The sequence below is a fragment of the Bidens hawaiensis genome, unplaced genomic scaffold, assembly GCF_021521415.1.
Source record: "Bidens hawaiensis isolate Kalapana, Puna unplaced genomic scaffold, B.hawaiensis_p1.1 tig00023609_1, whole genome shotgun sequence".
Classification (NCBI taxonomy): Eukaryota; Viridiplantae; Streptophyta; class Magnoliopsida; order Asterales; family Asteraceae; genus Bidens; species Bidens hawaiensis.
Genome location: NW_027493697.1, coordinates 118,835 through 190,923, shown reverse-complemented (window position 1 = coordinate 190,923; position 72,089 = coordinate 118,835). Strand labels below are relative to the sequence as shown.

General features: G+C 36.5%; 4 protein-coding genes and 2 pseudogenes across 5 annotated transcripts; 2 read left to right on the top strand and 4 right to left on the bottom strand.

Moving 5' to 3' along the window:
* Positions 1-14,869: 14,869 nt before the first annotated feature.
* On the top strand, positions 14,870-16,493 carry LOC143567694 (NAC domain-containing protein 7-like). The gene is made up of 3 exons (XM_077054052.1): positions 14,870-15,029; positions 15,143-15,421; positions 15,654-16,493. Exons 1-3 carry the CDS (start codon positions 14,870-14,872, stop codon positions 16,241-16,243), a joined length of 1,029 nt encoding a protein of 342 aa, XP_076910167.1. The 3' UTR covers positions 16,244-16,493.
* Positions 16,494-21,176: 4,683 nt separating this feature from the next.
* Positions 21,177-26,761, bottom strand: LOC143567699 (monocopper oxidase-like protein SKS1). Its single transcript, XM_077054054.1, has 9 exons — positions 26,615-26,761; positions 25,648-25,757; positions 25,269-25,539; positions 24,604-24,739; positions 23,370-23,736; positions 22,758-23,126; positions 22,171-22,249; positions 21,504-21,706; positions 21,177-21,391 (listed from the first exon to the last, which is right to left on the bottom strand). Exons 1-9 carry the CDS (start codon positions 26,759-26,761, stop codon positions 21,286-21,288), a joined length of 1,788 nt encoding a protein of 595 aa, XP_076910169.1. The 3' UTR covers positions 21,177-21,285.
* A 2,966-nt stretch (positions 26,762-29,727) lies between these two features.
* Positions 29,728-33,983, bottom strand: LOC143567698 (beta-fructofuranosidase, soluble isoenzyme I-like; annotated as a pseudogene). The gene is made up of 6 exons (XR_013141456.1): positions 33,863-33,983; positions 33,231-33,239; positions 30,839-31,694; positions 30,522-30,683; positions 30,189-30,424; positions 29,728-30,095 (listed from the first exon to the last, which is right to left on the bottom strand). The product of XR_013141456.1 is annotated as a beta-fructofuranosidase, soluble isoenzyme I-like (transcript).
* Positions 33,984-37,575: 3,592 nt separating this feature from the next.
* LOC143567705 (trehalose-phosphate phosphatase A-like) lies at positions 37,576-39,285 on the bottom strand (annotated as a pseudogene).
* A 2,251-nt stretch (positions 39,286-41,536) lies between these two features.
* Positions 41,537-43,532, bottom strand: LOC143567704 (trehalose-phosphate phosphatase A-like). The gene is made up of 11 exons (XM_077054059.1): positions 43,233-43,532; positions 43,002-43,142; positions 42,861-42,932; positions 42,621-42,719; positions 42,486-42,542; positions 42,301-42,402; positions 42,135-42,212; positions 41,997-42,066; positions 41,838-41,908; positions 41,648-41,744; positions 41,537-41,571 (listed from the first exon to the last, which is right to left on the bottom strand). The coding sequence occupies exons 1-11, from the start codon at positions 43,494-43,496 to the stop codon at positions 41,537-41,539; spliced, it is 1,086 nt and encodes a 361-aa protein (XP_076910174.1). The 5' UTR covers positions 43,497-43,532.
* Positions 43,533-68,890: 25,358 nt separating this feature from the next.
* On the top strand, positions 68,891-71,960 carry LOC143567693 (uncharacterized). The gene is made up of 3 exons (XM_077054050.1): positions 68,891-69,565; positions 71,191-71,472; positions 71,549-71,960. The coding sequence occupies exons 1-3, from the start codon at positions 68,891-68,893 to the stop codon at positions 71,759-71,761; spliced, it is 1,170 nt and encodes a 389-aa protein (XP_076910165.1). The 3' UTR covers positions 71,762-71,960.
* Positions 71,961-72,089: the final 129 nt, after the last annotated feature.

The following is a 72,089-nucleotide window of genomic DNA, read 5'->3' as shown; positions in this document are numbered from 1 at the left end:
AATGTATTTGAGTCTAAAACTATTTTTTAATACTTTTGGATGATAAAGTAATATCTACTATATAAATAATTATCAACTCTGTATAAAAAAACATCTTACAATTACATAGTTGTGTAATATTTACCCAATGTTTTTAGACACGGTCAGGACGGCGATCCGGTTATCTTACCGGGTCAATGGTCGGACCGACCCGGGAGGGCGGACTGGTCTTTGACCGGGATGGCGTCATAATTAATATTAATATATACATATATGGTTTAAAAAAACGCTGTGAGGCGGCCTCTCGGTACGAGGCGGTTGCAAAGCGAATTTAAGGCGGCGCCTCAGGGTTTAGAAATAAACGTACGCCTCTTCATGGCCGAGGCGGAAAAAAACGTCCGAGGCGGAAAAAAAATGGCTGAGGCGTTAAAGAGGCGGGAAACCCTAACTTTTTTATGTGTTTTAATGTTTTAGACTTTTGGTGTCAGTTTAAAGCTTATGTCTTTTATTATGGTTTAGACTTTGTGTGTTTTTCATGACTAGTGAATCTGATGATGAAATTATTTTGGAAAGTTCTTTGTTTGATGTTAAGTATTTTTTTTAATAAGATATATAATATTTATATCCATTTTTAAAATCCGTCTCGAGCTTACGCCTTGTGTTGCCTGCTGTGGGAAAACGCCTCGAGGCGCGATTCCGTACTTTTAAACCTTGTATATATATGGGTAAGGTTAAAATAAAAACCCACTTGAGTTATGAAAACTCTAGAAACCCATTCTAAACCATATGTTTTTAATTAAATTTTAAATCTTGTGGTCCACAATTAAAGTGAATAAAAAATGTAAATATAAATATAATTTTTTCTCTCTTCTGAAAATATATATAAAAATTAGTAAAAAAATGTTAAAAAATAGCAAAACATTTTTTTTAGTTTTCGATATTTTGTATTAAATGTTACAACATATATTGCGTGTGTAACAAAAAAAAACGATGTTACATAGGGTTTTCACGGATTTTCACAACTTAAGTGAGTTTTCATTATATACTTCCCAATATATATATATATATATATATGTGTGTTGTGTAAAAAATAATAAGTTAGCAGCCATTAGGCCCACTACATGTATAGAGCTTGTTTCAGACTTTCAATATATAGGATTAATATTCAGCATAGGAAACATAATTAAGGCTTGGTTGGTTGGTTATTGGTGTTTGTGTTAAACCATCATCTCGGAAATTGGCCTGGGTTCGATTCCCTTAGTGCAATTATGTTTTTGATTTAATATAAACAAGGTTTTACAGGTTGAACCGGCGGTTCACCGGTTCCGGTCGGACCGCAAACCCGGCCGGGTTATTAGAAAACTGATATATGATGCGACCCGGACCGGAATATATACCGGTTCCCGGTCGGACCGATCGAACCGGCCGGTCCGGTTCGGGTTTCAAAACATTGTATTTACCTGATTACCTTAAATTAAAAAAATATGCATAGTTTGTTAGACGAGAGAATAGGCTAGGGTTTGTAACTTATTAAATAAGAAATGTCAAACTACTAGCTGGGCTTAGAGGCGGTCTACTAGCTGGCCTGCACCCATCTTCTCAGCGCCGGCCATTGGCAAGGGCGGGTGGTCGACGGACCTAGGCCCGACTTTCCGGTAGGCCCGAAAATTTAAAAAAAAACTATATTATATATATATATATGTATATATTAAAAAAAATGTTTTTCTTCTTTCTTTTAGCTGCTGTTCGGTTTAATATTAGGCCCAATAACCTAGTTACACTTTCCTAGTTTCCTGCCCAAAATATGTTTCAGGCCCATAGCCCATTATGTTGATCAGATTAGGAATTAGGAGGAGACCAGGAGGCGAAGATGACGTTCACATACAAACCCTTAAACCACAGTCCACAACCACCGCCGTGAACCCGTTACCGTCGTCGTCCAGTCCGTCCACGGTCCACTCCGGCCCGCCACAACGCCGCTACGTCTTGTTGATTTGTTGTTAAGTTATTTATATGCTAGTTGCTAAATTAGTAAATGGTTTCAGTAAGCTGTAAGCAGAAGGGTTGGTTACTTGGTTTGTTGAATAAGACTAAGAATTACACATTTAACTAATTTAACTAATATATATATATGTATATTTTTCAGAAAAAATGCCTCCTAAATACAAGTACCTATCGGGTAGTCAAAAATTATCAAGACTTGATCGAGAGTTTTGCTTAAAAAAATGCTAAGAGAGCATCCCGTTTCGTTTAGGCATGTAGTTTAGATTATTTTTGCTACAATATTTATGTTTTGTGTATTGAAATTACAATTATCATCGTATGATTTACTTTTATATTAGTTATCGAATTTTAAATTTTACTTAAGTCTTTAGGCCCGAATTTATATTCGCCTTCGGCCCAAATTTTTTTAGCCAATTTGGGAGCCGGGCCTGCGTCTTCTCTTTTTTATATCAACTAAAACCGTAACCAAACAAGGTAGACGGAACCCAACAACATCCATAAACATGATAATGGATAACTATTATTTTCCGAGGGAGTAGTAAAGCCATGTAGATGTGTCATTTAATTATGGAAATTATACAAACAGGACGTAGCAATAATGAATAACTTAAATTTAACTGTTAACCCAAAAAAATTAACTTAGTTTTTATTACTAAACGTACATAAGATAATCATATATTGATAAATCAAAAGATGAATTAACATAAGTATAATTATTAAAGCAAAACAAATCAATGCAAGCATTTCTAATGATCAACTGATTGTTTAATATATATAGTTTGACTTTTAAATAACAATAATAATGACTCAAAACCAGATTATATTCAAATAGAAAATACCCCTAAAATAACAGGTTTAGAATGGTCCGAAAGGTCAAGTTGTGGGTCCAACAAATACTCAAAATGTGGCAAATCTTATTGGTTGAGTTACGATTCAGCGACCCACCAGACGGCCACCTTAATCATATGAGGTTACGGGCCCACCTTTGTGATAGAAAAACATATGTTTTCCAAAGATAATTAGTTACATATTTTTCTGAAAACAAGATATCAACTAATTAGTGTTCGGGCCTAAAAATACTATATATCGGTAGTGTCATAACACATACTTAACGTCAGTGACGGGTGGTCTGTATTGCGGATTTGTGTTGGAGATGTTAATCTGTGTTGTTGGTCGTCTGGTTGTAGCAATTCCAATATAAATTCGATTGTCTGAAAGTTAAGAAATGTGACAACTCAAGCATTAGATTATTTTATTTAGCAGAGGTCAGATGGTCTGTTTGTTTACTGCTTAATATGCTTCATTTCACGTTAAAGTGTAACCGTGTAAGTTTCATGTATACCTTAGTTTAAATAGATTAATGTTGTAAAAGTTTCCACTTATTCACCAATTTTGAAAATCTTTAATCAAGTAACTAATCTTTTGCGAATTCGATATCTAAACATACACGTTGAGTTATGCGCAATCAAAATTGTAAAATCTACCTATATAATAAAAAAATGGATTTTTAAAAACTTTCCTTTTTTTATAGTTAACAAGATGCCTCCAAAATGCCACATGTCAATTTATATTATTTTTTAATTAATTTAAATTCAAAATTCAATGTTATATCAAAAAAATCACGTCTGTCGCCTTTCAAATTCAGGATCGAGATTTCATCTTCATTATTCCAGAGCTTCTAACCCTAGCAATCAACTAAACAAGTAAATATCAAACCTTTGTAATTTGATTCACATCTTCAATCATCTCACCTAAACATATTCAATCTTATTTCCAGCTTCAATCTGTTTCAATCAATTCACTTTCACATCACGGGTTAAATCAGGTTCAATCGATCAATCTTTGTAATTCTATTAACATGTTCAAACGATCAATTACAATTACATGTCTTCGATTAATATCTGGAATTGGTTTTTCTTGATATTTTTGGTTCTGCTGTCAGCAAGACGCAAATCCATCGTTTGGGTTCTGTTATCTCCTTTACTCGCTGCTATCAATCTAACCCTAAAATCTGTCTAGCAACAGTGTATGATTTCTGTCCAATCTGACCTTATATTGCATAATTATGTGGTTATTTTGTTTCTATAGTGTTTTATGCGTATTATGCTAAGGTTTCTTTTACATTGCTTGATTTGCAGGTTGTGATAATGTAGAGTCAGCTGTTGTGATTAAGAGGAAATCATACCTCCTGTCAAACTCATCATTGTTCATCATCCAATCTTCGAGGTATGTAATTGATCATTTCAATAAATCTTTGCTTAAATACGAACAATGAAAGTGGCGGTGGTTCGGAATGAAGGTTTTTCAAACACACACAGCAATAACTAAACAATCTCTAAATCTTTTGTTTTTATATTTTTGTATTTTAGTATCCGCTTTTGAAAAAGGTTTGGAAACTAAATAATCTCAAAATCTTTTCTTTAAAACAATCTAGATGATTTAATTTTCAATCAATCAATCAATCAATCATACCCAGTAAAATCCCACCGACAGCAGAGCTATAGGTAGGGTCTGGGGAGGGTGGGATGTAGGCACACCGTACCTCTATCCAAAGGAATAAAGAGGTGGCTTCCAGAGAGACCCTCGGCTCTAAGAACATGTGTATGAAGCAAAAAAAGGAAATCAAAGTTTAACAGTTATATAAAAAACTACTACTAATTATAATAATATTAATAAAAAGGTCACAGTTTAACCGCAATATAAAAGCTAATAATAATAATAATAAAGTATGTAAGGGAAATACCATTATGGTATGTGACCTAAATAAGTTAAGTCTAAGCCCTAAGGTATTCAATTCTCTCTAAAAATCCTTAACTTTAATTCTACTTCTCCACGAATTCCTATCCTCAACCATGTCCTCAGAGAGGTTTAGGTCTATCAAATCATGCCTAATCCTCTCATCCCAAGTCAATTTCGGTCGTCCTCTACCCCTCCTCCCCTCTATAGTAATGTTTTCTACGGATCTAACAGGATTCGTCGTCTGTCTTCCCTTTACATGTCCAAACCATCTCAATCTCCACTCTCTTATCTTGTCTGCTATGTTCGCCACCCCTAATCTCTCGCGAAGCACAACATTTCTTATTCTGTCTAGCCTTGTGTGCCCACACATCCAACGTAGCATTCTCATTTCTGCTACCTCCATCTTCCGCACTTGTGCCTTCTTGATGGCCCAACAATCTGTTCCATATAGCATTGCAGGTCTAACTGCCACCCTATAGAATTTTCCCTTCAGATTAGTCGGGAAACTCTTGTCGCATAATATATTCAACCTTATGGGAATTATCAAACTCAATTTAAAATTTGTAGTTTATATAGCAGTCATCACAACATATATAATCATTAATCAAAACCATATAATTAAGTAAAATTTGCTTCTTGAACATTTGTTCTGTTAACTGTTTATTCATATATTCAAAACCAAAATTTAATGGATGCATTTCTTTAAAAACTGTTAATATGTAGGACTAGAATGCTTTGTATGATAATCCAAAATCTATTCTCTACCCAACTGCATTTTTTGATATGCCAGCATGAGTTACTACTTGATAAATAGAGATTTGGTGCATGTATAATCATCATATTGCATAAATATAAGGTTTAAATACATTTATAAATACGTCTTATAATCTGATATGACAATCCCTTTTTTGAAACAGTGAATGAGAACCAATTGGGAGATCGAAGGGGAAGTTGAATCAACCTCCATTCCAGGTAAAACTCGCCAACAAACATTATTTATATTTTTTTTTTATTTTCATGTAGTCTATTTTTAATCCTTTTAGAACTAATAAAAATTGCTTTTTATTGGTTAGGATTTTGATTATGTTTTAATATTCACAAATTCAAATGAATTTTAAATTTTTAGTTGCTATCACTACGTAGGAAAGGGGATCTGTGTTCTACGTCGGAATCCTCAAAGATGTGGATGTCAACATCATTGTTGCCATTAATAGTTATTAACCAAAGAAATGCAACCATGGAAAAGGGTAAGATAGTAACCAGACAACATGAGTTTGAATTCAAAGTTTTCCAAAAAAATTCCACCATGGCAACTTTATTGCTCTAACAAAAGCTTAATCAAAATTTTGGGGAGGTTAATGCCAAGTTTATGCGTTAGAAAGATTTTTGAAAAACAAACTTATCATGATTTATATGGATATGTTGAAAGAAAAAGAAAATTGGTTAAATATGACAATTATATTAATTCTGATTTGTGGGAGAAATTTGAACTTTTTCAAAAGCTTCATAAAGTTGTTTGACTTTAAGGGTAGCTTGGTCATATTATAAATGTTAAAAGAAATAGATAATTTGGTTAACTTCGGCATCTTGGTTAAAGTTGACTTCTACCAGGTCAAAACTACTATCCGGTATGATTAGGATAGTCAACAAAGGGTAACTTCGCCAACATAAGATTCCTATATTTGAAAACTTTTTTTTTAATTATTATTTTATAGTCATAATGTATATTTTCTGATTCTAAGTCTTTCATTGGAGTTGGTTAAATACTTAACATGCTTGGTTTGTATTGCTGGAAAACTTATAGTAATACTGTGCTGTTGATATCTGGATTCTGGGATACAAGTTGGTTAAAACTTACTAGATCATAAAAAGTTTGGCCCGTTTGTCAAAGAAATGAAAGATGGAACAGACTGATTAGCGCTCACAATGATTGTCAGTTCAAAAAGATGGTAACTATAAATTTCAAGGAAATATCCTATTGAAACCTGCATGTTTTTTTTTGTATATGTTGGTATTGAATTTGAAACGTACAGTTACTTTGAATATTAAGTTGGTATTTTGGTTTGTAAGGTCATAAAACGTATGTCATCAGGTTAGGTTCTTGGAACAAATTGTTTAGATTTCATTTTGTTGATAGTAGATGGGTTAAAAAACTTTATTTGGGGAATTGCCCCAATAAAGTACTTTTAAACCTCTTTTGGATGCAATTGTTTTCTAAATTTATAAAATTTTTACGGTGACTTTGTTTTCCTTTACCCAACTAGATCAATCTCTTGCAATATAAAATATCATTAGTGACAAAATTTGATGATGAATTTGTTACTGTTGTGCAAACACGCCTTCTGAAAAACTAGCATTATGCAAAGTGGGCTGTACCACATCCGGTTTTTAATACATTAAAATAAAAATCACTGAATCAAATCACCTTTAAAACTCAATAATTATTTATGTTCTATGATCCATCTTATAATCTATATTATAAAATTTCAATAATTAATTATGTTCTATGATCCATCTTATAATTTATATTATAAATTTTGTAAATTGAAATGTGTGTTTATGCTTTTAACCAGCCCGTGCATTACACAAGTTCTAACCTAGTATATTTATATAGCTATGTGTGTATAATGAACATTATATTGGCATTCAACTTTTTTTTCTTTCAATCTATATTATTAAAGGTATGTCAATTTTATTTTCAAACGCATATATACATATTAGTTTACTTTTATTGTAATTTTATCCTCATAGGTATATTTTATAAAATCACTAAATTACTATAAAACTCAAAATTATATCGTAGAAAAGGAGAAATAAATAAATAACAAGCAAGTTTTGCATTCATGATTTGATCGGCCATTTTATAAAACGTAAAAAGTGTAGAATTAACTAATTATTTTTTGTCGTTTTGGTAAATTTAAAAAGTGTAGTGAAACATAAAAGCTAAAGAGATTTGATCTTGTCTCGTGTTCTATAGTTAGCAGTCTCTTTACAGAAATGCATATAACAAGAAATGTCAAAGACTTTTGGGGACATGCAAGTTTCAAATTTGTAACATTTATTCTGAAACAGACTAATTTACACCTTTTGGACATGCAAGTTTCAAACATTTGCTAAATTTGCATCGAAATTTGCGATGACATTCAATTAATTTATGAGGTTCCCAAAAGAGATTTGGAATTCCGTTTCAAAACGTACACATTCTTGCTAAAAAAAGCGGTTGCAAGAATTTTTGTCGGAAAATCCGTCAAAAGAAAGTTCAATTGCAAATAGAGGTGCATAAACCGGTTTAAAACTCAAAACCGGTTTGGGTTGGTTCAGTTTGATCAACGAAAGTCAAAATCGGTTTAAGATAGGTTTCGGTTCGGGTTGAAACCGGTTGTTGGATATCAGGCCAAGATAGAAACAAGAAAAGAAACAAAGTTTTGTTGTATGATCTATGTGAGAAAGAAAGAAGTAAACTAAATATGTTGAAGTGGAAGAGAAAGACTCTAAACTCAATACTTTTATTGATAAATCCAAGGCTATTTATAACATTTACAAAAGACACGTGAAAAGTAACAACCAAAGAAAAAGACTCAACTCTCCTAAGGAACCGGTACAACTACTGACCCATTCTTCTAACGTTACACATCTACAAACGTTTACATCCTTGAAATCCGGTCAACTAGAATACCAATTCTAACTAGCTAATAAACAATAAAACATAATATTAAATAAATGCATAGTCTTCAAGATCCTTCCATGCAAACTCAACCAGAACCCCTTGAAGCTTTTGCTTATTCCATGCACACTAAATAAAGACTTATGAACAAAACCAATTAATCCCAACACCGGTTTCTTGACCATGTTACAATTGGTTCGGTTAGGGTTTTGATCGGTTTCGGTTCGGTTTTTGCCGGTTCGGTTTGGTTAACCGGTGTGAAACCGGTTTTGGGGGAGAAAATTACAAACCGGTTTCTACATAATCAGTTTCAAGCCGGTTCGGTTTTGGTTCGATTTTTGGTCGGTTTGGTTAACCGGTTTATTTACCCACCTTTAATTGCAAATTCCACCGCAAACATTTCCAATTGCAATACAAAGATCTTTTCTATTGATAATATCCTGTGCAATTTGAATTTTGTCATAACTAAATTTCTAACAAACGGATTAGTGGCCAAGTTATTTGGGAATCCAAACTTCAGTTGCAAATTAATAACCATTTGTATAGGTTAGGCTGTCATAAATAGTCGTTTATGTAGTAGCGTTACCAACTTACCATTTTGATAGTTGCAAGCTTTGTCATGGAGTAGTAGCACCTTTTAAAGAACTACTTTTTATTCCTTTTTATAAAATTCTAATTGAGTTGACATTATGCTATCCTAGGCACGTATCACGATAGTCCCTTGTACCATCACTAAGCACGAGAAAACATCACTAAGCACGAGAAAACGTCTGTTGAGAATCAACACGCCTTCATTCTTTTTGCTTTCGATACATTTGGATCTCTTGCCCCTGATGCGGCTATATTTATGAAAAGAGTTCAATGGGTCGTGCACAGTAACTCAACGACTTCGAAGAACGATAACTTTGTTTTCAGTAGGATCGGTTTTGTCATTCAAAAGGTGGCGGCGACGCAGCTTGTGTAACTAGATCCTTTTATTACAATATAATTAAATGAAAAAAAAACTAAGTTTTAAAAAAATAAAAAACAAAAAATTATTGATTATAAATCCTCACGCAACACATTAAGTATGTATTTTATAATTTTTATGATCTAGAGTTAACATAGGTTACTTAATACACAAAAATTAATATTGATAGTAACATTTATAACAAGTATAATTACATCAAGAATTAAAAACATAAATTTAATAAAAAGAAAATATGCATTAATTTAGAAATTCATGTTGTTTTAAATTTTTACACAGTATTTGTGTCATGATATACTTACTGTCTCAATGGTGTCTCGTTGGATCAACATTTAGATGAATCATCGTATAAATGTACTTATAATGTATGCTCTTCCTAAAATATATTAGATGGTATAATGTTTTAAGAAAAATAAATAAAAGAAAAATGAAATTGACACAGAGACAATTTATGCTTTTATATATGTTGCCACCAATGACTTTTAAGAGGCGATCCCCATCCAATCCAAACAACAAATTCTATTTCTAAACAAATAAAAAAAATAACAAAAATCAATTTAAAAGGTATTATTTGCAATAAAGACAATTATAACGACCACCTTATCCTTTTATATAAAATAAAAGGTTCCACTAAAGCTGATTGCTTTGAACTTAGAATTACACACACATATTGAAGGGTTAAATGAAACATACAAGGCCGTGGGTTATATCTAGCATTCATAGCGTTAAAACTGATTCAGGTTTCGAATTTCTTAGGTCGGGTTCTTTGGGTTTCAAAGTTTTTAATTTATACTCAAAACTCAATCCATATCTCTCATGGTTTTTCGGGTTGAGGTTATTTGGGTTCAAGATTTTTCGTGTTGGGTTAATCGGGTTTTAGGTATCTAAGAAAACAAAAGGAAAATAAAAAAAAAGTAAAGAAAAACTATAATGCGAAAACTAAAGCAAAATTTTCTTACTCGTTACGTAAATAACCAAATAATAAATAAATTTAAATTCGTAAACCTACATATTCTTCTATTACGTTGTTATTAACCATAAATAGAAAAGATATATAAACAATAAACAGTTGAACAACCATAATAGGTGGATTAAAAACAAGTGGAATGTTTAGAGTGTTCCATATACAACGTACATACATAATAATAATATTACGTTTTTAAACAAATAGTTTATTTAGTTTTTTCGGGTTAACCATAAACCTAGAAAAAAGACCTAAGAACCAACCCAAATTACTTCGGTTCGGGTTCGGATTGGCCTTTTCTCGGGTTCGGGTTTTTCGGGCCGAGTTAGTTTGGGTTCGGATTCGGGTTCGTGTTTTCTTGGGTTAAGTTTCGGGTAAAAGTGACAGCCATAAACACAATAATTTAAGAATTGTTTTTAAATTAAGAGGCATTTACATATTTCCCCTTCCTAAACTTTGAAATTACATATTTCCCCAAACAATGCTTAGACTATAAGGTGTAGATGCCTCTCTACTTCCCACTTTACAGTGTCACGTTAACGACACATCACACCCCACTCCACTTCACTCTCTTTTACAATACTAAGAAAATAGTCACAAATTTACCACTTTCATTCTTTTTCAAATAAAATAATAATTTTATACATTTAAAATATTAAAAAAAAACGTAACGTAATATTGCATATAAAATATTAAATAAAAAACATAATCTTTAATAACATTAAAAATATATATTAAAAATATTATAATAAATTTAAAATATTAAATAAAAAAACATTATATAAATTAAAAAACATAATACTAAAAACATAAACATATATTAATATTAATATATACCATTAAACATATTAACATCCCACAAAAGTCGAAAACCCACCCACGTCTTCTTCTTCGCCCAACTCACCCACCACCCCTATCAGGTCTTCAGCACCGGTCCTCCACCACCACACCATAGCCTCATAAATATTGAAAAAATGGTATATTGTTTTGAAAATTGTTGAAGTGGAGCGGGGTTTTAAGCGGTGAATTTTCCACAGAGATCTTGCCGCTGGGTGACCCCGACATCGCCGGGGCGGTGATTGCCACCGGCACCGCCTGCCAAGTCATCAATTCAGCGGTAATCCGGCATCCACACTCATCATCCTTAAAAAGCATTGTATATTTTGCATTAAAAACTTGTATTTTAGGAAAATATGTAATTTTAAAGGTAAGGAAGGGAAAATATGTAAAAATCTATAAAATTAAACTGAGAGGGTAAAGTGAGGTTAAACCATTTCTTTTAGATAAGATAGAATAAAGATGGGGTAAAGTGGATAATGTGACGCTTACGTGAAGTTAAATCATTTCGTTTAGATTCCACACAAACATTTTTTAGAAAAACAAAAAACACCTTAATATCATTGTCTTTAGCCAAGAGTGTTTGCCATTAATTTCAGAAAATATTCTTTTAACCTACAATTCTAATACAAATAATTATATTATTAAACATTCGAAAACCCCGTTAACATTTATCAAGGCCTGGCAAAAGCTTTTTGTCTCCCCAAACGTAATACTCATAGACTAGACAAAGTTGTTTAGGATAACATTGTTCAATTTTCCAACGCCTTTATAGAAATGGTACTTTTATATTTCTAAAAAAGTGATGTGTAAACATGATCTTTTAGAAAGCTTTCACTTCAAGCTTTAAATCTTTCTTCACTATATTCAAATATACCCATAGCTTTTATAGTTTTTTTAAATAAAAAATATCTTATAAATAATATAAGTATTTAAATTAACAGGACAAGCAGGCTTTTGACACACCAAAAAATCTTTACATGTTTATTCGATCCCGCTTGATAGTAAAAAGAAAAATATATATACAAAGTGTGATCATGACGACTTGTTGGTGTATTTGAAAAAAAAGAACAACGGTCACATTCTCTAGGGATACATATACGACCTACAGGATCGTACAAGTCTATGTCCTGGATCAATTTGTGTAATATTTCGTTTAGTTAGGTGTGTTTGCTTTCTTTAGGCCTTAAGTGTCTTATTATAAGTTGTGTTGTGCTTTAAGAAAGTCGTCATTTGAAAAAAATTGTTTACCCAAAATACATTTTAACTAGACAACTAGCTAGTTAATTGCACAAATTATTTTGCATATGATGATTTTGTCTGTCTCTCTCTCACTTTTAGTTAAACTATGTAGCATATATATAAGATGCTAATTAATTAATTAAAAAAGAAAGGACTACAATATTAATAATGATAGAAATAAAAATGAGTATTTTAAGACTGATGGCCGCACGGGGTCGAGAATGAGTGTGGGGGCATGATTACCGTCGGTGGTGGAGACGAGGCTTATATGTGACGACCACTAGAATGCGGTCCGTTTAATCATATTCCATACAAACTTTTCTGGTAAAATAATAATCGTCATATTTGCTATTTTTATTCTATCAGCATGTTTCTTTTATTCATATGCAATAACTAATTAATAACTTAATGTAAATAGTTGAACAACATAAAACATGTCTTGCAATCACTAAATTAACATATCTTATGGTAAGTGATATTTAAACAATAAATATTATTTATTTTAATAATATATATATAAAACAACTAATTATTTAATGCATTTTACTATTTAACTTTAAGTAGCTAATATTAATTATTTCTAAAAAAAAGTAGTTATCATCCGAAATGATGATCCAAACACACGTTAAAACCGCTTACTAAACTAAAAATATATTTCTTTAAAACAACCCTCTTTTTTTAAAATTTCTATTGAAATGTTCAGCATAATCACCATTTCTTTTAATACCAGTCATGTCACGTAGGCTTGGACGGTGTATTGTGGTAGTGGTGTCTAGATGGCCACCCTGATCTCACAATCACGTTGCGTAACAAATGCTCATATCTTTATAAATAAACAACTTTTAAATTGTTTGAAACAACGTTCGGCTAAATTATTCAAAAGGAATTAATGTTAAAATTGTGCTTCGTTGAATGCTTCATACAGAGCGTTTGATGAAAAGAATAGGTTTGGTGCATAATTTGATACTTTAGTGGGAAGAGTATATGCATACATGCACGGTGTCATACTAACCGCATACCACTGCTAAATCATATGGGTCATTATAAGGGGCTATACGATTCGTTTGAGTGATATAGGACTCGTATGTGTAATATATATTGGCTAATCATTTTTCATACGAAACAAATTAATCTTTATATGAATCATGTGAGTTGGTATTTCACATGACCCATGCGATATCCTAGACTGAGATATAGATATGAGAGTGCACACATTAACAAAGACCATACGACTCATATGACCATTTTTCACAATCTATATGACCTAGCTATTCTATACGACCTAGCTATATGAGGATTTGGCTAGCATATCTATTGTAGCACAATCTATACGACCTAGATATAGAAGAGTGCACACATTAACAAATACCATGCGACTCATATGACCCTTTTTCACAATCAACGTGTTTTTATAATGTTATAAATTACACTCACATGCTTTATTTTTTATATTATTTGTTTATCAGCTTAATTATATATTGTATATATATGATATTTTTTGAAAGGTATTGTATATATTATGTAAGTTCAAGTTAATAAAACTCTAAAACTGAAACCTAAAAATAGAAATGAGACAAGACTAGAGTCTCGATCAGTTGCTGGTGATCAGTTGGTGACAATGCAGATAATTAGGGCAAATAAATCTTTGCCACCAATTCATCCGGCCCCACTTCTGACAGTGAAAGACAAAGATAGCCTAAAACAGACATCTCTACACTTTACTTACCCATATGTCATCATCTCTCATCATTAACTAGGCTTTCTTAATGTTTTTTTTTTCTCTCTATGCATACATCCTTTATATCTCATTTCATCTTCAATCTTCTCTTATTATATAAACCCTATTACTTCAGTCTTTGAACCAATTTTGGAAAACAAGAATAGGTACAAATCCCAAGGATAAATATATCAACCTTTGTTTGAAACCCTAGTTTCTTTTCATTAGTATTTGAGTTATCATATGTTTGGAGGAGCTAAAGCTAAAGCATCCGGAATTCAATCCTGTTTGTAAGCACTTTCTAGCTAGTTCTTGAAACTTTAAGAAGCATATGATCATATTTCAGGAAGGGTGATTTGTTTTATCAAGTGATACATGCTGTTAAGTGATTGTCTATTTATGCATTTTTTTTTTCTAATAAGTTCTTGATCATTTTCATCATCATGAAGCTCTAGGTTTTTTTTAATTAACTTTTGTTTATAGCCTTTTTGGTTGTGATGAACAATTTTCTCTATATATGTAGGATGAAAAGAGGTTATTGATTGAATTTTAACCAATATATGTCTATTGAGAAAGGATACTATCATTATATGTTTCCTTTTATTAAAATGGTAAATTGAAACTGCAAGGCATGATCAATAGATGAACAAATTTTAATATTTTAGTTTGATTATATGTTTGTGTGTTAGTTGTGAAAGTTATAAACTGATCAAGATCATGACAAATATTTACTTGAAGGTACAAATTCAACACCGAATGAATACGTTTTCACAAGTTCCTCCTGGCTTTCGGTTCCATCCCACTGATGAAGAACTTGTGGACTACTACCTTAGGAAAAAGATTAACTTGAGCGCAATTGAATTAGATGTCATCCGAGATGTAGATCTTTACAAAATTGAGCCATGGGATCTTCAAGGTATATTAATATTAGCAACTCCATAAACTTTTGTTGATCACCCTTAATACATATGTGAAGTAATGTGTGTATTTCAGGATGCCATCTCTCTACTAACATGTGAACTTAAATAGAACTATGCAGGCTAGGCACCGAAGAGCAAAACGATTGGTATTTCTTTAGTCATAAAGATAAGAAGTACCCAACTGGTTCTCGCACAAATAGAGCTACGGTAGCAGGATTTTGGAAGGCAACCGGAAGGGATAAAGCTATTTACTCTAAGAATGACTTGGTTGGCATGAGAAAGACATTGGTCTTTTATAAAGGTCGCGCGCCTAATGGTTTAAAATCGGATTGGATCATGCATGAATATCGCCTTGAAACGGATGAAAATGCAACCACAACACAGGCAAGTTATAGATAAACTATAATGAATCAAAGATTTCAGATAATTACTTTCTTTTTTTGGGATTCTAAGTTAATCAAAATCATTTAGTTGTTAAAATTAAGTTAACCTCTTAGTCAAAGCTCTAGGGGTTATATATAGTTAGCAAAACCCTTATTAATTTATGGAAAAAAATATCAAGAATTTCAGGTTAACTAATTAGTCCCTTAACACAAAATTTTCTGTTCAAAAACAGGAAGAAGGGTGGGTGGTGTGTAGGGTGTTCAAGAAAAGACTACCAATAATGAGGAGAGCAAGTGAGCATGAACCAATGTGGTATGATGATCAAAGAGCCTCATTCATGCCCGAAATCGACTCTCCAACGCAAAACAACATTCGATCGAACTTAGGTAACAATGCTTATAACCAATACCCTTATGGTTCTTGCAAGAAAGAACTAGATTATCTACAAGATTACCAGATTACCCAAGGTGGTCATTGCCACAAACTCCCTCTTTTAGAGGGTCCAAAACTCCATTCAACTTGCAATTCTTCCATGCCCATTTACGGTATCGACATAAACGAAGGAAGCAGCAGTTCACATCCTTCCTTGCTCACACAACACCATAACAACAACATCCAACAACATCAAGGCCAAAACTTTAACGATCAACCGACAGATTGGCGCGTTCTTGATAACTATGTTGCATCACAATTACTTAACCAAGGTGATGTTTCAATTAAGGAAAATCATGATCAATCTTACCCAAATGCACAAGAACAAATGGATGCTGTACCCGAAGATGCATCGAATTCCATCTACGGTGACCAGATAGATCTATGGAAATGAAGGGAAATTATAATCAAATTAATCTTGCATTATTGAAATTATTAACTCTTATTATTTCTTGTACATAATAAGGACCTAAAGTGTTACATGTTCCTTATTAAATCGTTTAATTACCTATAGTTTTACATAGAGTATTAAAAAATATAAACCCTTATTAGCACTCTATATCAGTTAATTTGTTTGATGGGTATGTACTATTGTACCTAAAACCATCAAATATATGGTATGGGGGTGCTGCTGTATTTTATGATTACTTGGGATCAAAGCATTGTCTGTTATGTGTGGGATTCATTATGACGCCTACAATCTGCAGCTGCATGCGTTGTTATTTCACTAAACTGTTGTTTATTTGATAAAAGAACTTTTAATTTTGTTAAAAGTTAATGTTTAAGGTCATGTTTGTATTTTTACCACCCATCATTATATTATTTCAATCTCTAATGAGAATCAATATAAATGCAACTTTATTAATGAATATGTACACAATTATTTTAACTCTTTGATATAGAAAAGTTTTTAGTTAATCAACTAATTAACACAGGCGCATAGGGCTGTAAACGAACCGAACGAACACAAACATGCCTTGTTCGATCATGTTCATTTGTTAAAAAAATAAGTGTTCATGAACGGTTCACGAACACTACCGAATGGGATTTTATGTTCGTGTTCGTTCATTAAGGAAATTAATATGTTCACGAACGGTTCACGAACACAAATAAAATCTGTAGAGCCTAGAGATTGAGACCGATGTATTCATCAATATGAATATTAATGAAAGCCTGTAAACGAATCGAATGAATACGAACAAGGGCATGTTCCTGTTCGTTCATTTAACTTTAAAAGAACACGGACACGTAATCGAACAAATATTTATGTTCATGTTCGTTTATTTAAAAATGGACATTTGTGTTCGTTTGTTTAAAATCTAAACGAACATAACTGAATAAAGATAAACGAACATAAATGAACATATATGAACAAACGTACATCCTTGAGTGCCCTTGGATCGACGTGGAAGAGAGATAAGTGAGGAGAGAGAGAGAGAGAGAGAGAGGGTGAAACCTGTCTCCACACGGGGCATTAAGTGGATTGTGTGAGAGCTAGGGAGAGAGAGGGGATTGTATTTTCGTATTTTCAATATGTGTTTTTTGAATCGTGCATTATATCACGATCATATTAAAGTATTTTAAGTGTATTAAATATGTAATTGGATAAGACAAGAAGTTTTGAAACGAGAATGTATTTCGTGTGGAAAACGAAGTTTTGATTTGTGTTTCAAATAGACTAGAGATCTCCTTGTTATGAGTACGGAACCATCATAACGACTAGGTTGAAAAGTTAGAAGTATTCGTGAAATAGTACGATAGTTGACGGTGTTGTAATTAACTTCTGCAGTTATCAGTTGAATCAGGGATAAATTTAAATTCATTAGAAAGTTACTACTACTCTCGGTTAGTAATGTTGATCTTAATTACTACCACGTATAGTTACTGCTAAACTATGTTAATTACGGTTTCTTAAGCACTAACTTATTATTGACAATCAGTTTACCATTAATCAGTAGTGACTTACTACTAATGCTACTTGCCATTGCTATATTAATTCGTCACTCATTGGATCCATCTGGGCGCCATTGTCCAAGACCTTGTTAGGGTGTTGTATTGATTGAACCCCACCGAGACATGGTGTCCCTTGGCAAGGGTGAAATTTAGTGTATGGTTGGGGTGGGGGTGGGGGGGGGGGGTCCTGCATGGACTCCAGCGTTTTTGCTTAGTAGTGTAAGTTACTCATTTCCGTCAAAAATTTTATATACGTGGTGTAAATTTACATGCCTTCGTCCGAAAATTTGAGCTCCCTAGTTGTTTATGAAAACTTTTATACGTATTGAGTCTGACGCTGGCCCCTCCGCGTTTCAGTCCAAGCTTCGCACTATCCCTTGGAGCCCTCATCGTTAGGCGCTTCACCCCTTGAACCTTGGAGATTTACTAAAATCACCAATCGCGTCGCGTAAATTAAGATCCTAATGCATGGAAGTTTCACATATTGTAATTGTAGTGTAATCTGAATCTTTTGAAATACTTTACAAATCATATATTTGGAGCAGTTAAATAATATTCCATTTGCGTTTTGGGTCATGATGTATGTATAAAAAAGAAATACAGTATGCTTGGAGATGAAGTTTACCCAAACATACGGAGAGAGAGATCTAGATGGTTACATATATACAATATATTATATATCAACTTTCCTTTAAAGGCAATTTAAAAAAAAGTTCACTAACAAAATTGTTTACAACTTAACTTAATGTGTTCTTCAATTAATGCATACATGATTATCTAATTAAATTACTAGGGATAACAAATTTGTTTCACCAGCGTTAGCGATCGAGGTTGTAAAGCTAGAAAAAATGTACTTAGCAGGCTCAGAATAAATGTGGCCAATATATAAGGGCATCCGTAGCAGAAGGGCTAAAAGCGTCCTTTGTCATGTCACATTAACGTCACGTTGACACAGAGGCTTATCTCGTTTATTTGTAGTGGTTGAAACCCCTTTTTATGATTTAATATTATTTAAATTAGTTAAACAAGAAAAACTAAATAAAATAGAGGTATATTGGTTTTTATTAATACCAATTATTCTCTTTTGGTTACTGTCAGTCCCAACTAATGAATTGACTACCGATGGTCCCAACTTTTAACGTATTTGTTCCTAATGGTCCGCGACTAACAGAATCCTAATGCCGTTAGTTTTAGGTAGTCGGAAAAACGTTTTAAGCCGGAAAAGTCAAATTTGTTGCCGGAAAACACCATCTGAACACCGCAACCACCACCAATTGACTCACCGCCAGCCAACTACCACCACTTGAGCACCATCAACCGATTCCGACGATGGTTCTAGGTTTCCGACGACCTTAATAATTGGGGCTTTACTGGAAAACGGTTCCTAAATGTCCGATATATACAAAGTTACCAAGATGTTTGGGACGAAAACGTTGAGTTTTCGAAGAAAAAATTGAGTTTTACGGCCAAAAACGTTTTTCGGCGACCGGAAACTAAACGACGTTAGAATTCTGTTAGTCGAGGACTGTTAGGAACAAATACGTTAAAAGTTGGGACAATCAGTAGCCAATTCATTAGTTTGGACCGGTAATGACCAAAAGACGATAGTTGAGATTAATAAAAACCAATATACCTAAAATAAATAAATAAATAGTAAGAGCTATGATCTATTGGTCCTTTGACCAACACATTTCCCCAAACGCCGTCATGGCAAAAAGGCGCAGGCCGAAAACTCCTCGAAAATGCCCCTTGGGCGTTTCGAGCAAAAAAAAAAGAGTCGGGACAACGCCCACTGCGCTAAGTACGAATTGCTAACTGAATAAAAGACAAATAAAACTGAAGATCTCCAAAAAGACGAGAAAAAAATAAACAGAAAGGTAACACGAAATGCTACAAAAATAAGTACATGGAATGATCATTTGTTGCTAGCTTATTGATAAAGTTGGAGAGCAAGAAATTTAGCATGCATGCATGCTTGCAGATATATCTGGCTTGTTTTTTTATGTTACCAGAACAAAAGTGGTCCAAAACATAGAGACAAATATATCTTTGAAAAGAACGTTTGGAAATTAAGATCTTGAAGAAATCTTGTTAAAGGAATCAAGTTTCCACACTCCCAACATCTATCATTCACCTTGTCTTTTGTCACTTATAACAACAAAGGTTGACTTCAAGAGAAGAAAGTGTTAATTCGGTTTATACCGAAAACAAACGTACACGAAAAGAAAAAGGTTTCAATTTATAGGTACCAAATTAAATCTTCAGATGCCGCTATGTTTGTAGCTACGGTTTTCACTAGAAGACGCTTGTGCACATAGCCATAGACTACACTACGTTCGATCGGAATACCTCACAAAACTTGTACATTTTAAAGGCCAAGTTATTAGGTAAAATGTGTCGCTTGTGGAAAAAGTTTTCCCATACAAAAGTTAATTTTATAAACAGAACATTGAACAGAAATCAGTTTTATAAAAACAACCAAGTTATTGCTACTAAATCCTGTGTGAATACGGGGCTAATTGTCGTACTTGGAAACATAAACCGAGGGGCATTTTAGTAGGTTTTTTAGTTGTTTGTGCCTAATATGGATTTTTATAGGGAAAATGACCAAAATGGCTCATTTGACCAATCACATTCCTTAGATAGCCTTTAATTCTACAAATACCCAAAATAATCATTCCAAGAATGCTCAAACCGACCGTTTAAAATCTGTCATCTGACGGTTTATGAAACCAACAAGATCTTGGCGTGTGTCCTCAAAACAACAAAATCTGCCACCCTATTGATCTATTATGTAGGCTGACTGATCTATTCCGTCAGCTGACTGATCATTTTCTGAAATACTCGACCGAATAGATCGATCAGTCAGCCAACGGAATAGATCAGTTGGCCAACAGAATAGATCAGTAAAATGGCAGATTTTGTTATTTTGAGTACACTCGTCAAGATCTTGTTGGTTCCATAAACCGATGGCAGATTTAAACGGTCGGTCCGACCGTTTTTGGAATGGCAATTTTGGATATTTGTAGAATTCGGGAGCTAGTTAAAGAATGTAGTTTGTCAAATAGACCATTTTGGTTATTTTCCTATTTATATAGGTTAAGGATTAGAAGGTTATGAATGCAATGTTATTTATAATCAAGTTAATTCCAGTTAATTCCTTTAGTTTTCTTAGTTTCTCCAACTATCACATAAAACTTGTACTTTTATTTGTTTTGAATTATGCTTTTAGTGACCTTTTTTAAGAACTTTTGGTTTAATTTTTTGTTAGTAGTTTTTCAGTTCTATCTGAATGAATAAGATTTGATTAAATGGATTCACATATAATATGAACATTAAAAATGTGTTTCTCTTGGCTAAAACACCCAAAAAAAAAAAAAAGACCCTACAATTTCTTCAAATAGCAAACTTCACTCACTTTCTAATAAAGTGATCTAAACCAAGAAATAGCCTTTTTGAACATTAAATTTGAGCTATATTTTCTTAAATAATCATATACACAACAGCTGCAAATGCCATCAGCATCAAATAAGTTGCCTTTGACAGTTCTTGAATGGTTGATCCTGCTGAAGACACTGTTCTTTGAGGCCTGCAAATGCATAAGATTAATCACACTCATTAATATTTAATATATGATCTTAACAATAAGTTGTGAAAAAAACATACACACAAACAAATAAGCTGCAATTTATGTATTATACCTCTGCAAGTGTCCAAGATCACCACAGAACAAAACATTATCAGGCACGGGCAATTCGGTTTTCTGTTCATGATCATCAGGATTGATGATTCTCATATATGTCTCTTGGCCAAGATACCATCTATCAAGATTCACTGTCCTAAGATTCCAAGCTCCAACATTATCAAGATAAACTAGAATTGCGGTCCATCCTCCCGGGAAAACCTGTTACATAAATCACCAATTTTTCATTACAAATAACAGTCCCAACTTCACTCTTGGCTAGTGGCAGGCCCAACTAAAGGTGTATTTTTACCAACTGTTCGCGACTAGCGGATTTAACCATCCGTTAGTCTATGCTTACGTGGCACGCCTAGTTGTCAATAAACATCTATGTGGCAGCCTTACGTGGCAATCATCATCTGTTTCTTTTTAAGAAAACTGATTTTAAATAATCCTAACTATGCGCTATTGGCAAATAACAGTCCCAACTAAAGGTTTATTTTTCCCGCTAGGCGTGGCATGTAAGCAACAGACTAACGGAATTAATCATCCGCTAGTCGCGGATCATTGTAAAATATCACACAATTGTGAAGTAGGGACTGTTATTTGCCAATAGCGCATAGTTGGGAATATTTAAAACCAATTTTCCTAAAGTAAAAGCATACCTATACAATGAACAAACTAACCTGTGCAGTAGAGCGTGCAATCGCATCCCATCGGTTATATGATCCACGACTGTTTTCTGTCCAATTTCCATAGGCCATCCTAAATATTATGTATAATTCCATCAGCATTTGATGTCTTCAAAAAACAAGATACAGATACAGTAGGATGTGTGTGTGTAATGGAGGGTTCATGACAAAACCAAAAGTTATGAGAAAACCGAGAAAACTACTACCAACCGATCAATATTTTATTTTATTTTATTTTTTCATTTCTTTTAATTATAAGGTTAGAAGTGTAAAAACGTTTTAAAAAACTTATGTAGCTTACGAAGTTACATACATATGTAACTCATGAAGTCACATATGCGTATCTCATACGAGGTACATATGTAGCGTACAAGTTACATATATGTAACTTCGTGAGTTACATTTTTTTAATCCTTTTACATTCGTGTCCTTATAATAAAAAGAAATTTAAAAAATTGATTAGTTAATAGTAGTTTTCTCAGCTTCTCGATCTTTTTAGTTTTCTCATGATACCACCTCCACATATGTATGTGTATGAAGGCATGTATTTAAATTTATGTATATATGAATGAAAAAAATACCCGACAACGAAAAATGAATAACCATCCATATGAAAGCTCTGAACTACTCTATCATTGTTTTGCAGTATGATTTCCACAAATGCTTTATAAGTTGCATTAATAATGGATCTATCTACTCGTGGCGGTTCGCTTAGTGGCGTTTTCGGGAAGTTTGTTTTATAAGCACCTTTCACATTATGATCATCAGCAAGCCTCACTGGTGTAATCCTAGGATTAGTAAACGAAATCCCGTTAAAAGAAGCACGACGCCTTCCATTAATCATTAATGGCGGAATGCTTCTTAACACATATGTATCGGTCACGTTAATCGAGCCGTAGTGAAACGAGCCCTGAGGGTTCGGGCGGGCCCCACTAGCAGTGTTGTTCATCCTGATATGTAGACATAAACATTAGTCATATAGCTGATTCTATATTTCTAAAACTAGTATACATGATATTCATTAAATTTCAAAGTTTTAGAAAAATAAGGGTAAAAAGGTCATTTATTAAAAAAAGCTTAAATAATTTTAACTTCTTTGTAACATATATATGATATTTTTAGTTTTGCATTGATATATGATATTTTCAAGTTTGTAGCGGTATATATGAAATTGTCTCTTTTATAAAATATACCTGATGGACATGGCCTGATTCAAAGCAAATGAAGGGTCATATATGTCATTTAACGAGTCGGGTAGAGGGCCCGAGGCGTGTCCTTTGGAATTTGAATAGTGCAAAACTGCAACGCCTGTGACTCGTTGCCAAGTTGATTGATTTACGAATCTTGGGCTTGCAACGATGTAATAATCGGTACTTGCATTTTGATCCATAGTAACTAGAAAAGAGTAAGACTGTCCCACGTGGATATCGAAACTGCTATAATTTTGCTGAGACGTGTAATGTCCCTCGGTTTCGGCTAGAAGCAAATTATGGTTTTGAATTCTGAAATTTAAACAAGTTGAGACTCCGATATTGATCACGCGAATTCGGTATGTTTTGCCTGTAGTAAATTGCAGTATGTGTTACAACTACAAAAGACTTATGTATAAGAAAATTAAAAAAGAAAAAAACAAATTATTAAACAATATGATTCAATTTTTAGATTAAAGCTGAATTTTGAGGTCAAACAATGCTAGAGCTAGGCAAGTAAACTGTTTGACGAGGAGTTTGTTTATTTAATAAACCAATAAGCATCAACAAGTTTTGTGTTCATTTAGAGCATGATCACTAGTCTCATTCGTTCATTTATATTCGGGAGCGTCCGTTTACGTTCGTTCATTTAATTCGTTTACATTAACTTGTGTTCGTTAGTTTAAGTTTGTTTAAGTCCGTTTGTTTACATTGTTTAATATATTCATTCAGATGTTATGGGCCAATTTCAATTACTCTAATTTTAATAACTTTTTAGGCCCATCACATTGTTTTTCATGTTTACTTTTTAATTGGTTTTAGCTCAGTTATGTTTGTTCGTTTACGTTCATGAAACATTCGTTCATATTGTTAATGACGAAAAATAACGAACACAAACACGAACACATTTATTTTCTTAACGTATGAACACAAACATGAAACTCCCATTCGTTTAACTATTCATGTACGATCGTTGTTCAGTTAAAGTTAAACAAACGAACACGAGGCCTAATTAGAGAAACAGTATTAATTTTAGTCATACTTTATGAATTCATTATGTATAAAGAACGAACGTACACCAACCTTAACCGGCCCGGTCCATGTGATTTGTACTTAAAGGTGGCATCTTTAGCCCAAAATCTTTTTGACCCACTACCCAAGCTGTCAGAGCCCAACCCACCCATCTTGCCACCTCTATGGAACGTTTCATATTATAAACAGAAACTAAAGACATTACCTGGATCAACATTAAGTGTAGTATGGTTAATACCATCTGGGACAACGGAGCTATATTTATACGGTCCTTTGCCATTAATCAGAACGCCATCGGGCATACCGAGCTCCTTTCCAGCATCAAGTGAAGCTCTAAGTGCCTTGTCACACATAACAAATAAAACCATACATTACATTTCCACTTTCCTACTAATATAATCATAACTAAGTTAAAAACTTGTTTATTACACAAATTAAATAAACGTTTTTTATATTTATTTTAAATAACATATCCTATATTTCTCAAGAACGTTTTATAAAAAATTTAAGATTAGGTCTTATGGTGTAATCATATCATTTTTTTTTTTTTTTGAATTTTTTTAGGGGTTTCTATTAAGATCAAAAGCCCCTACAAAAAATTAAAAAAAAAATCAAAACTCAAAATATAAATAAAAACAAAAAAAGTAAAAAAAAAAAAAACTAAAATGTTTCCTCCGTTGTCTTCATTCAAGAAAAAAGGACCCGAAACCCGTTTGACCCATTCCGACCCAGACGTATTGACCCTGACCCGAACCAAAACAACCTTTCCCGTTCCTACCCATGACCCATTTATTTAAAATTATTTTACCATATTAAAGAAAATCATTACTAATTAATAAGAGGGAAAGGCGGGAGATTTCAAATACTAACAGAGTGATTTTGCTTATACCAATCACCAATAGTAATCACCATATCTCCATCCGGAGTATCAAATGGCAACTGTATAACCTTCCGGTTTGTGATAACAAATCCGCCAAATCCACCCGCTGCTCTTTGAAAATTAGTACTTGGAACATAATAATAACTGCCAATCTGATCCTTAACTTGGAACCGGTATGTCCAGTTCCAGTTCGAAGGTATCGGGCAGTTTGTTCCAAGCACGCCATCTTGCCACGAAGAGCGGCGCATCTCTATTCCAGGCCTATTGGACAATGGGCATAAGTTCACAAGTTCACATGTGAAACACATAATATTTGCATATTCAATGTAAAGTGTAAAGTATATATATTAAGTATATAAGTATATATACCATGTAACAAGGAGGCTTTCATCAAGCTTATTCTTGACATTGACAACAACATTGTAATTAGTGGTCACATTGATTATTGGACCTGGAAATTTTCCATTCACTGCTATGACCTGTTATTAAAGTTCACAAAAATTAGGGGTATCCATTAGTAAATGAGCCAAGCCACTCGTAAGCTAGTTGAGATCAGATGGTCAAAAGCTCGAATCAAGCTAATAAGCATAAATGAGCTCGAGCCTAAATACAAGCTTGTTTAATAAACAAGCCGAGCCCGAGCTTGATAAACTACCTGTCAAATCTGCCTGGGAGACGAAAGGAAGTTGATTATGGAACGTCTAAAGTGACGAGCCGAGCTCAAGCTCTAGAAATTAGGCTTGAAACGAGCCAATGTCGAGCTTTAAAACTGTGCACGAGTTGAGCTCGAGCTTTAGAAATCAGGCTCAAAATGAGCGGAGCTTGAGCTTGAAAAACTACTCATGAGCCGAGCTGGAGCCTAGACAAGTTGGGGCTCAAGTCGGCTCGTTTACACCCCTATGAATCGGTCGGTTCACTTAGTTTTGGGCTAAAACCGAACCAATGACCGAAATGTCGGTTTTTGTGCTTCTGAAAACCATTTGGTTTCGGTGTTTTAAGGTGCTCGGTTCGGTTTGGTTTGTACTTAGTTTTTTCAGTTTCGGTTTTTTCTGTTTCACTATATGACAAATGCAAATTTTGTGTCGGAAAACAAAAGGTTGGAATTTAGGCCTAAATATTTTTCTTATTTAAAAGCTCATTAATTATTATACATGTGGCCTAAAATATTTTAGTTAAATAATATATCAAACTATCATAAATTATTTCAAAATTCAAAAATAAAATCTATAAGTTCGGTTCCGCTCTTTAAGTTTTAGTTACAAGAAAACCCAAAACGAACCAAAACTTTGGTTTTTACAAAAACATAAAAGCAAACCGTCGGTTTTCAGAAACCAACCTGTTGGGGAACACCAAGTGGAGAAGCAGTGATGTAAGAGAACTCGAGTTCGTAACTCACAACTGGATCAGCGCCATAACATAAGCCAGCAAGTAATATTAGACCAATGTGGAACCACAACAACAACGTAGGATAAGATAACCTCATGTTGTTCCAGTTGTGTTAGTGTTGTGGACTTGTGGTTGAATTACAAAGGGTGTGTTTTTAGAGTGCAAAAAGAAACACCTTTTCCCCAAAACTCCGGGCGTGTTTTGCGGTGACCAGGTGGGCCCACTACTAAAAGGGATGATTCTAGCATTCACCGGCGTGATGCATGGGAGGTTGTAACTGAAATGGAGCTAAAGTCGTTATGGGAATAATTTATCCAAAAGCATATTTTATGCAATCATTTTTAAGTAAACTGCGGTTTTTGTCTATGCGTTTTGTTCGAATCTATAGTTTAGTCCAACAGTTTTAAATCTACAATTTTCGTCCATTTGGTTTCAGTTCACTTGCAATTAAACCCGATCTCACTAATCCTGTTAAGTATGGTCGTTAAACCTATCAACATGCCCCTCACGTAGGGGTCAGCTTTGTCCTTTTTCTCCCCAAATTAACCCCAACCCTAATTCACAGGCCCCATCGCGTGAGGGGCTGAGGTGTATTTGGGGGAAAAATGACAAAATTGCCCCTTACGTGGGGCACGCTTATAGGTTTAACGACCAGAACTTAATGAGGTTAGTGGGGTCAGGTTTCATTGCAAGTGAAATGAAATGAAACCACATGGACGAACCGAAGTTTACTCTTATTATTTTTTTATCAAAAGTTGTATTGAATTTTTAAAGTTCTTTCCCAATAAGCTAGTGGTAGAGTTGTAAGGAGAGACTTGGTGTTTCATTTGATTCATGTTCGATCAACGACACTATGGCGATGACGGGAGACTATGTGAGTATATGGCGGTTACCAGTTGGATTTTTAAACTAAATGAGTTTTATCTCACCGCACTATCGTTCACAAGCGTTGACTTATAAGTATTATGTATTCCATTTAAAGAATTCGTTGATTGTTACAAAAAATATATGCTCTTGATATTACTAATGCTTATAAGTATTATGTATTTTAATTGAATTCTTAATTATTAATTTTTGTTTTTAGTTTTCTATAATTTGATTTGATTAAAGATGGCAAGATTAATAGTATATATTTCTTTCTGTTAAAAAAAACATTAGTACATTTTTCTTAACAATTATGTTAATGTTCTTATATACACAACATATATATAAGAGTTATAAAAGCTCCATGATCTGGCTTGTCACAACGTAGTTTGTTTGATCCCTAACACCAACTAATATTAAATGATTAACATTATTTACTTGTTAAGACAACTGTATAATAGAAATAATACTATCAAATAAAAAAGCCTTGTGTTACATTTTTACAGTAAAATATATTTATTTATTTATTTGAACGGCGACTTTCAATAAAGTCTGGCTAATAAGTTCGTTTTTACAGTTAAATAAATAACTTTTTTTTAAATTTAATAAGTAAAACGGGTAACATTTAAAAGTCTTGCTAAAACATGTTAAGTATCTCAACGGGTCAAATAGAAAATTATCCAAAGTATTTTGACTATTTTCCAATGTTTATAAGATCCTTTTATTAAAAAAGTTCATTATGATTTATGAGACTAAACTGTTGATTTGATATTTGTAATAATTATGAGCATATTTAACAAAATAGTTATCTATAAAATTACAAAATAAAAGATAGAATTTGTATCGGGTCAATGCAACCCAAACATTTCTTTTTATATATAAGTATTAAAACATCAGCCGGTGACTTGCTGCCTAATTTGCCTGAAAAGAGCCAAAAGAGTAGGAACATCATAAAGACTTTACTTTAGTGGATGAACATTGAACATTAATTTAAAGACGTGAATAAACAATTGACACAAAAATTAAATGCAACCTTTAATAAAATATATTCAGTAATTCAACTATAAAAAGTTATAGTCATTTATGTGTTATGAATATTACAACTTAATTTCAATAAATTTAAATGTTTTCTAATGAGACGTATTTTTATCATTAGATTTTTAATTTGATTGTGAGGATGCAATTTATGCAATGGTGCATTAAGAAGTTGATGGGCCATTAGCGAATAGCAATACCCCCTCATATTTGGGCTATGTATTGGGCCTGCATTTGGGCTGATAATGAAGAACTGCCGATTGAGCTAAAATGCTAAACGTTCTTGATAGAGGAGTAAAAAAACCGTTTGGGACCGGTCTTATGCAAATCAAACCGAACCGGTTTGGCAATAAACCGGTTTCACTTAATTCGCCAGTTCCAGAACCGGTTCCCCTTAAGATCTACCAAACCGGTTTGAGAAAAATCGGTTTTAAAACTAGTTAAACCGGTTCTAAACCGGACCGAACCGAACTGGACCAGGCCGGCCTATCTTACTTCGAAACTAGTTTATAAACCGAACCGGTTTGAGTCAAACCGGTTTTGACCAGCCGTTGGCCAACCGGTTCGGTTTATAAACCAAGTCGGTTGGGTTTAAAACCGGTTTTGTACACCTCCACTAATTACTACTATGTGGCTATATGTAGCTAAAGGGACAAAGGGTGGTTGTTTATTTTGCCTACTAAAGATTAATATTCTTTGATGGGCTTTGGGGGATTCAATATGTAATGTCTAAAATCTGTAGCGCTATGGTGTAGTTCTAGAAGTAGAGATGCGTAAATGGGGTTTTGAGCCGGAACTGGAACCAGGTTCTCTTAGGAACCGGGTAGGAACTAGACCTGGGTTTCTAGGGTATGGATGGATACATGTAATAACCTGTGTTGGATACGGTTCCTACCCGAAGCCCGGCTCCAACCGTTTTTTTTAATGTAGTAGTGACAACAGATGGATGTGGGTGGTGTCAAATGGTGATTGATGGTGGTAGCGGCGGCAGTGAAGGTGATAGTGGTGCCAATGATGATGGTATTGGTGTCAATAATGACAAGTTAGTGGGGACATCGTACGTTAACAAGTTTCATAATAGTAACTCTTTTTGGCATGTTGTATAAATTTAAGTACATCCTAATCAACCTTTTTAAAGTGTTGATGGTGATTGTTAAGTATACACAAAATATATTCCAATGAAACAAAAAAAAAAACATTATGTAATACAACATGGTGACTATCTGTTTTCATATTTTCAACTATCGGCATCGAGGAAGGGAAAATAATCGATATGTGCAGAATCCATGTTCCAAGCATTTACATTTGCGATTACGGTTACTCCTGTTGCATTGTTAAATAGAAACACTTTTGCTGCGGAGTAAATTGCTTTTGTGGGATACACCCTTGATGTTATAACCGTCCTTCCACCTTGCGCAAAGCTTTCCACGATTGAATGATCAACCAATAATCGCATGCTAAGGTTTTCTTCGTTTAACACGTGAACACTGCTTCCATATATTAACTTAGTGACATCTGAAGCTGTTGATGATCTGCATACATATACACATTATTACATTAATATTCAATATTAACATGTTAGTTAGTTGCATATATGGTATTCGAAACGACAAGGTCAAACTTACTTGGATTGATCCGCACAGAAATGAGTGTAAGCGACCCCGTCTATACCTTTGGAAATATAGAAATATATAGGAGTTTGTTCGGTAAGTGATTCGTCCGCAAGAACCACTAATCCAAACGGTCCAAAAGCGCCTCTTGAGGAGGCACCACCACTTGTGGTGCAATTGTAACCCACATCTGCTTCTACTGATGTCTTTACTACTTCTTTATCGATTTCAAATGTCGCTAATATATCTAGCTGTGCACATCAAATCATTTTTAAGGATAGCATTAATAAATAATAATCTACTCGCGTGCAAATAATATATACTTTACTATTTTAAAGCGGGCATCACCTGCGTAGCTAAGCCTACGTCGAGTGGCACAAGAGATCCCGGTTCAAGAACCACTTTCTTGAATACGGTACTTTTGGACCTTAACTTCTCTACCTCTTTAATCGGTCATTGAAGAACATTCGTCCCCGTCTTTTTGTCAAACACTACTTCTCTCGGTATGGTCTGCGTAACATAAATTACACAAGTATAATACTATACACTATACGTGCTACGATTTCCCAAATTGAATAAAGAGAGTATCTTTATTTTTTTTTTTAATTTAATTTTGTTTAATAAAATCATGACTCACGTCCTACAAATACATTATTTGATTTTACCTGAACCGAGGCCCATCCCTTCAAGATGTCAGTAGCTTCACTATCCGTTTCTCCAATCCAACCCCAAAGAAGTCGTCTTTGCGTACTTTGGTCATAAAATGTTTTAGATGCATAATACTTTCCATAATCAACTCATAACCCGACACCCACATCTAAATCCGGATCATCGGGTGTCCATTTGTTACTAATCGAGTCAGACGTTCCTAGTGCATAATAATCATGTTTATCGTCATCCAAGCTCGATTTCAACACATGCTTAATACCAGGTCCATTAACCGATGTGTCCAACCCATTTGACTCGGTTGTTGACACTGGATAAAAGTCGACACATTCCCACATACCAGTACCCGGAACAGCATGCACCACCTCATCTAATAACTCATAGCTCGTGAAATTTGTTGTTTCGTAAACTAGTGTTATACCGGTTTTATTAACCTTTGACCCTAATGCAACACGCCATTTCCATTTGGTCCGAGCCATGCTGTCGTTGGATCCCTAAAATCCTTAGTGCCAATACCGGGTGGAGGAGTCAAAACCGGGTTATCTGGATACTTGATCCAGTCCAAAAGAAGGGGGTCAGATAAGTTGGCAGGGTACGCTAAGTTTTGGACTTGTACTTCTTCGTTAGTGTCCCCGGTGTAAAGCATAATGATCCTCCCGTCAGGGAGGATTGTAGCGGATCCTGTCCAAACGCCATTAATATCGTACCATTGATCTCGGACCATAGCAAAAGGGAGATGAAACCAGTTAATCAGGTCCTTTGAAACGGCATGTCCCCATGTGATGTTACCCCAAATAGCAGAATCAGGATTGTATTGGTAGAACAAATGGTACCAACCCATGTGATATAATGGACCTGAGTTACATTTGCTACCAATACATCAACTGTCACGATAAATAATTAAATACTATCAAAATAAAAATTTTTATTGCTATTTTGTAACAAACCTATAATTACTAGTTACTAGAATAGTTAATTGCTGTTTGTGTTACTACTTTACAAATATTATATTTAACCACGACGAATTTAAAAAAATCCTAAACGTCATAAAAGAATTATCGTACAAGGCGTTAAATGTCTGTCAAATCAACACATGAAAATTAAATTTTAGAATATTAATAAGCGTGTAAAAACATTCACAGTGAATTCTCTATCATCATCTCTCTTTATCTACGAATTTTGTTCATAATCTAGAATTTTCTGCATGTGATTTCTAATTATTATCTTTATTTATTTATTTATTTGATTTTAAATGTATTTATTAAACTCAAAACGATTACAATAAACAATGAGAATGGGTTATCGTATACGGTGGTTAACTTTTTACAAGTCGTAAACAAACAGCTCATTCACATAAACGGTAAACCCAATAATTTCGTATGACACGTGTTATAATATGTTAGGCTAGTTAATGTACAACACGTAGCCACATCATTCATGATGCTTGTACAGTTGTACACAATTTATCCACGTCACTTCCAAATCCATTGGTGGGTCTCCATTTGATATTGCACCTTTATATTTATGTGTAAAATTAACTTTAAGCAAGTAATCACATGTAAAGATATACATTGATTCATAGTATAATACGTTCAATCTTCATATTTAAAAGTTTTTGGTGTTGCTAAGCATACACTTATCTCACAAATTAAGGGTGGGCCCCATCATTTTCCCTCTAAAAAAACGTATATTAAATATCGTTTGACAAAATATTGGATGACGACTTTAACTGAATAGCTTTTTTCCTAAACTAGAACCCCAAAAGTGCGCATAGACTTGTATATCTCCCCAAATAATTGAACAAATGTTGCAAATTTGCAACTATCTAGTTGATATGCAATTTAACATAAAATTTGTTGTTTTACTAGACATGTAAATATGCAATCATTTAAAAATAAAAAGAAGAATATGTAGATTTACTATATGCTAATAAAGATGCACGAAATGCAAGCTGGTACGTTTTTCAACCTCTAACAAACGTGTTATATAATAAAATATAAACACAACAGTATATTCTATGACATTTGGACATAACAATATATGTTTTGGACTTTTCTTTCTTAAGGCTAAGAAGTAAGAAGGGTACGTTAGGGTCTTTACAAGCCACCCATTTTTCATCGATTTATAACCTAAAACGACATTTATCTACTCTTGCATTCCTATTAAATAAAATACCTTTTATTAATACCTTTTATGTAATAATAATAATAATAATAATAATAAGTTAGTCTTACTTTTCCACAAATATTGGCAGACACAAGAGTTGACCACATAATTTTTAAGATATCTAGTGCTAATTCAATGTCTTAATTAATTAATCGTTTTTTCCAAGTATAACTGTCACAAAAAATAATGATTAAACAATGAGAATAAGAGTGAGGAGGAGCATACCGTTGGGATCTATATAAGAAATTCATGTATCGATCAGCAAAAGTCAACGAAATCAGCAAAAGTCAACGGCGAACAAAAGGAAAAAAAACCATATTAGTGAAGAACAATGAAAATATAAATGGAATTTTAATTAAGGGGCCAACTACACACAGAATCTAACATTTAATCCCACACCATTATAAACGGTCGTTCGAATAAAGGTCAATCAAATGTTCGTTTTGACCAAAAATATTCAAACTTTGATCGTCTGAATATTATTCAAACACCATTCTGACTAACAATTTTCAAAGTTTGACTTTTTTAATCAAAACAGTCGTCTGAGTGTTTTACGGACGGTTATTTTCTTAACAACGTTTTTTCCTAAGTCAACTTGTGACGGAATTTCAATCGTCCCCGGTTATCAGGCGCTTCAGTCAGACTCAAAAACCTGTAGGTGGAAACCCCAACAACCGGGTATGCCTGCGGACGTAGGCGCCTAGGCTCAAAGGCTTGAACAAGCGCTCTCTCATAGGAGAAGCAACTAGCCAGAATGCCTGTGGACGACCGTTTTATAGTGTGAACTTAGATGGGACGACATTATAACTTATAACATGACCCTTTAATTAATTATATTAAACTTTGATATTAATTACCATTCATCCAATTTTTTGGAGGTTGAAAATGAAAGCCAGTTCTTTGCCAAGAAAGAATAGCATTGGTCCAAGGGTATGTCTCCTCACCGGAGAATGACATAATATTATTACTCTTCTCGGACACCCCTTGTGACACCCCTCTAGACATGGGCTTCGCCTGCGTTGACTTTTCATTACCGGAGTTGTCAATATATGGACCATGTGGTTGACCTTGTTGGTTTAACATGAGAGCTATGAAAGATGAAAATAATAGCATGGAAAGAAAGATTGTGGATAGGAGGATGATCGGTTGGCGGCGGCGTGACGGTGGATGGTGGTGGTGGTGGTGGGAGTCCGGCAAAGGGGAGTATGTTGCATGTTGAAGATTAATATTGTTAACATTCATTATGGTGGTGGTGTTGATGGAGAGTATGGTTTGGAGTATTTAAACAACAATATGGACAGTTCTAGTATATGTTGGATGGAAATATGGCTTGGGCCATGGGTAGCCCATTGGCACGGTTGGTGGGTGCTACTTTTGTTTTTTTTTTTTTTTTATCAAATACTTTCATAGGGTTGTATTTATGGGTGGTGGTGTTGTACTTTTATGGTGTTGTATTTAGGGTGTGAATGAGAGGAGCTGCTCGCAAGTTACTTGATATCGGATAGATGAAAATTTCAAAACGAGTTGAACATTGTGCTTGAACTTGAGCCTCAGAGAAAGCCCGTTTAGTTATAGAGCCAGAGCTCGAGCCTTGTATGAGAAGATTGTTTAGGTTTGTCGAGATTAGTATATTTTTAAGTTTTAACTCTTTTGGACTTCTATGTATTTGTGTCACAATGCAATGCCGAGATAGAGCCGAGTTTAGGCTCGTTAGGGTTTTTCCCAAAATATATAAAAATCATTTTATACAAGCGAGTCGAGTTTGATTCAAGCTCGAGCTTGAAAATCGACTTACAAGCCAAGCTTGAGCTTTAGAAAAAGAACTTGAAACGAGCCAAGCTCAAGCTCTCGTAATCCGTAGGACTATTCTTTGTTCACCCATGATTAATACACCCCTGATACTACTTTGAAATCTCTAATGAATAATAAGCATACTTAGTCAAATTCACTTAAGAATTAGGACTTTTCTTTGTTCAAGTTGTTAAGCAAGTTTAACCTCTCCATTGTATGTCTTTTAAATGTTTATAATTTGGTTGTTCGAGTTTGAATTAGGAATTTAAGAGTGAATTACACGTTTTTTAAGTTAAGTCACGATATCGCATTTAATTTCAACCTTTTATTAATTACATATATGGTTTCGACGGGTTACTCATTCCTACGCCTTTGTTTACTTGAATGGACGAGTGCTTATTTTGAACAGGTAATTATCTCATATGAGCCCATTTTAGACGTTACGATTTTGAAAATTTTTCTTGTGTTCCTTCTTCTTCCTTCGTTTGACTGTTTACCTCATTAATTTAACCGTTTAAAAAACTCGAGTTGTTCCTCAAGCTCAACAATTGTAACTATTGTGGAAGAGAAGTCGTGGTTCGAACATCATGAACATTATAAACCGTGCTTGCTCTAGTGGTTCCTCAAAATCTTCCTCTATGAAACGTTCGGTGAACTATTCGTGAACCGTTCGGCGGGAAGTTCGCTTATTTAATAACGAACAAACATGAACAAAAAATTTGTATTGGTTTAATTAAGCGAACGAGCATAAACACATGTTCCGTTAGTTCATTATGTTCATGAACGTTCGTTTATGTTTGTTTATGTATTAATATAAAATAATTAAATATTACCTGGATATGTCATGTGCTTAACGGTTTTATATTTGTTAAGTTGTGTTCATTTAAGTGTTTTTATTTAAGTTCATTTATATTTGTGTTCATTTACATTTGTTCATACATGTTCGTTCCATTTTTAAATAAACGAACATGAACATAAATATTTGTTCGATTAAGTGTCCATATTCTTTTAAAGTTAAATGAATGACCACGAACTTGCCCTTGTTCATCTTCATTCGATTCGTTTACAGACTTTCATTATTTATATTGATGAATACATCGGTCTCAATCTCTAGACTCTAGCGATTTTATTTGTGTTCGTTTGTGTTCATGAACCGTTCGTGAATACAATAATTTCCTTAATGAACGAACACGAACATAAAATCTCGTTCGGTAAGTGTTTGCGAATCGTTCGTAAACACATTATTTTCTTAACAAACGAACATGAACAAGCTCTTGTCATATTCGTTCGGTTCTTTTACAGTCTTAGGACCGTTGTTACTTCGAGCATCGTATTTTCATTTTAATTATAAAAATAATTATTATTTCATTAACAGAGACAGAAACACGGTGTCGATTCTCAACCACAAAGAACAGAGATTTTAACCCAACGATCTACGTGGGCCAACTTTAGTCAATTTACCACGTGCTCACGTGATGCCTGTTTTAACAATTTATTACAAAAATATGGTACAACTCAAAAATGGCCAATTAGTTGTAGGCTAGATTGCCACACAACTGGCAAACAGAAATACACATAAAAATAAATAAATAAATAAATAAATAATGATGAAGGGCTAATTTGGTAATTTAAAATGAAAATAAAACAACAAAATAAATAGTAAATAAAATAAAGCGTCAAGCAAGCCTGCTTTAGTTGTCTTAAGTTAAAGAAGCCAGCTCAAGTTCAATTTGCCTCTAGTATGTGTCGAGGTTGTTTGTGGCAATAGATGATGGTGTGACGACACTGGCTTTGGTTGTTGAGGTGGAGGTGACTAAGGCCTAGGTGGGTGGCGGTGATTATTTATTGATCGAGGTTAGAGTTTTATAAAAAAGAAAATAGGAAGTCATGGTATGGGACCACACTTTTTTTTTTTTTTAAATGTCACAAATATATCATATTACTAAAAAAATGTCAAATCAACAAGAATACTAACAAAGTTTGTGTAACGAGTGAAAGTTGATGGCATTTAAATCCAAGTTGGACTAAAGCGTCAAGCACGCCTACTCGAGTTGTCTTAAGTTAATCAAGCCAGCTTGAGCTCAAACTTAGCTTGTCTCATTTACTTAACACGAGTTGCATTTCCTGTCTTTTAACTTAACATGGACAATAGAGTGACGAATCTTGATTGTAAATACATATATTTTAATAAGTATACTTTGGGGCATCTAGTTTTAAGCAAGGTTCTCTTTTGAATCTTTAATGAATAAAAAAGCAAGAATATATATATATATATATAGGCTAAGTATAAAATGAAAACCCACTTGAGTTGTGAAAACTCCAGAAACATATTCTCAACCACATGTTTTTAATTAATGTTTAAATCTTGTGGTTCACAATTAAAGTGAATAAAAATGTAAATATAAATATAACTTTTTCTCTCTCCTGAAAACATATATAAAAATTAGTTAAAAAATAGCAAAACATTTTTTTTTTGATGTTTCGATGTTTTGTATTAAATGTTACAACATATATTACATGTAACAAAAAAAACGATGTTACTTAGGGTTTTCGCGAGTTTTCACAACTCAAATGGGTTTTCATTTTAACCTTACCCTATATATATATATATATAAACAAGACTATTTTCTAACATACACAAATAATAGGCAAACTCAAGAAACAAGATTAATGCATAGAAAAATAAAACTGTCATAAGTTAATAAACTTCACAAAAAATATAATCTAAAAGAAAAATATTTTTAATATATTTGAGTCAGCAGATCACAAAACAGCCTTCTTATGCATTGTATTTCGCTAGTAAGTTGATAAACTCCATCACCTGTGCATACCAAATTTATAAATCTATTTATTCATTCAAACAATAATGAGGTTTAAATAATATACGCATGACAACAAACAAACCTCTGATGTATCCCTAAGAGAATAATATGCACTGCTTTCTTTCGGATCAGGAGTCACCAAGATCCCATAACCGCGACCACCCTCTCTTAAATACTGTTTTAATGTTTTTTAATAAAATGATTTAGAAAGTTTTATGCATTGTGTAAACGGGTCACCATTAGTCGGTATTATAGTAATTAAGTTTACCTTGAATGCATCTTCATCGGTTTTGTCATCCCCTATGTATATAGGGAGCACATCATCACGGTTACTTAAGCCTACAAAACACGTCACGCTTAGCTATTATGTTATAAAATATGTTACTTTCATGAAAACTGAATTCTTTACTAACCTAGTGATTTAAGTAGGAACTCAACAGCCTTCCCCTTGTCCCACTTAATCACGGGGCGGATCTCTAATACCTAAAAAATATAAAAACAAAACAAAAGTTAAGGAAACTGAATTTCATCAAACTTAATTCGTATGAAATAGAAGTTACAATACCATTCGCCCGTGTGTCAGTCACAGACATGGATAATTTTTCATAGTGTCTTTAACATATTGTGCAACTGTTTCCCAATTCTGTAATTATATAAAAAAACAATTAGATACTAAAAAAAATTATTAAGCTAATAATAGCGAAGCGTTACCTTTTCATCCACGTTGCGATAGTGCACCGAGACACAAAACTTGTTGTCTTCAACTTTTGCTCCTTCTATGTTCTTCATTATCTCAACAAGTGACACGAAAACCTATTTCAAATATGCACGCGCTATAAGTATTATAAAACGGGAAGCTATTGCTACAAAACTTAAAGCAAGCTTGAAATATTAACCTCTTTGATCGTTGGTAAAAACTCGGTAGCAGGCTCGTACAAGCTTCCTTCAGTAACCTCGGTTGTTTGATCGGCTAGAGACTGGACCGGACGCAATATATCCATGCCATGGCTACCCGCATAATATAGTTCTTTCAATCCTACAAAGTTGTATACCTGAAAAAACATATAACCGATTAAAACTAAATTTTTATTAAAGTTAATGGTAAAGCTAACGACTATAAAGTACCTTTGCGCGGCTTCTGCCACTAACAATTGCTGTTGGAATGCACTTTGCGACGTTTCGAACAGCAGCACGCATCTGTTTAAGAGTAGGTGTTAAAAACATTATATAAAATAATGAACCAAACTAGATATTAGATTCGTACCGCTTCTGACATAAAGGCATGATCTGGATTGTCCACAATCGGGGCTAACGTTCCATCGTAATCTAGAAACAATGCTATCGGCTTTCCTTTTGCACTAGTCACAATTTGTACGATGGAAGTAAGCGCAGACGGATACTTAATCTACAAAACAAAAACAATTTAAAAAAAAGTTAACATTAACAGGTAATTTATTAATATGTGTCAAATATTAAAAACGAATGTGAAGAAAGTGACAAATGAAATACAATACCATCCAGTCGCGGTAAGCTAGTTCATTCGAAAACTCAGAGCCGTTGTTTTTATTAATATTTTTCCTTGGTGAAGAAGATTTCATGGCATCCAACCAGCTAACGGGTGTCGGGTCGATTAGTATTGGGGCAATGTGACTAGCCTTAAGATCCATTATGTTATGTAACTGTTCAATATAAGAATTTAACTAGATGGTAATTAACAACTAACAGTATGTGCAACAATATAACATAGAAAAATAAGAACATATAACAGCACAAATAATGGAAAAATAGGTACCAATATAATCAGATTCTAACACAGCTTTCGTTTGTAACAATTAAAAAATTCAGGAATAGCTCAACATATATAAGATCAAACATTTTATATTTAGCATATATTTATTACCTTATAATTATTGATTTACTATCTCGAAATAGGTAATTATGATTTTAAATATATTTTTTTTAGTGCAAAATGGTAAATTTTAAATTTAAATTTAATTTGCATATAGCATGAAAGAAAGTGAAAGTCTATGGTATTCACCAGTGTTGCAAAAATCCCGACTATGCGTCGATTAATCCTCGATTAATTGCTATTCCCCACTTTACTGATTAATTTTTGGCTAGTCGGTCAATTAACCGGTCAATGGTCAAATACGGCCAAAATCAGGATTAATCGGCTTTTTCTGGTGAGGTTCTGGCCAAAATTGGCAATTTCGGTCGAAATTCCAGCCAAAATCAACGGTTTCTGACGAGATTTCAGCAAAAACCATTGATTTCCAGCAAAATCAAGCCAATTTCCGACCAAAATGTGTTTGTGTATGTATCAAACTGAAAATTACATATAAAAATGTTTACGTGTATAAATAAAATTGAAAATTATACATTAAAGTCTGATATGATTAATTCCGCACCTCACCGTCCTACTAGCAACTAGCGATTTTTACAACATTGATATTCAAAAAGTTGATTTTATTCATTGAAAAATATACAAAGATACAACCTATTCTAGTGGAGATATTCGATAAATCTCTAATTATAATTATTATACATAAATACAAAGATATACAAAATATGTTCTAATAATAGAGATAACGTGTGATATAGTTCAATATGTGCTAAATATATATCATATTAATCAGTTCTAGATAAACATACTCAACAGTCAACACGATAAAGAAATCATGTTAATTAGCATTAGGGGTGTAAACAGGGATGGGCATTTATTACCGAATATCGGTACCGTACCAATACCAACCGAGCACGGTCGCCGGTCGGTAGTGGTATGGGTATTTGTTTTTTCATGTTTTCAGTATCGGTACCATTCGATTTAGGTATTTTTAATGGTACCGGTACTGATCGATTCCGAAACAAAAAATCAATACATTATTTGGTATATGGTTTTACTCGTTTTTGGTACTAGTAAGATATCAATTTCATTCCTAGGTGTAAACGAGCTTAGCCGAGGTCAACTAAACTTGAGCTCGGCTCGTTTTGACATACGAGAGCTCGAAGCTAGCTAACACGTCTCAAACCGGTACCAACCAAACACAGTCGGTACCTATACTGGTATTTGTCTTTTCATGTTTTTGGTGTCGGTACTATTCAGTTTCGGTATTTTCAATGGTACCGATGTCGATCGGCACCGAACGGAAAAATCAATACGGTATTTGTATATGGTTTACAACTTTACATCTTTTCGGTATCGCTATTTTTTTGTTACGGTACCGGTTTGGTACCGATCTCATTCCTAGTGCCATGTAAACAAGCCAAGCACAAGTTCGACTAGAATTGAGCCTGGATCATTTTGACTTACGAGAGCTAAGCTCTTATTAGTTTCAAGCTCAACAAGTCTCAAACTCGGCTCATTTTGACTTATGATAGCTCAAAGTCTCAAACTCGGCTCATTGGGGACTGTAAACAAGGCCCCGTATTTGGCCCAAAGCAGAACCTTTCAAGATATCTAGCTTTTAACAAGCTAGCTTAAGCTCAAACTCAATTCGTCTCGTTTACCAACTTACTTAACACGGGTTTACAACACCATTTCCTTGTCTTTTAACATTACATAAAGAGTGATGGATCAAAATACATATTTAACACGTATACCTTTTGAGGTATTCAGTTTTTAAAACGGTTCTATACTGAATTATTTAATCATAAATGAATAAAAAGGAGAAATAAAAAAAAATGCTTGTTTTCTAACATACACAAATAGTAAGCAAAAGTTAAAACACAAGATAAATTCATAGACAAATAGAATTGCCATGTAAACTAATAAAATTTACAATATATAAACTGAGATTTACAATTGGCGGATAAAGAAGGGCTCACGTAATTCCTTAAATTTATTCTTCATAATAATAATAACCGTCTTTGTTCACATTGTTAATATATTACAAGTCAGCGGATCATAAAACGGACTTCTTATGCATCGCTAGTAAGTTGATAAACTCCATCACCTGTACATGCATACCAAATTTATATACATTTAGTTAATATTTATATATTTATAGGCATGCCAAGCTGACAACAAACAAACCTCTGATGGATCCCTAAGAGAATAATATGCACTGCTTTCTTTCGGAGCAGGAGTCACCAAGATCCCATAACCGCAACCACCCTCTCTTAAATACTGTTTTAATGTTTTTTAATAAAATGATTTAGAAAGTTTTATGCATTGTGTAAACGGGTCACCATTAGTCGGTATTATAGTAATTAAGTTTACCTTGAATGCATCTTCATCGGTTCTGTCATCCCCTACATATATAGGGAGCACGTCATCACAGTTACTTAAGCCTACAAAAACACCGTCACGATTAGGTATTGGTATTATGTTAAAGACGATAACTTTTCATGTTAACTGAGCTTTTTAGTTTTTACTAACCGAGTGATTCAAGTACGAACTCAACAGCCTTCCCCTTGTCCCACTTAAGCACGGGGCGGACCTCTAAAACCTAAACAATACAAAAGTTAAGCGAGCTCAATTTTATTAAATTTATTTTCTGTGAAATAAGCTTCATACCATTCGCCCGTGCGTCAATCTCAGACGTGGATACTTTTCCAAAGTGTCATTAACATGCTGTGCTACCGTTTCCCAATCCTGTATTTTAAAACAAAAAAAAAAGTAAGGCATTGAAGATTGAAGATTGAAGAAATATCTATGTAAGCAAATAATGTTGAAATATTACCTTTTCGTCCACATTACGATAGTGCACCGAGACACAGAACTTGTTGTCTTCAACTGTTGCCCCTTCTATGCTCTTCATTATCTCAACAAGTGACACAAAAACCTGCTTCGAATATGAAAGTGTTGCAAGTATTATAAAACGGGAATCTAGGGCTACAGAACTTAAAGCAAGTTAGAAATATTAACCTCGTTGATTATTGGAAGAAATTCGGTAGCAGGCTGGTACAAGTTTCCTTCTGTAACCTAAGTTAAACAAAGTAACAAGATTTAGATGTATGATTCACATAATTATTTATGCAAAAATGTCATAACTTTTGCTACCTCAGTGGTTTGATCAGCTAGAGACTGAGCGGGCCCCAATATATCCATGCCGTGACTACCGGCATAATATAGTTCTTTCAAGCCTACAAATTTGTGAACCTGCGAAAACATAGCAAGATATTAAATATAACAGATTATCAACCTAGCTCTTCATAAAAGTTAATGGTAAAGCTAACGACAGTAAAGTACCTTAGCACGACTTCATAAAAGTTAATGGTAAAGCTAACGACAGTAAAGTACCTTAGCACGACTTCTGCCACTAATAATTGCGGTTGGAATGTATTTTGACACATTTCTCACTGCAGCACGCATCTGGTTACAAGTAGGTGTTAAAAACATTGGACCATATTGCATTAGTTAAATTAGATATTAGATTCTCACAGCATTTGACATAAAGGCGTGATCTGGATTGTCAACAATCGGGGCTAACGTTCCATCATAGTCAAGAAACAATGCTATCCTCTTTCCCATTGCATTAGTTGCAATCGGTTCAATAGAGATAAGTGCAGATGGATACTTAAGCTGCAAAACAAAAGCAATATAAAAAAAACTTAATATCTAATTTGGATTACATGTTTAAAAAGAAAGTGACAAACGAAAATAGGAATATACCATCCAGTTGCGGTAAGCAACTTCATTTGACAAATCAGAGCCGCTGTTTTTAATAATATTCCTTGGAGAAGAAGATTTCATGGCATCCAACAAGTTAGTAGAACGGAAATCATCAAGCAGTCCCGGTTTTTTCCGTAACAGAGCTTGAGAAAAGACTCCAGAGGATGAGTATGGCGGTAATGAATCATGAACTCCTAATCTTGGTTTGTTAACGGGTGTGGGGTCAGTCAGTATCGGGGCGCTGTGGTTAGCCTTAAGATCCATTATGTTCTGTAGATGTTCAGTATAAGAATTTAATTAGATGGTGTAACAGCATATGGAACTGTATAATATGGTCCAATGTTTGGGAAGCATTGAATAGGACAAGTCACAAGAGTATATTATATATACCAACAAAAAGTGAAATGAATATAGACTTATAAAGTTATAATGAATTAGCTTGCCAACTACATACCCATATTTAATACAACTAAGCATATGTAGACTTAGCTTTCTAAGCATAACTACTTAATGTATCATTTAAAACACATACAAACAACTAACAACATAACAACAACCATAATGAGTAAATACAATAAGAAAAACCATTGTAAGTGCTTTAATAAAAAGGAAGAATGAGTCAGTGTTCCAGTTATGATGAAAGAGAACTAAGCAAATGAGTACAAATTACAGAACTGAACCAAAAAAAAATCACAAAAATTCAAAACTAAAAAAAGTGAAATAAACAAACAAATATTAATAAATCAGCATAGAATCCATTTGCAAAATACAAGAAACTTATAGGCAATTCTTCTTATAAATACCATTGAAAGATCAGTTTTCTTTTAGTCATGCAGATTGCTAAAATTTCTTTGCAATGCAAATACAAGTATAAAACTACACAGATCATGAACTACATATAGCTTCAATAATAGACAAATAAGAACAACACATAATTTCATTGAATCAATGGTAAATAATAAACTGCTAGACCTAAACAATATCTCAATCATACATTTATAAAATTTTCAGTACCAGAAAAATAGGTACCAAAATATCAGATTTTAGCCCAGCATTCATTTCCTACCATTCAAAAACCCATGAATAGGTCCACAAAAATAAGATCAAATACTTTTACAACACAATCAGTTCTAAAAACACCTACTCAAAACTGTAAACAAATTATTATAGGGATGACCATTTGCCGAATACCGGTACCAACAGAACACAATTGGTATCAGTACAGGTATTTGTCTTTTTCATGTTTTCAGTATCGGTATTCCAATGGTACCGGTACCAAACCGAAAAAATCAGCACAGTATCCGATATATTTTTTTAATCGTTTTCGGTATCGGTATCTTTTGGTTCAGTACCAGTTCGGTACCAATCTCATCCCTAGACCCTAGGTGTTAACAAGCTGAGCCGAGCCGAGCTGAGCCCAAGCTCGACTAGGCTCGTTTTGACTTACGACTTACAAAAGCATGAGCTCGACCAGACCATCACTATTTTTCAGTCACTACAGGTATGGTACTGATCTTATCCCAGGGTGTAGACGAGCCAAACTAGCCTATGCCCGAGCTCGGCTAGTTTTGACTTTCGAGAGCTCGAACACGGAGCCATTTGTTTTGACTTACGAGAGCTTGAGCTCGACTAGGCAAGGGCATCAGTGTTTTTCGGTTCACTACCGGTACAGTACCACAAATCTCATCCCTATGTGTAGGCAAGCCGAGCCGAGCCGAGCTTGACTAGGCTTGAGCTCGGCTCGTTTCGACTTTCGAGAGTTCAAACACAAACTCGAGTTCGGCTCATTTTGACTTACAAGAGCTTGAGCTCGACTAGGCTAGACTACCGGTATTTTCCGGTTCACTACCGGTACAGTATCGATCTCATCCTACGCGTAGACAACTAGCCAAGCCGTCGCCAAGCCGAGCTTCATTAAGCTCAAGCTCGGCTCCTTTTGACTTTTTATAGCTCGAGTTCACTTTAACTTACGAGAGCTCAATCTTGGCTCGTTTCAAGGCTCTTTTTCTAAAGCTCGAGCTCTCGTAACACGAAGCTAACTAACACGTTTCGATCTCGGCTTCGTTTCGACCTCTTTTTCATACGATTATACATCAAATTAGATCAACGTTACCGCGTTACGTCACATACTCACATACGTTCTATAAACAGTATATTCTGAAGCTTCGATTCAACTCTCTAAATCGAACGTGTAATTATAATTAACCTTCAAATGCCAGACAACGAGTCGTCAACAAACTAATTAACAATAACAACAACAATAATAACAATAGTAATAATAATAATAATAATATGATGATGATGATGAAGAGAATGAAACGGCATTACCTTGGAGTCCAATTAGCTTTAACTTTAACAAATAAACCCTAGAAAACAAGCAGAAATGAAGAAGATATATATCCGTATAAAACGCGTATACGTAAGAAGATGAATAAAGAAAGAAAGAAAGAAAGAAAGAAAGGAGAGTAAAGGAGGGTTAATGAAGAGGTTTAAATAGAGATGATTTATTATTATTATTATTATTATTATTATTTGAATAAGAGTCGCGGTTAGGTGGCGCGTGAGAGAGTGGAGGAAGTGGACCAAACGTGGTGACACGTGGAAGGAGATGAGTACACCTGTGATACAGTCAGATCTGAGTTGGAAGAAGTGTGGTCGCTTTCGGTTACAGCTGGATTGGGGATTGGTGAAAACGAACGTCGGTGGCGGTTAGGAAAGGAAACCATGACCTTTCGTTGGTTCGATACAGTTTTCTCAACTACTTCTTCCTTTCATTTATTATTATTTGGCCTATTCAAACATTAGTTATACCAATCCAGTCTGTTTGATAGCCTGTTAACAGTTATTAAGATACTATTTTTTAGTGGCTTGTAATCTTTTAATGGCTAAGAAGTAGACTTAGATCTGAATTAATTAAGATGTAGCCTTTTAACCATCCATAGTTAAGGCTACCTCTTATAACCATTAAGAGGTTATAAGCCATTAATAGTTAGCCTCTCAATTACTGTTAAGAGGCTACCAAACAGCCTCTTACATGACTTGTATGGTACATGTATGACAACATAAAAAAAAAGGTGATTATGCATGTAAAAAGGAGTAGAATATGTGTTAGCATCACATGGGCATTTGGGGTTTTCAATTTCACATTTGGCATTACAAAAATTGTGTCGTGATTGGGTGAAATTTGAAATGTCTTCAAGGCTCTTAATTTTATTTAAAAAGAGAGGTTATGCATATGTTGATTTAGGTTTTGCATTTAAAACAGTGGTACAAGTGAAAGAATATCGTTATCACTTAAAAGGTAAATAAAGTTTTCAGTAGATTTATATAGATAGGTAAATAAGTTTTCAACTTTCGATAGATTTTTAGAAAAATATACATATGTTGATTTGGGCTTTACATTTAACAGTGGGTACAAGTATAAAGATATCATTATCATTTAAAAAGTAAATAAAGTTGTCAATAGATTTATATAGATAGGTGAATAAGTTTTTAAATTTCAATAGATTTTTCTCTTGAAATAGTTAATCTAGTGACATCAGTTGTAGATTTGGTTAAGGTTATTATTAACACTACATTTAATTTGGAAAGGGCCCTAGTTTAGAAGTTTCGTTTAGGCCTCTAAAAGGGCTGACCTAGTCATGTTAAGAAGATCATGTACGTAAGGGCAACGTCTCTTTCACTTGTGTGTAATGGTGTTTACTGTTTGGCACCAACACTTATCACATGGTCGGGGCTAATGCCCACATAGTCTTGATGGAGGGTGCTATCCCACTTCTTCATCATGGCATCGTTGTCCCAAGAGATGGACACGGTGTACCTCCTCATTTTCAATGTGTTTTCTTGTTTGCAAGTGGTATCTTGCTATTGTATCCGTCCCACATCATGCAAAGGGTGGAAATGGTTTTTCAGTTGGTATTGAAGCACCACATCAGCTTCCACCTCAACATTGTCACCTCTCGTCCCTCTCCATACCGAGCCTCACTCTTATCGGCCATACCTTATTTTTTATTAATAGTTTAACTAGTTGTGTGAAAAACAGTATCTTTTAGTGATCTATATGGCCATATGACCTATATGAACTTAAACTTCTTTCATGCACGTGTGTGCACGCGTGTGTGTTATTAGATCGTGTTATTTAGTATGCAAAAACTTAATCTTTCGTATTTAAAAAGTCTAGTTAAGTTTGTGCCAAATTACATTTCTACACTTGAAATAAAAGATCTAATAACACCTTGAAGAGGGACGTCTGCGCAGAAACCAACTGGATCCGCAGGACCAACCATGCTCAGAGACGTGACGTCCTTACGCGCAGTACGCAAGCTGTTCCCGCAGGAAATGCCTCCCAATGGTGAAGGACTCTGCCTGTTCCCGCAGCTGCGGATACAAGCCATCAGGGAAGGCCACCCGCGCAGCAGGGCTACACGCACAAGGCACGTAGCTCTCAATCACTCAGTGTCACCTGAAGGAATGAGCAAAGCCGGGGACAATCCCGCACAAAGGCGGGAGGGGGAATACTCCCGCCCATAAGCCAGTCCGTACGATACGGGAAGATCTTCTGTACTGTACCTGACGAGGTATGGGCAAAAGATCTGACTAAAGATACGACAGCTTATTGACAACAGTATGGCGAGCAGCATGCTCCTGTACTGTATGTCACTATTAGCCGCTGCCTACTCACCAACTCCTGTCATACCACGTGCATAGCCGGCAGTTGGTGGAAAAGGAATAGTACACAGCAGGCCTGGTCACTATCAGCCGCTGCCTACCCACCAACTACCAGCAGGGCACGTGCGTAGGCCACTGTTGGTAGAACATGAATACTATTCAGCAGGCCACACCTCCTTGGAAACCTACCTTCGGCTATAAATACCACAAATGGTATGACCATCTCATCTTATCATATCTTATCACATTATCATCATATTATACCTGATATCTGCTCTAGCAATCTCTTAATATACATTTATATTTAAAGAGCAATCTAGTCTGATTCTCACGCCGGAGGGTGGTCACAAGGAGGAACCCCCCCTTCTCAGTGACAAGCTCACGGTGTCTGTTTTGCAGGTTATCAGAAGAACCATCTTTTCTGGGTCTAACCCCTCGTGGGAAACATCTATCTAACCCCCAGGTTATCCGTAATCTGCCCGGGGTCCGGTTAGTGTTTCTTCATTGGCGCCATCCGTGCATAAAGCTAGAACTTTATTTTTCTCCAGTTTTTTCAAACTTCTGGAAAGATGGTTAAAGAAACTCCGGTAACCACAACCCCAGCTACTGGGGGGAATACCGGCTACACAGTTTTTACAAACACTACCCCGGTTACCCAAGCCGGGGCAAGTGAAGTAAATTTTACGAACACTACCCCAGTTACCCAAGCTGGGCCAAGTGCAGTAAATAATCGCTCACTAGGATTCACCGATACCCAGTTAGAGAAACGAACAAGACTCCCCCGCCAAACACTCGATGAAGTTAAGGCATGGGCGGAGGCACGTCAAAAGGAATTCCAAGCTGAGTTGGACGAACGCTTGCGTTCCGTCCAACAGGCTGACGAATTCGAAGAATACTTGGACGATGACTCGGAGGAATCCGACACCGACGCGAACCCTCGCCATAGGGCAAAAGGGAAGCGTAAGGAAACGGACTCCCAACCGAGAAGGCATTTTGGACAAGCTTTCAAACCAAAAAACACAGGTGGAAGTCCACGTGACTTCTCCAAAACATTCAGACCAAACGTTGCAAATGCGGGAACGTCCAAATTTGCAAGGGACATTGCGGAAGCAATTGCCCCCAAAAAGTGCCAAACAAATGTCCAGCATAGGCACATATGATGGTATATCTGACCCAGATGATCATTTGAACAGATTCATAGCGGGGGCAACCGTCAGTAGTTGGACGGAACCTACGTGGTGTTACATGTTCCAAATGACGCTTGTTGGGGCTGCTAGAGCGTGGTTCGATCGTCTACCGGTCAACCACATCTACGACTGGGCAGACTTCCAACAGAAGTTTAGCCAACACTTCAGCCAGCAAAGAAAGTATACCGAGGAGCAATGGACAATCCTCAAATGCATTCGAGAGGAAGATGAATCTTTGCTAGACTTCATCACTCGCTTCAACTCAAAGAAGCTAAGTCTGGGTAACATTAGCGAAGATCTTGTTCGCGCTGCTTTTATTCAGGGCGCGAACGACCCAGAGCTCATCCGCACCTTAACGGGTAAAGATGGCATGCCATCCACATGGGATGCCATCATGACAGCAGCTAAACGCTTTGCGGAAACGGAGAAGCAACTGGGTAGAGATCTCCCACAGAGCACAAACCTCTACACCCAGAAAACAAGAGAAGACAACGTCCTTACCGCCCGATTAAACAAAAAGCGGAAGCTAGGCATTTGGCAGTCAAGGGTAAACTTTGACACCTCATCCGGCTCGCAACATCGGTTAGGCGGAAGGGATAACGTACAGTCAAACAAGAACTCCAGATGGACGCCGCTCACCAAAAGCGTCACCGAGATATTCGCCACTGAGGAGCTCCCATGGCCAAAGCCTCAAATAATCCGACATCGTCACAATGCTGATCGGAGCAAATACTGTGACTTTCACAGAACAAAAGGCCACAACACCGAAGAATGCATAGACGTAAAGGACATGGTCGAAGCATTTGTCAGAGATGGGACGCTCGCGCACCTCGTGGCGCAATGAACGCTGAGCAGGCTGATGCGTGTAGAACCCCAGCTGGGGAAAACACGAATAAAATTTCCAGCTTCAATGAGGAGACTACATGCTGCGTAAAGAACGAGATCCCGAACCAGGTGCGTATCGGCTCGATGGCACTCCCATCCCAACAACATGGAAGGGAGCTCAATTACACAGTTTGCATGTAGATCAATTCCAAATTTGTAAAGAAAAGGCCAAGAGCCACTTCTAATGGAAATGATTCTCCTTAGAACATCGACGCTGATGATTTTACATTTATACTTTATGAACTATCAACACTGATGCCGGTTTTCACCGCATACATAAGTGTGAGTCGTTTAATGGGGAAGGCGGCAAAACCCGCATAAACCAAAAAAACGACAAACCTTCACGCAGGTCAGTTGAAGGGGAAAAGTTCAGTCATCCCACTAAATGAAAGTGCCGGTCTATCCGCATGAATCATGAGAGGAAACTGAACACTAACCCATTAACAACCACGCGTCGAACGGTCAATTTATTCAACACTGATGCCGGTTTTCACCGCATACATAAGTGAGTCGTTTCATGGGGAAGGCGGCAAAACCCGCATAAACCCAAAAAACGACAAACCTTCACGCAGGTCAGTTGAAGGGGAAAAGTTCAGTCATCCCACTAAATGAAAGTGCCGGTCTATCCGTATGAATCATGAGAGGAAACTGAACACTAACCCATTAACAACCGCGCGTCGAATGGTCAATTTATTCAACACTGATGCCGGTTTTCACCGCATACATAAGTGTGAGTCGTTTCATAGGGAAGGCGGCAAAACCCGCATAAACCCAAAAAACGACAAACCTTCACGCAGGTCAGTTGAAGGGGAAAAGTTCAGTCATCCCACTAAATGAAAGTGCCGGTCTAGCCGCATGAATCATGAGAGGAAACTGAACACTAACCCATTAACAACCGCGCGTCGAACGGTCAATTTATTCAACACTGATGCCGGTTTTCACCGCATACATAAGTGTGAGTCGTTTCATGGGGAAGGCGGCAAAACCCGCATAAACCCAAAAAACGACAAACCTTCACGCAGGTCAGTTGAAGGGGAAAAGTTCAGTGATCCCACTAAATGAAATTGCCGGTCTATCCGCATGAATCATGAGAGGAAACTGAACACTAACCCATTAACAACCGCGCGTCGAAAGGTAAACTTATTCAAAACAAAATTTCTAACAAAAGGATGAGGAAAACCTACACGCAGGTCAGATATACGTAAAGTTTAGCCATCCTACTAAGTGCAAGTGACGGTCCTACCCGCACAATCACGAAAGAGGAAGCAAAACTTCAACCTATTATCTACCACGTTCAAAGGTTAACTTATCCTAGACACTTAGAAATTTCAAAAAAGATGAGGAAAACCTACACGCAGGTCAGATATACGTAAAGTTTAGCCATCCTACTAAGTGCAAGTGACGGTCCTACCCGCACAATCACGAAAGAGGAAGCAAAACTTCAACCTATTATCTACCACGTTCAAAGGTTAACTTATCCTAGACACTTAGAAATTTCAAAAAAGATGAGGAAAACCTACACGCAGGTCCGATATACGTAAAGTTTAGCCATCCTACTAAGTGCAAGTGACGGTCCTACCCGCACAATCACGAAAGAGGAAGCAAAACTTCAACCTATTATCTACCACGTTCAAAGGTTAACTTATCCTAGACACTTAGAAATTTCAAAAAAGATGAGGAAAACCTCCACGCAGGTCAGATGGTAAAGTTTAGCCATCCTACTAAGTGCAAGTGACGGTCCTACCCGCACAATCACGAAAGAGGAAGCAAAACTTCAACATTTTATCTACCACGTTCAAAGGTTAATTTATTCTAAACACTTGGAAAATTGCTAATTTAAACTAAAGTATGGAAGTCATATAACGTTTATAAAGCAAGGAATCCAAAGAAAGTAGCGGTCTTACCCGCACAAAGATTTATATTTCACAATGATTCATTACAAGAATGGCCGGGTAACTACCCGCCTACAAGAAAATAAATCTATACAAGCTAAATCTATCCTAGCAGTGGGAAGGGATCTTCAGGATCAGGCTTCAGGGCCACTTCCACTTGGACCAGCACCATCAGTAGAGCGTGGCAGTTCAAGGAAAGCTTTAAGGATAGCTAGCCCATCATCAGCAGCAGCAACTTGGTTCACCTTCTCCACCACCGGATGCGGGAAGGCGGCATACTGATTCACTGCTTGGTCATAAACAGCTTCAGTGTCAACATTATACAAAGGGAAGTTGGAAGGCGGGATGCCTTTCTCAACGAACCCTAGACCAAGCAGGAAGCCGACCTTTTCCCCATCCTCGTGAGAAGCGTTGAGGGCTGCGCTCATAGCATCGTCATAAGACGTCTCAGCAAAGACCCGATGCAAAACCTACAAGAAAAAATACAAGTATCAGAACCTTTTCTATTTACAAAGAAAAGCGTAAAGACATGAAAAGCTTACCTGAGACAACGCTTCTCGAAGAAGCCATTCCTTGGCAACCAGAGCTTCTTGGAGGGCAGCTTGAGCTTCGTTACGGGCGCGTTCGGCTTCACTCTTGTTGAGGTTGGCAAGCAACACATCTTTAGCCGCAGCCTCTTCGACGCCCTTTAGCTTACGCTCAGTATGGTCAAGCACCCCCCTCTGGTCCAAGATTTCTTGGAGCTTTTTGGCGTCTTCCATCGCCAAGGCATCATGAGCCTGCTGGAGAGCCTCTAATTTGGCCTTAAGCTCCTCATTCTCCACGCGTAAAGGCTCAGCAACAGCTTCAGCCTTGGTGGCCCTCTCGGTTGCGTTCCGTGCAGTTTCCTTAGCCAGCCGAAGTTGTTCATTAACAGCTTGGGCAGCCTTGGAACGGGCCTCGAGCCGGGCCTGAACTTCAACCTCGAGGGCCTTGAAGGCCTTCTCCTTCTCCGCAGCCACTGCGGTAAGTCTTTGGTTCTCCTCCCGGACAGCCCGCGCCTGAGCTACTTCTTGAAGACGAGCTGCTTTTAACTTGTCGTTTTCACGACAAAGCAGCTCGACGCGCGGCTGCATTCGGGCCAGGAGAACCCGAAGCTCATTGGTTAGCCTACCCTCCTGGTAGCTAGCCATGGCTTCCCCCAACGCACCACTGGGAGCAGCGTGACGAGCCCACTCCACGCACTCCACAGGGGTGCGAAGGGTTGTTCCTCGGCGAATGTTCCATCGTGGAACATACACTTCATTGGAATCCGACACTGCAAAAAACAAAACGCAGTTAGGAAAAGATGATAAAAAAAATATATATAAAATAGGCCAAAAGAACCCTACGCACCTGTAGGGTCAATAACAGGCCGATAGCCGCCAAACCCATCACCTGAACCCAACGGAAAGCCATCCAAGAGGTCAGGCAGATGGGAAGGAGGCAGAGATTGGCGAGTAGCCCCATGCATACCTGAAGGATCGGCCGTCGTTGCCGATGACGGAGGCATGGTAGAAGCCGCCGCGGTCGCCGCCGCGGAATCCGCAGCAAAAGTAACCGCCGGCTCGGTGAAAGATGCGGTAAAAATAGCACTCACAGCCGGCGGTGACGTCATCACAGCTGGAACAGTCGGCTCAAAGGAGTGAGCAACTGAACCAGCGGAAGCAGGCGCAGGCGCCTGGGTCGTCGCCTCAGGTAGGCTGACCAAGCCTACCGTCATTGGCGGAGAGGTACTCCTCTGCGCTCCACCCTGGAATGCGTCAACATCCACGCCTGCACAAAGAAGATAAGTATCAATGATGGAAAACTATGAAGTTAAAAGACAAAGGAAGTTTGTACTTACGGGTTTTCTTGAGCCTGAAAGTGCGGACGGGCGGGGATGAACCCGATGGAGCCGGCCTCTTCACGCCGGTCACCGTTGTTATCCTGGGCTCTCCGGAGGTGACAATCGTCGCAGCCTCCGGATCGGTCTTATCACCACCGGGATTCCCCGCCACCTCTTCGCTCTCGGTCTCCGAATCAGACCGAGGCGCCGGATCGGCAGTGGAGGCCACCTTCTCCTTCCCCTTCCCGCCGGCAGCCTTCTTCTTCCGCACCAACGGAGGACCATCTGCGGATTCCTCATCAGAACATACGATTAGAGGAATTCCAGCAGAGGTTTCAACATTGAGGGGTCGAGGGTCGAATAGCGCCTTACCTGGCCGCCTGGCGCTAAGGATCTCGTGGCCTAGCGGATAGACCTCCACGAACCGATCCGCCGTTTGTTCTAGGATGGGCAACTCGTTCTCGTCTAGAGCGCGAGTACCCATCCGAGCGGGACCGTCAGCCTCCCGCGGGTGCATGAGCGACTGCAAGTCGTTCCCCTCTGAAATAAACAGGAAAGAAGTTAGAAGAGATTCTATATCAACAAAAAGAAACAAGGCATACCGTAAGGAACAGAGTTCGAACCGTATTCGAGGACGATCGGAATCTTTCGCGCATCCGCATTCTTCCACACCCGGCTCATCCCGAGCATCACCATCCCGGACTCCGCAAACCGGTAAACCGGAGATTGGACCCGGGATATCTTCGAGAACCATTCCGCCTCCTGGTAGTTGGAGGCGTGAAGGCTAGGAAGTGCTTGCCCGTTCTTGAATTTCATGGCAAGGGGGATGGCGCGAGCGGAAATGTAGAAGAACTCCCGCTTCCACGAGCGAAGACTGCGCTCGGTTGCGCAAATCTTCAAACCATTAATCCGGGTTATCAGAGTATACCACCCCTGGATGCACCTCCAAGAGTAGAAGGTCATCAGGCGGTCAACATAGGGCTCAATGCCCAGAATCCGGCACACCCACTCGAAGTGGCGAACCTTGGCAATCGCCATCGGATGCACCTCGGTCAGGTGCACACCGTGCCTCTCAAGGACACGGTAAACAAACTTTGTCAATGGGAACCTAAGATTCCCATACACAAAGGATGCAGCATATACCCCGATCTTGCCTCTGGGGGCATCGTACACCGTCTGATGGGGTTCAGGAAACTCAGGCTCGAGAGACTCGAGCATGAACTTCCTGACGACGTACTGATACAGATCGACAGGCAGAGCACACTGGCACTCGCCAGCAGTACTCTTGTCATCGGCTGTAGATTCGAGATCACGGGACGACATCTTGCAAAAGAAAGAAGAAAACGATTTCAAGAGAATGCTCGACTGAAAGATGAGTATTCGCCGGAAATCGTTCTGAAGATGAAGAGAAGAGTGAAAGTGTGGATTACAAAGAACCCTCTCCCCCTTTATATACTAATCGCAATTAATGCGATGCATTTAATGCGGAAGAGAGAGAAATCGAAGGTGCAATGAAACTATGACACGTGGCAAAAAGCAAGCTGGCAACAGCTGTTGACAGGACGCGTACCATTAATTTCGCGGCCACGCGCCCGAAAAATCGCGCCCACGCGCCTGAAAAAACGTCTGGAATGACCATGTACTGTCACGTCACCATAACTTCCTGCACGTCCTGACACAGTCAGAAGAAACCGTCGCACGACGTTTTAGAGGTTTGGACTGTTCTTATCCTTTCACCAACTCTTCGAATTTCAAAATTCAAAATTCAAAAAGATTCAAAAGTAAGCGGGAAAATACCCCTTACCTTGGCAACCAAGTAACCGTAAGACGGTTGCGGGTACAGTGTTAAGGCAAAACCCTTCACATACCTAGCACCCGCAGGGAATTGAAGCCAAGAATACCTCGGCAACCAAGTAACTATAAGACGGGTGCGGGTACAGTGTTAAGGCAAAACCCTTCACATACCTAGCACCCGCAGGGAATTGACGCCAGGAATACCTTGGAAGTAAAGTAACCATAAGACGAGCACGGGTACAGTGTCAAGGCAAAACCCTTCACATACCTAGCGCTCCGCAGGGAATTGAAACCAAGAAGGATCTTCTGGGCAATGCTTGCGGAAACGGAAATGACATCCCCGCATAGCGGGAACGTCGAGAACCACATTGTTTGAAGCTCCAGGATGGAATTGGTGGTTTTAACATAATTGATCACTATGTTCAAAACTACCAAAACCTCATGGAGAATCCACACAAGTGGGACTCAACGCTCCTGACTTGCGAGGAGGTTACAGACCTACTCGCATCATACCCAAAGATCAAGCAGGAAACTCGGGAATTTCTGCAAGTGACAAGGACTTCCGCGGGAAGAATCCCCATGGAAAACCTTAAAAAACCCTTTTCAAAACCCTTTGCTTAAATCCAAAAGTTCACCTCACTTTATTAAACACTCATGAGAAGAACATTGGACTGGGGGGACTTGAAGAGGTAGGTCCCAGCAGAGCCCAGTTGGACCCGCAAGACTCACCTTGAAGAGGGACGTCTGCGCAGAAACCAACTGGATCCGCAGGACCAACCATGCTCAGAGACGTGACGTCCTTACGCGCAGTACGCAAGCTGTTCCCGCAGGAAATGCCTCCCAATGGTGAAGGACTCTGCCTGTTCCCGCAGCTGCGGATACAAGCCATCAGGGAAGGCCACCCGCGCAGCAGGGCTACACGCACAAGGCACTTAACTCTCAATCACTCAGTGTCACCTGAAGGAATGAGCAAAGCCGGGGACAATCCCGCACAAAGGCGGGAGGGGGAATACACCCGCCCTTAAGCCAGTCCGTACGATACGGGAAGATCTTCTGTACTGTACCTGACGAGGTATGGGCAAAAGATCTGACTAAAGATACGACAGCTTATTGACAACAGTATGGCGAGCAGCATGCTCCTGTACTGTATGTCACTATTAGCCGCTGCCTACTCACCAACTCCTGTCATACCACGTGCATAGCCGGCAGTTGGTGGAAAAGGAATAGTACACAGCAGGCCTGGTCACTATCAGCCGCTGCCTACCCACCAACTACCAGCAGGGCACGTGCGTAGGCCACTGTTGGTAGAACAGGAATACTATTCAGCAGGCCACACCTCCTTGGAAACCTACCTTCGGCTATAAATACCACAAATGGTATGACCATCTCATCTTATCATATCTTATCACATTATCATCATATTATACCTGATATCTGCTCTAGCAATCTCTTAATATACATTTATATTTAAAGAGCAATCTAGTCTGATTCTCACGCCGGAGGGTGGTCACAAGGAGGAACCCCCCCTTCTCAGTGACAAGCTCACGGTGTCTGTTTTGCAGGTTATCAGAAGAACCATCTTTTCTGGGTCTAACCCCTCGTGGGAAACATCTATCTAACCCCCAGGTTATCCGTAATCTGCCCGGGGTCCGGTTAGTGTTTCTTCACCATATGACCTATATGAACTTAAACTTCTTTCATGCACGTGTGTGCACGCGTGTGTGTTATTAGATCGCGTTATTTAGTATGCAAAAACTTAATCTTTCGTATTTAAAAAGTCTAGTTAAGTTTGTGCCAAATTACATTTCTACACTTGAAATAAAAGATCAAAAGGCAAACACACAAAAGGTAAGAACAATAAACTAAAAGACTAAAGAAATAGCAACAAAAACACAAAGTGACAATAACCACATACTGTAACATCCTAAAATTTATAATGTTGAATAAAGAAAGTTACGTTTAGTGATTTCGCGTTATTAATTAATTAATATCGAGTAAAGAACGGATCATGGATTTAGATTAATTGAGATGGGTTAAATAAGAATGGGCTTTAGGTCCATGGGCTTTAAGGGATATAAATATCCCCTAAACCAACCTAAAACCCTAAACCCTCATTTCATTTCCATCATAATCTCTACACACTCCAAAACACACACACACAACACACCGCCATACGGCCGGCGGCCGAGGGAGAGAAACGAGCAAGATCCGAGAGAAAGTAAACGATTAGTTGTGATTAAACAAGTTAAACGAGATCCAAACGAGCACAAAATGTATGTTCTTGACCTTTAAAGTTTATGTTTTATTGAATGTCCTTAAGCTTAAAGATCCAAGCTTTATAGTATATACGGGATATATATACGAACGAAATGGGTAGGGAACGTTAGGGGGTGATGCCGAACCATAACAAGGGTATTAAAATCGCCAAAATGCGTGATAAAAACCAAACCCGTAGCGAACTGGGTAACTTCGCCTGCAAAAGCTTAACTTCGCCTTCAAAGCTTAACTTCGCCTTCAAAGCATAACTTCGCCTACGGCCAAGTTCGCCTAACTGATAACTTCGCCTAACGCTAAGTTCGCTTAAGGTTTAACTTCGCCTAAAGCTAAGTTCGCCTAAGGTTTAACTTCGCCTAAAGCTAAGTTCGCCTAAGGTTTAACTTCGCATAAAGCTAAGTTCACCTAAGGTTTAACTTCGCCTAAAGTCAAGTTCGCTTAAGGTTTAACTTCGCCTAAAGCTAAGTTCGCCTAAGGTTTAACTTCGCCTAAAGTCAAGTTCGATTAGAAAATAAATTAAAAACCTAATGGAAAATGTGTTAAGACAGTTAATGTAAATAAAATTTTTCCAAGCTGACCTGGCAGCTCGACCCCAGCCAGGGGCTCTGCCCCTTGGACCCTGCTAGGGGCTGCCGCCCCTAGACCCCGCTGCCAGGGGCGCTGCCCCCGGACCCCCGTTCGTTGTGGGTCATATAAAGATAGAAATACAACATGAGTAGTAGTAGTTAATTGATACGTGTAAATATTATACAGTTAGCCGTGCACAGCTCAAAGAAGAGAATAACTATTAACGGAGAGCGTAACATGATTCAGGTGAGTTTCTAGCCCCATTCCTTGTTATGTTTTCGGGGCTGTTTGCATACTCGATGTGTTTGTTAATACATTTATCCTAAGTGATAAGTGTATGACATATGTGATATATGTGATGGATATGAATGATTGCTTGTCGGTACGCGAACGATCTTCGGATATTGCGCGTACTGTCAGGTTAAAAATAAAGGTACGAATATTATATATCGAAGATGTATGAACATTACAAATGAATACTTGTCGGGGCGTGAACGATCTTCGGATATTGCACGTATCGACAAGGGGTATGGTTGTTAAATGAATGATGTAAAGAACGCCTAGAGTGTTCTTATGCTATAATGTAATTTTTGTATATGTGAAGTATGTGTATACAGGTACACGAATGGTATGTGAGTTCTACGTTCGACATAGTAAGTTAGGATGGCAAATCCCTCTAGCTTCTGTCGGACATAGACTCGGCTGGTGATGGCGTAGTTAAGGACTGCGGGCCTTATACGTAATGTAGATGATATATGTAAACGTAGATAGGGACGGTGGGCCTTATACGTGTTATAGATGATAGATGAGAACGTAGTTAAGGACTGTGGACCTTATACGTACTTCAGATAGGCATCAGCATAGGAAATGACTGTGGACCTTATACGTGCTGTATTTGTGTTGTGGTAGCATAGGGGAGGATTGCGGACCTCGTACATGCTATGAATTAGGTTGCAACATAGGGAAGGACTGTGGACCTTGTACGTGTTGTGGATGTAGGATGGTAGAGGGAAGGACTGCGGACCTTGCACGTACCCTAAACGGTGAACATAGGTAAGGACTGCGGACCTTTTACGTGTTCACGACCTTGAGTACAGGTATAGACGGCGGACTATGAACGTACTCTCGGTAGACTGAGGTTAGCGATTGTAGATATGTATGTATGTATGTATGGTAGTAAGTATGTATGTAGAACAGAAGGGTAACTAGTTAAGTATGGATATGTATCTTCGGATATGTATGTATGTGTATGTATTGTATGGCGTCCGATTAACTAGAACTCACTCAGCGTAGCTGACTTTTAGTATGCACGCAGGTGAGTAGAATGAGACAGCTAGCTTGAGCGGGCACATGGTGGGCGAATAGGAGACTGGCATCTGAAGACTCAAGATGTTTTAATGTAATTGACGTTTATTTTGAAAGACAAGAATGTTTAATTAAGGCAAGTTTTGGATTGCTGTAACGTTTTATGAAAGTTTTTATATTCCGCGAAAGTTTTAATGAACTCTGATTTGTAAGAACTGTATTTATGAGTAAATCCGACGCTAAAGTAGGGCTACCGGGTTCGGGGCCTTACACATACCCCATCATCTTATTCTTCACGCCATCCACATCCCAATTTAACCTTGTATCACGCAAACTCTAACAGCCGCCATCTACCTAGAAAAATCCTTTTTAACATTGTATCAGAGCATCTTTGTCCCGTCAAGTCTTCTACCAAGCACCGAGAACCTACGTCACCGCCTATTTAATTTTCCAAAGACTTCACATATATGGGTTTTGTGTGGGCCCTTTTGTTCCAACTTCCAATTCTAAAGTCACCAAACAGGGTTATGAAGTGGAGATAGTTGGAGTGAGGTTTATTGCCTCGTTGTTTGTGAAAAAAATTAGGTGGCCGGAAAAACGTGGTTTGCCAAAAAAGAAAAAAAAAACTTTGGTTCATATAAAAAAGAAGATAAAAACTGGCAATTTTGTGACGAAGATGAGGCGAGTTTTTGTAATTTAACCGAGAACCTACGCCACGGCCTCTTTGTTTCTTAACACGGAGATAAAATGAACATTCTTTAAAAATAATGTAAACCCATAATGTTCATCCATCGCAAGGACGACAAGTATGCGGTTTGACCAAACAATATAACTTAAAGTCGTAATTTTTCACGTAACAGCAATTTGTGAAATTTTTGAATATTGCATATGTTATTTACACTATTACATAATAAGCCTGGTTGTAGCGGGGTGGTACCCCAAGGTACCTGACCATCCTCTGCTTGATGTATCTCTTTGAAACCATTATGCTAAGGGCATGGAGACCCTTTCCTGTTAACACGCAAGGGACTCAAGAGGTGGGGCCATATTTTTAACCAAACCAATCACATTTATTTTTATACGTAAAAGAAAAAAAAGATTAAATTTCGGTTAAACCAACTTTTTAGTGAAAAGTTGCTGATAGACCTAATGCCTACGTGCCAAGTACATGACACGGTGTTTTTTTTCTTTCGCCTTTTCGTTAAACCACTAGACTTCAAAGTTTAAGTTAAAAGTTTTAAAAGAATAAAAGTATATGAATATATTTATAGAAACATGATCAAATACATTTTATTCTTAACATGAAAATAGTGAGAACTAATTTACTGTTATTATTAGGTTTATTTTTATAAGTGTTTGCTATTATTTTTTGTTCGTATTTGCTAATTTTCGATTATGAGACGTTATAAGTATTTGCTTATTTATATTTTGTTGCTATTATTAGATTTTTTCTTTTACTGATATAAGTATTTGTTGGTATTTGCAGTTATTATTTTGTTCTTGATTTTGATTCTTTTGTTATAATTTTTAGGTTTTTTTCTTTGTTATTATAAATAATTGTTTATGTAGATTAGTATTGTAGTTGGTATTGTTTATTGCGTTCTCATTTTTTTATAAATTGTTATTATTTCCTACGTTCTCATGTTAAGACTAAAATGCACAACCTTCCCCTATATTTATAATCTCACATGTTTTTATTGACTTCAAAGTATGCTAGCGCACGTGGTATTAGTTGCTGGTTTTTTTAGGTTCAACTTGTACATGTTGGGTTGGTTGGTGTCTGGTTTTGTTTTTGTGAATGCAACCACCATTCTAGTTTTAGTTAAGTTATTTGTTGTCTTTTAGTTATCAACCATTTAGGCAATTTACATTTATGATGATAAAACCGTTACAGATGATTTAAAAGTAATTAACCAAAAACGTGTTTATAAATTAATAAATAAAATAATGTGTTTATAAAATAATGTATTTAAAATAATGCTCTTAGTGACAATTAGTTTTAAAATATATATTCTTTTTGCGTAAAATAGTTTTAAAATATATATTCTTTTTGCGTAAAATAACATGATAATAACTTTTAATAGGAACATTAAGGATGCTGATGTGTTTTAAAAATGAATAGTTACAAAACATCAAAATCACTTTTTATCACTTTCTATACCAGTGAACTATGTGCATGGTTCTAAATTAGCAACAAATATGACATAAGACTATGCGTGGTTATAATTCTCCACATTTAGGTTTTTTTACGACACGTGACGGTCCAGTCAGCATTGGAGAGTTTTGTAAAAAGTGGTGTAATGGTAAAATGCTCATAACTTTCATGCAATCATTACCACTTAATTCCTTTTCTCTCACAAACTAGTGTTTCCTACATAATGTTTGAGAAAAAAATTAACCCAAAACGCCGAAGGGGGTGGTGTGCCCCGGTGTTTTGGACTCGAAACGCCACCATAAAGTGGCCACTACGATTGGTCTAACAAACTTAATATTGTTAAACTGATTTTACGTCTTCAGTTAAACCTAGAACTTGAGACTACACTTTTAAACTACATATATAGCACGATACCTTAAACTTTGAAAATACACATATCACAATACTTTAAATCTCAAAATTACACATAAACTTAGCAAAACATTAAAAACACATTTTAACAAATTAAAGGTATGGTATTTTAAATCAACGGCGAGAACTAGAGAGGACTAGCCAGTAATCATCGTATTTTGTCGTTTGACCATTTAATTGTAGTCAAAATAGGAGTGAATTCTGTAACGACCCTCTCACTAAGAAGTTTGATCCATCAATATTTTGTTGTGTTGTAATACATAAACAAATGTACCACCAAAATCTCACCTAATACCACTATAGAGACTAGTGAGTGTGTTAATATATATATATACTAAACCGTGATTAGGCATAATTGGCCCCTAATGCAACACATCCACGTCAAGGTAGACCCATCAAGCTTAGGACCATGCCTTGGGTCTTAATTACAAATGTTGACATGGTTTAAATCTAATGGTCCGGACGACAATTTCATAAATATGTTAACATGTCGTTGTCTTTGGAAAAGTTTCAATCATAGTTTCAAGATTTTATGATTTTGGTCAACAAAAATACGTTAATTCATGCGTAAAATCTTACCGTCACAAGATAAATGATATGATCTCAATCTTAACCGCACGGTCATGCTCTAACCATATTTTGTTTTACGTATCCTATGCAACATTTTTATAAAAACGTCCATTTGTTTTTGCTTGTGAGTTGTGACATACTACCATTATAATAATATAGTTATAAGTTATAGGTATATTGGTTTTATTAATCCCAACTATCGTCTTTTGGTCACTACCGGTCCCAACTAACGAATTGGTTGCTGACGGTCCTAACTTTTAACGTATTTGTCCCTAACAGTTCGCGACTAACAGAATCCTAACACCGTTAGTTTCATGTCGCCGGAAAAACGTTTTTGGCCGGAAAACTCAATTTTGTTCCCGAAAACTCAACATTTTCGTCTCAAACATCTTGGTAACTTTGTATCGGACCTTTAGGAACCTTTTTTTCTAGTAAAAGCCTCAATTATTATGGTCGACGGAAACCCTAGAACCATCGTCGGAATCGGTGGATAGTGCTCACGTGGTGGCGGTTGGTTGGCAGTGAGTTAATTGGTGGTGGTTGCGGTGTTCAGGTGGTGTTTTCCGGCAACAAAGTTGACTTTTTCGGTCAAAAACGTTTTTCCGACAACCTGAAACTAACGACGTTAAGATTCTGTTAGTTACGGACCATTAGGAACAAATACGTGAAAAGTTGGGATTGTTATTAACTAATTCATTAGTTAGGAGCAACAGTGACCAAAAGACGATAGTTGGGATTAATAAAAACCAATATACCTAACTAACTTATATACATTGGTTTTTTTGTTTTTTTCAAAATATTCCTTATTAATTTATTATTATAAGTGTATAATAATCTCTATAGCAGCCATACGTATCCAATGATGTCGTGCGACACATGATTCTAGATGTTCTTTCCACCCTTGACCTAATATAAAACATGCTCGTCATTAACGTGTTTTTTAAAATATTATTAAAGCTTCACATGGTAAAATTATTATAATTCATTTATCTGTGTAATACCAAATTCAGAGGTGGGTGTGAGATGACGCGCGAACAATAAAAAAACAAAAAAACAAACATTACCTAATTTTTTGGAAAATAAAGGGTCCCACAGTTTTTGACAAAATGTTTTTGTTTTTCTTTGCAAAGGAATACGACTTGGTCCTACTTGACGGATAATAATCAACTAACATAGTCTCATCGTATTATTTACTAATAAGGTGTCACTCGTGTATAAATTGACGTATATGTTTAACATAGATGATAGAACTTAACATATGTTTTTTTAGAACGGGGATTTTTTTGTGTGTTAGGTAACTTACATTCTTTAATCTGGAGAGTCTCGTTGTCCTATTTTTGCTAGATTATGTTGTCTTAACCAGACTCACATCGTCTTCAGAGTTTTGCTTGGGCGTTCCCTCAAAAACCATACCGTCGGCTGCCACTTGGCGGGCGCTGTGCCACCACAAGAGCAAAACTCTCTGACGTAACACATGACGAGACTAAAGCCCGGGTTGGCTCGGGATTCGAACTGACAATCTCACAAGGTCCATCTCAATTCATTCGTTGTCAATATTCACCCAAAGTGGCACATGTGGGTATCGAACTTGGGTCTTCATTAGAGAACCCACGCCTCTTACCATTAGGCTACAAGTGGGGAATATGTTTTTTAATGCTATGTTAAAAAAATTATTTTATAAGTTAATAAAGAAATAAAAAAACTTAGATGAAATTAGAAACAGACTGGGGTCAGGAGGGGCTTTGAGCAAAATTGGTACAAATTAAAACAACCGGTTCCGAACAAAATGAACTTGAGATGAAATTAGTGGTTTTAGAATATAAGTGTCTATGTTATATTTTATTTTGACAACGACGGCAATGTGGCAATTGTTGGGGCAACTGTGATGGTGGGCCGATGGTAGCATCAAGGTGGGGCTAGTGGTGGTGTCGGTGTCGGAGGTGGTGACTGGTGACATCGATGGTGGTACCGATGGTTGTGTGATGAATGATGAGTAGTATTATCTAAGTCACACCTATATATAAACACTAGTTTAATTAACAATTTAATGTTTTAAAATAAAAATACAAGAAAGAGAAACCAGAAGGAACAAAGGACCATGCTATTTTTAGAATTATATTTCTTGTGTTTAAACATAAAATCAAATGCAGTGATTATAAAGATACAACCTCAAAACAAATACAACCAAGTTTTTAATGAGTATAAAGCTATTTGTTTGTTTTTTTATCTTTTAAGCTAGGCTTGAGATTAACAAAAACATGCTGAATGTATAAATAACTGATGTACATAAAAAATTTAAGCAATATTAGACAATAAATATTGAAACAAAATGAAAGAATCATGTAAAACTTTAGTTACCAATTAAAATTGTAAATTAGGTAATAGTACAACACTACAACACCCTGCCAAAATAGTACACTCCAACACTAAACCATTCTTAACTGGACCTCACTTTTGGGTCTGAGTGAAGCCCTTTTAGAACCCACAAAGTACACGGGCTAAGGGCAGCAGCATAAAGGCCCAATAGAATTACCAATTTTGTATTTTCATCATTTCATGTAGGTAGGCATAAAACCCGTGGGCACGAATCAATTTTAGTTTCTTAGAGAAATTGTATCCTTACATGGAACCGACCGGACCCACCGGCCAAAACCCAATGAAAACCGGTCAAAACCCGATTATATTGAAACTGGTTCCTACCTGACCCGGTTCTTGACTTTGTTGAGCAAACTCGCAATCTATTCTTGAAAAAACCGTTTTATCAACCTCTTTCATGTTTCCCAACACAATACTAGAAGATAAATAGGTGATTGTGTTAAGATTCAGTTAAATATCGTTTTGATGTAGTTTTGATTAAGTATTCTACACGAAAGAGCCTCTATATTAATATCTTCATATTTGCGTACGTGTTTTTGCCTTTTTGGTTAAAGAACAAACTGAAATGAATGAAAGTGTTCAATTTATTTTTCAAACATTGAACAAGTTATGAATTTTAAGAATCATTGTCAATAAAAATATCTATTTTTAATCATAAAACTAATCAATGATTACAAATTCTACTACGTATAAATTCACCACTATCTCTGTCTTTCAAGATTTAAACCCCCGATCTTTTGACTATAAGTTGTACCACTTAACCATTAGAATGCCCCTTGGCAATCAGTATTAATTAATATACTTAACTCTTATGAAACCTATTAACATAAAACGAATTCAAACAGGCCATTACCAACAATGCCACTATATGCTACCGCCACCTAACGTGTTGCCACAACCGCCACCATAATAGTTGCTACCTCCGTCATCTCCACCACTACCGCCTTCACATGTCACCACCATAACAACAAGTGTAGTAGCTAAAATAATTTCGATACTTTATGCTTGATAAAGCGACTCATTTCAACTTAAACTCACACTTTGTTTCTAGTTTTTAATCAACCAAATTCCTTTTTCTAAACGCCACAGCTAACCCGAAACCATTTTGGCACTTTACCCAACGTCCTGTCCTTTTTACCGGGCTTACATGATCTCATACATTACGTTTCTTCATTATGTATACTTAATAAAAATGTAGTTGCTATAATATTGTTAGATGTTGTGTAAATGCGAAATGGTAAAGCTTGAAAAAACAAGAGTAAAAGTTGGACTTTGAGGTGAAAAAAATGAATCTCCTTTTTTTTTTTTCTTTCCTTTTCCACTCCACAAAGACTATTTGTTGTCTTGCTTTGCTTAATTGTCGGCTTTTTATATAAATAAAGCAAAGGTGATTACCATTTTCACGAACGAATCTAACAAAGGTGATTAATAAGTATGAAATATTTTAAAGTAGTGGTTCCTATGCTACTTCATAAAATATCAAAAGTTTAATTAAATTAACATAACATGTTTGTATGTAATATTTAATTAAATTCACATATCATGTTTTTAAGGAATAGCAAAGTATAGTATTTAATAAGTATGAAATATCAAAAGCTTATCACATATATAATCAGAGCCGGCTTTAGGGTGGGGCGATGTGGGTGACCGTCATGACCAATTCTTCTAGGAAGGACCCGAAATTTCTAAAAAAAATTATATATTATATAATTCATATTTTAGGGTCATATTTCATTTACTCGCTTCAAGTCATGTAATTCATAAAAATTCTCGGAAACGATCTTGTATATAATGTATATAAGTAATGTCCAATCCATAGTTTGTAGAAGTTTGCGTTTATTTTATATGCATAAAATCCATTGCATACACTAGACAATACAAATCCATTGCATATACTAGACAATACAATCCATTGTTAATATGCATAAAATCCATTGCATATTAACAAACCACAACACATTGGAACACTATGATACTTGATGCATGTGAGATTGGACTTTGGAGACTTGGAGTAGGTGGGAGGTGTTCTCTCAAAGAGCAAAAGGACAAAAAGAACCCACATGCATCACATTGATGAAAATCACCACCGTACTAAAAGATTCTCTTGTCAATGTATGATTTTTATTTTGGAAAATATGTTTTAAAAGAATAAAATCACAAACTAATCCTTGATCTTTTAAATTGACACGGTTATACCATAACAACTATATATAATAGCACGACCAATTTGGTACATTGGTTGTATATCAAAAATGGAATATAAGTGTGAGTGTGAAAATAGTCCTCCTTAGTGGAGGGTTGTGTTAATTACACAACTCATAATTGAGTGTTTTGAGTATCACTCTTTCATCTTATACACGTTTTGTACTCTTGTTCTCTTCAAGTATAAACTTGCTTTTCAGGTCTCGAAAAGTGGGATAAATACGAGTTGTTATGGCTCAAAACATGTAAATCGAAATCTAGTGACGAAGCAAACTCTTCATGTCTAAACTACATATCCTAACCTCCAATTCGATAATGATGCGTGTCAGTCGTCCTACATGGTATATTGAGTGTGTAGTATTTAGAGAGAATGAAGAAAGGATCGTTCAACATATACAAGTCAGAAAGCCAATGACAAAACATGCCTTCCAAAAAGTTCAATCCTAGACTCGTTTGTAGATAATTACGCCTCATATTTCACTACCTAAGATTACATGACATCTCACCATCAACGTATCATTATAAAACATTGAAAATGTTAAGATTGCAAGTGTTCTACCCATGATTACACCGTGGCATACTTTTGAAAATGTTAAGATTACAAGTAATCTGCAGATGTGATCCGCAGACTGCAGATATTTTACCTATAAAAAAACAAAATTGCTATGTATCAAAACACTAACTTTATGCAACTAAAACGGAGCAAAACGAAAGTTACTAGTAGATACTCTAATTTTCAATTAATTATATTTTGAAAACATCCAAACAATTACAATGGAGTTTTAAATGGATGAAATAAAGTTTTAAATGCACAATGATATGTAATATCTTTTTTTTTTTATTCTTAGTATAATAATTTTATTAAACAAGAGTAATAAAACAAAGTTTTATTCAAAATAAAATATTCGTTACTATCATAAATCGAACCGTAACCAAACCATCTTGAAATTGATTATATAAAAACCGGCTTGCAACCGACTGAAACTGTAGGTTTGAGACCAATTTATAATTTTTTTTCCATCAAAACCGGTTCTAAACCGGTTAACCAAACCGAAACCAAGCAAAAATCGGTCAGAACTCAAACCAAAACTAAGGATGAGATCGGTGCCGTACCGGCACCGAAACACCTGATCTCGAAAATCACAAATTCTTGGTACCGGTACCGAAAGGTACGGGTATTTAAGATAAAATTCGGGAAATAACGGTACCGTACCGTACATGTACTTGCACTTGTATCATACCAATACCGAAACTCAAAACCTCGATACCGGTACCAATCAGTAACGGTCCTGAATTTACTCACCCATAACCAAAACCAATCGTAACACGGTAAAAAAAAACAGTTTCCTCTGAACATGCTCGACCCGTTGTCCGCGTTACTCGTCTCCGTTTGTATTTGCACCAATTGCCCTTTTTTACCCCTGGCCCACCACTCTCACTCATATTTAATTATTTATTATCATTATCTTCTTCTTCATTGTCTCTCTCAATCAGTATCATTACATCCGCCATTGAATTATTCCACCATGAGCCGATTCAGCAAGCTTGACGTCATCGATTACTTACTAACCGACTCATATCCATCACCTTACACTGCTCCTCTCACCCCTACGTTCTTCCCATTCGAATCCATCACCACCACTGAGCTTGATCTAGCTCTTAGCTTTCCATCACTCGATCTGGTTTCTCCGTTTGATGACGTCATCACTCGTAAGATTATAACCACCACAAGACGCCTGCGACCTACTACAGCCACACGGTTAGAGCAACTGTACCTGAAGTCACTAGCCGATCGAGTGTCAGCACTCGAGCTAGGGTTTGGTGATGTGTTGGAACAACAAGAGAATAAGAAGAAAGTACAGGCTGACAGGAAGTACACGTGGACGGCGGAGATCAACAGTGGGGAGAAGGACGGTGTGGATCGGAAGTATAAACTGACGACGGAGATTAAAGGAGGGAAGAAGAAGGAGACGAGTAGGAAATGGACGGCTGAGATTAAAAGGAAAGGAGATGATGTACGGAAGTACACTTTCACTGCATCAACTGCCAATGCAAATGCTGCTGCTGCTGTTGAAGAAGATGTTAGTGAAGAGAAGAAAGATAAGAATAAAAAGGATAAGGATAAGAAGAAGAAAGAGAACGGGCCGAGGATCGTTGAGATCCAAGGCGAACCGGATCACGGGGCGATTCTGTTGAAACAGGTTTTGTTTCCTAGTCTTTCCGTTGTTTAGTTAGTTAGTTAGTTAGTTAGTTTGTTTGTTTGTTAGGCCTTCGGATTTCATCATTTATTTGCTATTTTGCCTGTTTGCTAAGCAGCTAATACGGAAAAATATCGGATATTGGTCTTGACGATAGTTGAGATATCGGGATATTGATGGAATATCGGTAATTTTAATATCATATAAAATTAACCTTTTGCAACTTGCAAAACACTAACAATCTTAGCAAGTAGGAACTGATTAAGAGTTAAAACGTTAACATTGAACACTAAAAAGTGACAATTAAAACTTAAAACACTGATATCGGAAATCATAGTTGTCAATAGCGATGATAGCGAGCGCTATAGCACGCTACCTAGCGATGCGGCTATAGGCCGCTATATACTAAATATCGGTCATTTAGCGTGATTATAGTGGTATTTAGTTTTTTTTTTTTTTTAATTTTTGCTTTATTCGTTAATATAAAAAGTTGAGGCTTGTTTATCGACCAAACAGCTGAACCTTCCACAAGTTCCTCCGTAAAAGCTTATTTTGTGAATATTAATCCTAATTATTTGCTCAAAAATTTTCTACTTCTTTATCGTTAAATATGAAATAGCGGGCGCTATTTACCGCTATTCGCTACGTAGCATATAGGTGACTCGTTGCTATTTACCGCTATTCGCTATTGACAACTATGTCGGAAATATCGGTGATATATCGGTCAATATCGCCGATATTATCGGTACTGATATTTTATCAAGGTATCGATAACCGATATATCAATACATCAGCGATATCGACTTCATAGCCTGTTTGTTAGTTTATTTTATTGTAGTTGATTTATGGAACAAATTAGTAACAATGTGTTGCAAAAATCGGCCGCTTAGGCGCTAATCGGACCCAGGCACCTCGATTCTGGCTAAAAGGAAACTCTAGGGGCTACTCAGTCGAAATCCGAAATCGGTCCTAGTTGGATAAAATCTGTCGAAAACTCCAAATCACCAAACTCGCGTCGATCAAAATCGGTCCTAGTCGGTCAAAATCGGCCCAAACCATCCTACTTGGCCCAATACGTCCAGTAGCATTTTAGTGAAATGCGGTAAAAAACAGTCCTGGTCGGATAGAGTTGGTCCAAATCGTTCAACTTGGCCCAATATGTCCAGTAGCTTTTTAGTGAAATGCGTTAAAAACAGTCCTAATCAGATAAAATCGGTCCAAATTGTCCAATTTGGCCTAATATGTCCAGTAGCTTATTAGTGAAACACGGCCCAAAAAAATCGGCACAAATACACGTTTTGACATAGATGACTAGACAAGAAGCTTTTAAGTACTTGAATTGTTATGTTAAAGGTTAGATGTTTGAATTTTAATCTATTCTCAAGTATTATATTCATTGGATGTGTACATAACTATATATTTATGCGCCTAGCGACTTCTGCAACACTTGTTACTGCTTGCAAAATGTAATGTGAATTGAACAGAAGGATAGAGATCACGAACTTGGTGCATAGATTTCATGCTAAGTTACCATTTAATGGCAGCAGCAATTCCAAATTGTATATATATATGTGTGTGTGTGTGTGTGTGTGTGTTAGTTACTTAGTATGAGTTTGTAATTGTTGCAGGCATTTGCTAAGAGAGTGGAGAAAAACAAAGGGAAGAAGAAGGAGTTGTTTCCTCGAGATGCAGCCATGTTGATACAATTGACTTTTCGGGCATATCTGATAAGGAGGTCTCAGGCTCTTCGTGCTCTTCGTGAGCTGGCTATTGCTAAAGGGAAGCTTAAGGAGCTCAGAGCTTTGTTCAATAACTTCTCTTATCGTCGTCGGGTGGCTCGTGATGCAGAGGAGAAACAAAGGTTTTCTGAGAAGATAATTGTGCTGCTTCTCACCGTTGATGCCATTGAGGTAATAAACCGATAATATGCTGCAGGCTATAGATATAGTTTAGGGGATACATATTAATTGTTGTTTGCAAAAGCAGGGTGCTGATATCCTAGTGCGGGCTGCAAAAAGGTCGATGGTGGACGAACTGGAAGCGATGCTGGATGTGGTGGACCCGCAACCAGGAGGGGGTAAATCTCTATCCTTGAAGAGGAGGACGTTCGACATGCCAGATGGTGTGATCCAGAGGGAAGTAGCCGAAGGTGTGGCTCAGGTCGTTCGCTTGATTGAGCAGGAGGAGAGTTCTGAATGAACGAGGTTGGTTGTAAGTCTTAGGACTATGAAGCCCGTGCTGAGTTTGTCTTAGGTTGCTGAGTGTTTTTCGGGTTTTATGCAGTTTAATCTTTGTGTTATTGGTACAAGTCTTGTGTGTTTCTCCGCTTGTGCGACATTGAGTCCTGTAACCGGCAGGCAGATGGTAATTTGTTTTAATTAAGTTGGCGTTTTTTGTTTAAACAGTAAACTCTTACACCCGTAAGTTAAACCATTTGCGCATAATCCGACCTGAACCCTCACCAGTCACCACTTTGCACTACAGATTTAGGAAAGAAACTTCAAGCAGAACATAGACAATTTAAAAA

What these genes read in the sequence shown, in the direction of transcription:
- LOC143567699 (XM_077054054.1), bottom strand. Translation starts at nt 26,761, where the DNA reads ATGAGGTTATCTTATCCTACGTTGTTGTTGTGGTTCCACATTGGTCTA. An exon ending in CACTTGGTGTTCCCCAACAG is followed by an intron (nt 25,758 to 26,614) that starts GTTGGTTTCTGA and finishes CTTTAATAACAG; the next exon opens with GTCATAGCAGTGAATGGAAA. An exon ending in GGTATAAGCAAAATCACTCT is followed by an intron (nt 24,740 to 25,268) that starts GTTAGTATTTGA and finishes ATGTGTGACAAG; the next exon opens with GCACTTAGAGCTTCACTTGA.
- LOC143567704 (XM_077054059.1), bottom strand. Translation starts at nt 43,496, where the DNA reads ATGGATCTTAAGGCTAACCACAGCGCCCCGATACTGACTGACCCCACA. An exon ending in GATTGACGCACGGGCGAATG is followed by an intron (nt 42,067 to 42,134) that starts GTATGAAGCTTA and finishes TGTATTGTTTAG; the next exon opens with GTTTTAGAGGTCCGCCCCGT. An exon ending in CCGATGAAGATGCATTCAAG is followed by an intron (nt 41,745 to 41,837) that starts GTAAACTTAATT and finishes ACATTAAAACAG; the next exon opens with TATTTAAGAGAGGGTGGTTG.
- LOC143567693 (XM_077054050.1), top strand. Translation starts at nt 68,891, where the DNA reads ATGAGCCGATTCAGCAAGCTTGACGTCATCGATTACTTACTAACCGAC. An exon ending in GGGCGATTCTGTTGAAACAG is followed by an intron (nt 69,566 to 71,190) that starts GTTTTGTTTCCT and finishes TAATTGTTGCAG; the next exon opens with GCATTTGCTAAGAGAGTGGA. An exon ending in TCACCGTTGATGCCATTGAG is followed by an intron (nt 71,473 to 71,548) that starts GTAATAAACCGA and finishes TTGCAAAAGCAG; the next exon opens with GGTGCTGATATCCTAGTGCG.
- LOC143567694 (XM_077054052.1), top strand. Translation starts at nt 14,870, where the DNA reads ATGAATACGTTTTCACAAGTTCCTCCTGGCTTTCGGTTCCATCCCACT. An exon ending in TGAGCCATGGGATCTTCAAG is followed by an intron (nt 15,030 to 15,142) that starts GTATATTAATAT and finishes GAACTTAAATAG; the next exon opens with AACTATGCAGGCTAGGCACC. An exon ending in TGCAACCACAACACAGGCAA is followed by an intron (nt 15,422 to 15,653) that starts GTTATAGATAAA and finishes AAAAACAGGAAG; the next exon opens with AAGGGTGGGTGGTGTGTAGG.